The sequence below is a fragment of the Triturus cristatus genome, chromosome 2_2, assembly GCF_964204655.1.
Source record: "Triturus cristatus chromosome 2_2, aTriCri1.1, whole genome shotgun sequence".
Lineage (NCBI taxonomy): Eukaryota > Metazoa > Chordata > Amphibia > Caudata > Salamandridae > Triturus > Triturus cristatus.
This window is the reverse complement of record NC_140582.1, coordinates 390,174,030-390,246,118: the sequence shown is the minus strand read 5'-3', so window position 1 is coordinate 390,246,118 and position 72,089 is coordinate 390,174,030.

Here is a 72,089-nt window from a genome sequence, read left to right as displayed (position 1 = left end):
GTCACTTCTGCATAGGAATGCACACTTGAACGAGCACTTGATCTGACGTAGTACCTTTTTGATGCGAAATGTAATGTTTATATGTAATTACAAATCGATTGATTATTATTTTCCTTTTTCCCTTCCCTCCCCTTTATTATTTTCATTGTTTTTCCCATATTTATGATGGTTGTACGTTTGCCTTATGTCCGATGTTTACTCAGGCATTCTAAATAAGGGCAATTTAACTAATTTAGTCCTGATGATGATCCTGTATCTCTCTCATAAGGATCGAAACGCCGTCGACTCTGTTGCCCACCCTACACCTTAAATATTGCTGTATGTAATATAATGTGAAGGTGGCAATCTGAATATCAGATGTTTCGCTATTCATTATTTCTCAAAGAAACATCACTGTAATTGCCTGAATGTGTTTTGTCATTTTCTGTCTACTTGGTATGTAAGTCATAGGATACAGGCTTGTGTCCCACCGAATTTCTACTTACATTTCCTTGTTTACTGTCAAGAATTTCTACTTATTAAAGTTGCCATGCCCGGCTGGACATTGGCTATAATATAGTTCCAATTTTGACTATATTCATTTATTAACTCTATCGTTTGGTTTCAGGGACCACTGTTTCCTGCAATACGTATCTACCCAAGGTCCCTGTCTAATTCCTTTGGGTGCCCTTGTTGCTCCTTTAATATAGTAAGCGCAATCGCTGGATTGCAAGGGCTTATGGTCCTATTCCCCTTCTTGTTTAGATAGTGGGTCGCTTTCCTTCCCTACCGACTACCATATCCTTAACTGTCTCCCCTTTTTCCCTCGCATCACTTCGTGTCATGTCAGATCACGCACCTTTATACACCGATGAATACATTAAAAAGATTTTAGAAGGTCCTTCCCTCTTTTCTGACTCCGCCAATGCTCCTCAAGAAACTGGCTCCACATTACCAGAACAATTAGAGAAAACGAAAAAGAAATCAGTCAGGCTACAACTTATGATACGAATGCTCACAGAGTATTTAAAAGCTGATATTATCCCCGCAGGCCTCCAAGTCAGGAACATACCTGGAATTTTCACCGACATTCCCAAATATATCACAAATTTTAGCTACATTAGCACAACGTGCTCTAGGCACTGGATGGTCCTAGGTATCGACATAGCCACAGAGGAACTTAAAAAACTACTTGAAGAGATAACAGATATTGAACGACAAATAACAAGCAACGACACGATTTCTGACAGTAAGCAGCTGTTGGAACAAGTTCAAAAAACAGTGGAAGAATTCTATAGAATAGAACAGAATAAGAAATCTACCAAAGTAAAGAAAGATATTAAGAGCTATTCTACTGAACGTACATATCCCTATCTCACCAAAGATTTCTACGTTAATCGATCCTATAATAACCAACGCAACAACCGCCCCTGGGGACGTTTCAACAGAGGACAAACTCTAGTTGGATTCTCTGACACTTCTGTAGAATCCTCTGATAGCTCAGACCCAGGCGAAGGGACTAGTAGTGCCAATAGAACACCAGTTAATCCACAACCTTCAACCTCTTTTTTAGGACGTGGCCAGCACGAGCCACCAAGGAGAGGGGGTCTGAAACGTGCCCATTGGCAAAACCAACCAGGCGAACGGCAAACCCGACGCAATTACTACCGCTGGTAGACCAATCTGAGCACACGGACACCACCACCTCCCACACCCAGATACAATCCAATCTCTCACTCCCTATATTCAATCTCACTGAACACCACTTGGATGACTCAGAATTATCGATACTTAGCAAGGGTTTGTCATTCGTACCCATCACAAAAACTAATTTTCTCGACCTACAAACAGAAGTCTTGAGATTTTTTCGCAAACTGAGATTACACAGCTATTTCCTGCTAAATCCTTTTTCACCGAAAGCACCCAATACTCCTTTGAGGCCTCCTTCCACTTTCTCCCCGTCGGCCAATATGGTCCCACCGGAGATTTCCACCTTTGAAAAATTGGTGTTAAATGACCTGACACAACTGGCCAAAGAACACCACTATATACCTTACAATATCTCACTGGCAGAAAAATCAGCACTTCAGACTCTTAAGAATAACAACACGATAGTCATCAAACCTGCTGATAAAGGGGGAGGGATAGTACTCCAGGAAACCATTACCTACAAAAACGAAATATTAAGACAGCTAGGGAATACAGATCACTATTGTAGACTACCAACTAACCCCACTAATGAACTCAAACAAATGATCCAACAAACCACCAAATCTGGCCTAGACGAAGGTTTCCTTTCTAAACTCGAATACCAGTTTTTGAATGCTAAGGCCCCTCGGATACCAGTCATTTACACCCTTCCCAAAATCCACAAGGACACTGAACACCCCCCTGGACGCCCTATCGTCTCCGGTTGCGGCTCCATTCTAGAGCCATTGGGCTTGTATGTAGATTTTTTCATAAAGGAGTTCGTCCCATCTACACCATATTATGTCAGAGACAGCATGCAGATGATTACATTGGTAGAAAACCAGAGTTTTGATCCCTCTACAGATACACTCTGCACTCTCGATGTGGAGTCTCTTTACACTAACATCCCCCAACGAGATGCATTGCTCGTTATTGAAGAAACTTTAGAGACACGCATCAGACCACACGCAGTTCCAACTATTTTTATTTTGCAACTTCTTGAGATCTGCCTGACCAGGAATTTCTTTTTGTTTGACGGGCATTACTATCAGCAGACTAAAGGAACATCGATGGGGGCAGTTTTTGCCCCAAATCTGGCGATCCTTTACATGAATGCTCTGGAGACGAACTGTATACTGGTCCCACTCAATCCTTTTTTCTCTGCCCTGTCACACTGGAAACGATACATAGACGATATTTTCCTTATTTGGCATGACACCCAGGCAATGCTCGAAAATTTCCTTCATTGGCTGAACAACAACTGTGGTGGTTTGAAATTTACACTCACACACAACAAAATTTCCATTCCTTTTCTTGACCTCAATATAATTCACAGAGACGGATTTCTGGTCACTAGCCTGTTCAGAAAACCCACTGAGCGCAATACTCTGTTGAAATACAGCAGCAATCATCCCAGGGCTCTTAGAGACTCTCTTCCCTATTCTCAGTATCTCCGCATCAGACGCAATTGCACTCTTAAGGAAGATTATTTCAGGGAAGCCAAAGTACTAAGCAACAAACTGACCTCCAGAGGCTATCCCAAAAGACTGATCCGAAACTCCCTCAAAAGAGCCTGGTACTGTCCCAGGGACACTCTCTTGGAACCCAAAAACAAAAAATCAGAGAATCGCATAATATGCGTTACAACTTTTTCCCTCTCCTCACACAAACTACGGAAAAGCATTCTAAAGCATTGGAATGTAATCAATGCTGGAATACTGAACCTAGAGAAACCTCTCTTCGCCTTTAAGAAAAACAAAAACATTAAGGACCACTTGGTCAGAGCAGCTCTCCCCAGCACCACAAACACTGGTACCCTTCATGACCATTGGTCGTTACCCTCTTTGACTGGTCATAATAAATGTGGCAATTGTTCAGTATGTGGTTTTACCAATGACTGCAAAGAATTTGTATATGGTAATATACGTAAACCACTCACACAATTCAGTAATTGTAACACCTGTAATGTGATTTATGCTATCTTATGTCCCTGCGATATGATCTACATAGGTCAGACCACACAAAAAATTCGGGTACGAATCTGCCAACACAGAAGCAGATTAAGATGCAAAACTCCGAACGCTCCATTGGTTGAACATTTTGAGGCCAAGGGCCACTCTGAGAATGAAATACGCTGGACAGTAATCTCTGTAGTGAAGATCCCACCCAGAGGCGCTGATCTCGCCCAACTGCTAAACAAAGAGGAATTAAAATGGATTCTCAAAACAGGAAGCATACACAGTGGGCTGAATCGCCTTGAGGACTGGACCTCTTTACTATGAACTTTTTTGGATTCATTTTCACTCTGCAATTTTCTGAACAATGACTAATACCTACTCTAGGTCACACCCCCGTGGGTTCCACACCAGGCTCCGTGACTAATGGTAATCGTTTCCCATCACTGGATGTCTGATGGTTATTGCTCCACATAAATCACATGTTTTATTTATATGTATGTACATATTGTAAATTCTTTGTAACATGCGATTTGCGTTTACCATTCACTTTCTCACTGAATCCCTCCTCTTTTCCACTCGTCCCGCTACCCGCTGGCCACTTTTCTCATTATTTAATTACCCTTCCAACATGGCGCCTTGGTTCCGCCGACAATTGCCTTCACACTCGCACGACCTTGCTCCCTGGTCACATGATACACCATGTGACCACCCACATGACCTGAAACACCTACATTAGGTAGCTTCATCTATCTGCCCCCACAGTTGATCCGGCATCGTCCGTACACACTGCATGGCCACGGAACCCATTTCTGCAAGTTGATTGAGGTAAGCCCTTCCACCACGCACTCGCGATCCAGATGTCCCGCTCCTTATACTTGGATCCTTATTCATTTCTTTCACTTTCTTTCACTAGACCAATCCGTGTCCTTCCTCCCGGAAGAATTGTCCGTAGGTAAGCCCTTCATTCACGGCACGCCCTACGCATTCACTACTACACTTCGCCCTTCTTATGTTTTCCATTTATTCACAGGCATTGTCCTACCGTAAACTCGCATCCTTAACTCAACGTTACCTTATCGTGAATCGGCATCTTCTCCGTTGCCTCCATGGCAACATGAGGTAATCCCCCATCCACTTACCCCCTCTTCACCTTCGTTCCCCGCCACCCCTCCTTTGACCCTTCGGATTCTACAGGCTTCTTCACTTAGCGTCCTCGTGCGCCTCACGGGTCCACATCGTACCGCGCAACTAGTGACTATCAAACCACGGTTGTCATGATGTCTTTTACATTTTTTTAACGTAACCTTTAAAATCGTCTATTTTCGTATTTCTGTTTAGACATTAGTTGCCATAAAACAACTGCTTGCGATGTCACTTCTGCATAGGAATGCACACTTGAACGAGCACTTGATCTGACGTAGTACCTTTTTGATGCGAAATGTAATGTTTATATGTAATTACAAATCGATTGATTATTATTTTCCTTTTTCCCTTCCCTCCCCTTTATTATTTTCATTGTTTTTCCCATATTTATGATGGTTGTACGTTTGCCTTATGTCCGATGTTTACTCAGGCATTCTAAATAAGGGCAATTTAACTAATTTAGTCCTGATGATGATCCTGTATCTCTCTCATAAGGATCGAAACGCCGTCGACTCTGTTGCCCACCCTACACCTTAAATATTGCTGTATGTAATATAATGTGAAGGTGGCAATCTGAATATCAGATGTTTCGCTATTCATTATTTCTCAAAGAAACATCACTGTAATTGCCTGAATGTGTTTTGTCATTTTCTGTCTACTTGGTATGTAAGTCATAGGATACAGGCTTGTGTCCCACCGAATTTCTACTTACATTTCCTTGTTTACTGTCAAGAATTTCTACTTATTAAAGTTGCCATGCCCGGCTGGACATTGGCTATAATATAGTTCCAATTTTGACTATATTCATTTATTTGCTCTATCGTTTGGTTTCAGGGACCACTGTTTCCTGCAATACGAATCTACCCAAGGTCCCTGTCTAATTCCTTTGGGTGCCCTTGTTGCTCCTTTAATATTGAGTGGGTGTGTGCGACCACCCGGTCCATGTCAGTCAGTAAGGGTGTCGATGGGGGCCCGGAGCCTGAAAGTATGGCCCAGGTCCCAACCGTGAAGAGAAGAGGCAGGGGGCGCGGGAAACCGTCCCCCATCGTTCCCGCGGTCCAGGAGGGAGCAGACCCTGAGGGGGATGCCCTGGAACCGTCAGGAGAACAAGTGGCCGAACTGGGAGACCTGCCCGAGCTGACCCATTGGCAGCAGGATGGTGGTCCCTCCTGGGAGGAATTTTGTGCTGAACAGAAAGTGTGCCCTTCTCTTGTGGGTATGAGGCAGCAGGCCTCAGCCCAAACGACAGGTGATCAGTCAGGATCACATTGGGTCTACTGGGAGAACTACCTCCTGTATAGCGAGCCTAAGGCTGCTGAGCCTGGGTCAGCCCGTGTGCTGGTGGTACCCCAGCGCTTCAGAGCCTTCCTACTGGGGTTGGCTCATGACGTTCCGTTAGCTGGACATCTGGGGCAGGATAAGACCTATGACAGGCTTGTCACCCATTTTTATTGGCCCCAGATGAGAAGGGATTCAGATATCCATTGTAGGACCTGTCAAACTTGCCAGGCAAGTGGGAAAAGTGGGCGGAAGCAGAAGGCTCCCCTCCAACCTTTTCCCGTCGTCAGTACCCCCTTGGAGCGAGTGGGAATTGACATTGTGGGGCCACTGGACCCCAAGACAGCCATGGGCAACAGGTTTATCCTGGTCTTGGTGGACCATGCCACCCGGTACCCGGAAGCCATCCCTCTCCGCACAGTGACGGCCCCCGTGGTGGGACAGGCACTGATGGGTGTTTTCTCCCACATGGGGTTCCCCAGAGAGGTGGTGTCAGACCGGGGCACCAACTTCATTTCGAATTATATGAAGTCTCTGTGGAAGGAGTGTGGGGTAACCTACAAGTTTACCACTCCTTACCACCCTCAAGGTAATGGGCTGGTTGAGAGATTCAACCGGACCCTAAAAGGCATGATCATGGGTCTTGAAGAACCAATGAGGCGTAAATGGGACGTCCTCTTGCCATGCCTGCTGTTTGCTTACCGTGAGGTGCCACAGAAGTCTCTAGGGTTCAGCCCCTTTGAGCTTTTGTATGGTCACCCGGTAAGAGGACCTTTGAGTCTGGTCAAAGAAGGCTGGGAGCAATCTCCCAGGAAACCTCCCCAGGATGTATATAGTTACATGCTGGCCTTTAGGAACCAGACTCGGCGCTTCAGAGATCTTGCTCAGGCAAATCTGGAGGCCAGCCAGGAAGAGATGAAGCGGTGGTACGATCAGAATGCCACTCTGGTTGAGCTTCAACCCGGTCAGAAAGTTTGGGTCATGGCCCCTGTGGAACCTTGTGCGCTCAAGGACAGGTGGACTGGACCATTTGAGGTTGTGGAGAAGAAGAGCGATGTCACCTACTTGGTGGACTTGAAATCTCCCAGGAACCCCTTAAGGGTCCTGCATGTCAACCGGTTAAAGCCCCACTTAGAAAGGTCCGAAGTGGGCATGCTCCTTGCCACAGATGCTGGGATGGAGGAGGAGAGGGAGCCTCTTCCTGACCTCCTGTGTGCAAAAGAAAAAGATGGGTCAGTGGATGGTGTTGTCCTCTCTGACACACTGACCCCTGAGCAGCAGCAAGATTGTCGCCATCTGTTGGTACAATTCCCTGATCTGTTCTCCTTAATCCCTGGTGTCACTCAGTGGTGTGTCCATGATGTGGACACTGGGGACAGCACTCCTGTGAGGCACAAGGCCTACAGGGTGACTGAAAAGGTCAGAGCCTATATCAAGGAGGAGGTCTCCAAGATGTTTGCCTTAGGGGTGGTTGAGTCCTCTAGCAGTCCTTGGGCCAGCCCAGTGGTCTTGGTCCCAAAGGCTGCAGCGCCTGGTGCTTCACCAGAACTTCGGTTCTGTGTGGATTACCGAGGACTCAATTCGGTCACCAAGACTGACGCGCACCCCATCCCCAGAGCTGAGGAGCTCATCGATCGGTTGGGGGCTGCCCGGTACCTTAGTACGTTTGATCTAACGTCTGGGTACTGGCAGATCGCCTTGACTGATGGGGCAAAAGAGAGGTCTGCATTCTCCACACCAGATGGGCACTACCAGTTCCGTGTGATGCCCTTTGGGATGAAGAATGCCCCTGCCACATTCCAGAGGTTGGTTAACCAGGTATTGGCCGGGCTGGAAGATTTCAGCGCCGCCTACCTGGACGATATAGCAGTGTTCAGCGCCAGCTGGGAGGAACACTTGCGCCACCTCCAGGAAGTGTTGTTGGCCCTGCGCAGAGCAGGCCTCACAATCAAGGCTAGTAAGTGCCAGATTGGGCAGGGTTCCGTGGTGTACTTGGGGCACCAAGTAGGGAGCGGCAAGGTGGCCCCCCTGCAACCCAAGATAGATACCATCCTGGCTTGGGAACCGCCCAAAACCCAGACTCAGGTGAGAGCCTTCTTGGGTCTCACGGGTTACTACAGGAGGTTTGTCAAGGGGTATGGCAACATTGTGCACCCCTTGACCTCGCTGACTTCCCGGAAGCAGCCGAGACTTGTGATCTGGACTGACGCCTGTCAGAAAGCCTTTGACACCCTGAAAACTGCAATGTGTACAGCACCGGTCCTCCAGGCACCCGACTTTTCAAAAGAATTCATTGTCCAGACGGACGCTTCAGAGCATGGTGTGGGGGCTGTTTTAGCACAGATGAATGAGGAGGGCCGAGACTTACCTGTAGCCTTCATCAGCCGGAGGTTACTTCCCAGGGAACAAAGGTGGAGTGCGATAGAGCGTGAGGCATTTGCTGTGGTTTGGGCGCTGAAGAAGCTAAGACCCTACTTGTTTGGGTCTCACTTCCGGGTTCAGACAGACCACAGGCCCCTCAGATGGTTAATGCAGATGAGGGGTGAGAACCCAAAGCTGTTGAGGAGGTCCATTTCCCTACAGGGGATGGACTTTACGGTGGAACACCGCCCTGGTACAGATCACGCCAATGCTGATGGTCTGTCCAGATTTTTCCGCCTTAGTGATGAGGACTCCCTGGGTGAAGGGTAGATCTCCCCACATTTCAGCTGGAGGGGACACGTGTTAGACCTGGCATCATTGGCATGAGTCTCTCCTCCATTTTTTTCTGTTTGCCTCCTCTGTTTACGATGTTTTTGCTGGTTTATTGCTTTGGGCACTGTGCCACTGCTGATCAGTGCCACAGTGCAAGTGCTCCCTATGTTAAATTGTTACATTGATTGGTGTTACCATGATTGGCTTGGTTGACTTACTGTTCAGACCCTAGTCTAGTGCACTGCGTGTGCCAAGGGCGTGTAAGTTAACTGCTGCTGGTGGGCTTGCAGCACTGGTTGTGCCACCCACAGAAGCAGCGTGCAAAATGTGTCTCAGGCCTGCCACCGCGGCGCCTGCGTGCAGTCCCTGACTGCCATGTCGACTTGGTAAGGAAACCTACTTACCAGTCTCTAAACCTTCACTTTGCCACATTTCAGACACCTCTATGGTAGGCCCTAGGGCAGGGTGCATTGTTGGTAAAAGGTAGGTCATGCCCTGATGTGTGTGGCATGACCTAATAGTGAATTACAGCCATTTTCGTTTTTCACTATTGAAGGGTTACCTGCCTCCAATAGGCCAGACTGGGCAGACTGATTATTAACTCCATTATAATCTATCTGACTCAGGGAGCATGGTAGCAAGTCGAGTTTAGTATCCCTGAACTCAGAATTTAATAACACACCCTTTAGGATGGATGGTTTTTAAATTCTATGTTTGAAAATAGCACTTTTAGAAAGTGGCTATTTTCTTGTCCAACTATCTACCGGTCTCTGCTGGTTTGGTGTGTGTCAGGGGCTGGGTGGCTCCAGAGGTCTGAGTGAGTCAGTGTGGGGTGAATGGGGCGTTTACACGTAGAGTGAGGGAAGAGTAGCCTGCCCTGCCTGACACAATACTGGCTCCGCCTCCTGCTGGGCGACTGATAGCCCTGCTCCTGCCAGTGACAATACTGGCTCCGCCTCCTGCTGGGCGGCTGAGGACTCTGCCCTGCTCAGTGAATAGGCCAGGTGCCTCTGCCTGGCAACACCCACAACAAACCTGAGATGGTGGGAATCGCCCTGCTTGGACAAAGGGAACAAAGGGAAAAAGGGGTATAAGAGAAGGACCCCTGAACCAAGAACTCAGATCACTTCTGACAAGGAAACCTGTACCAAGGACAAGAAGCCTGCTGATCTAAGGACTTGCCTCCCCTTTCTGCCAGAGTGCTGTTTTGCTGTGGAGGAACCTGAAAGCTGCTTCTTTATTTTTGCCAAGGAACAAGGAGAGAGGAACTTGGTGTGTACTCTCTGAACACTTGCTAGGAAATCTCCAAGGACTGGAAGAGTGCCAGTCTCCTGTTGAAGTCACAGGGCCAAAGGACTTCACCATCTACTGAATTGCTGAATTGCTGGAAAGTGTTGTTTCCAGTACACAAGGGAAAATCTGCAGTCTCGACGCCAGGAGCAACGCCAGTGAGCAGTGGGTATCAGCCCCGGCTCCAAGTGACCCCGTCTCGACGCCGGTATCGACGCCAGTGAGGAGTGAGTATCGGCTCTACCTCCAAGCGACCCCGTCCCGACGCCGCTGCTGATCGCATCGACTCGACGCCCGTCTCGACGCCGTGAGCGCTGCTCCGGCCCGACATCCCTCGACACCGCTGCGGATTGACCCGACTCCGAGGCACGATCGACGCCGACATCTCGACGCCGTGGATCATCGTTTTCTTCGTTTCTCAAGGTACTGTACTTGTGGGGTCTGTTGTGACTCCAGGCTCGACGTAGCGCTCCTCGCGGTCGACGCCGAACCTTGGGAATCTTGTAGACTCGACGTCGTGGGACTCCTGTGGGGGTTACATTGTTGCCAAAGAACTGTGCTCAGAAGAATACTTTGCTAAAGAACTATTTGCCAAGAAGAAACCTTACTTGAACTATTATTTTTCCTTCCAAAGAGTATTTATTAAGACTGTGGTATATTTTTGTCGTTATTTGGTCTTGTGCTAAGCCTTATATAAAAATACTATTTTTATAATAACTTCTGTGAAGTGTCCATCTGTAGTGTATTCACTTTATTACTGTATGTGGTCATAAATGCTTAACACACTGCCTCTGAGATAAGCCTGTCTGCTCTGCCAAGCTACCAAGGGGGTAGCAGGGGTTATCTGAGTGTGTAATCCCCTTTCCCTGACTAGAGTTGGTTGGTCCCTATTTGTCAGAAATGTATACCTCTGCCAACTAGAGACCGCCGGTTCTAACACCTTTTAACCTACCTTGTGGGTTCCCAAACACTGCTTCACAGTGACCGTACCACACTACATTGGGTCCGTCCACCATTGACAAAACTTATTCTTAACAAAATACCACAAGAAACAAATTACAGATATATAAAATGTGTACAGCTTACAACATTTTATAAGTTTAACTTACAAAAACAGTAAATGTTGCCGCTTTAAAATATTTACCGAATCTGAGGAATTTTTTTTGCAGAAGGCACCACGCCCACAACGTTTTTCATCAGTGGTGAAGAAATTTTAAATTTTTTCCAAGGGGCAAACAAAGACCAATGCCACCTTCTTCATTCGCAAGATTTGCCAAAGAGTTCTGCTACGAGGGGAACCTAACAAAAAATACTCGTGCGGCACAGCAAGTATGATGAAACACCTAAGGACCCTTCATCCAAACAATCTGCGACTATAAGGTTTATACACAAATCTTAACAAAAAGACTATCTAAAGTAGCCAGCCTCCTAATTGATAAAAACCAGAAAGGCTTTATGAAGGGTAGGCAAATTCAAGAATTAACTCAAGAACTTATCACAGCTATAGACTTAGCGACTCAGGAAAAACTCCCACTAGTTATCATCACCTTAGACGCAGCTAAGGCGTTCGATAGGGTTAACTGGGCATATTTGAACGCAGTTCTGAATAGATATGAGTTAGGCAACAACTTTCAAGACTCAATCAAATCAATATATAAAAACCCATCAGCTAGAGTCCTAGTCAACAACAGTCTTTCCAATAAGATACAAATCATGAGAGGCACCAGACAAGGTTGTCCTCTGTCGCCACTCCTCTTTAATCTTTATATAGAGCCTCTAGCAATAAAATTAATGAACAACTTTAACATATCTCCATTCTCTTATAATGGATGGACGAAAAAAGTCGCTCTTTTCGCAGATGATCTGATGATATTCACAGATAACTTCTTAACATCTCTCCACGATATCGAGGTGTCTATCAATCAGTTTGGTGCAATTTCTGGATATATGGTCAACCAGTCCAAATCTGAAATCATGGTGTGGAACTATACTAACAACCACCCTTTGATAAAAACGAAAATAAGATATCTAGGCTTAGACATAATTACCGATATAAACAAAATTGCAGAAATAAATTTTAAAAGGCTACTTAGTGAAACTAGAAAATTGTTAAAAACTTGGAGTGGCCTACCGTTAACTTTTATGGGAAGGTCAAATATCATCAAAATGACAATATTGCCGAAATTCACTTATATTTTTAGCACGATCCCGTTGGAATTCGATAGAACATCAATAAAAAAACTACAGGGAGAATTAAACTCCTTTATCTGGGCTAATAAATCCCCACGAATCGCATGGAAAAAACTTAGGAAGAAGAAAGATCAAGGGGGTATAGCCAGCCCAGACATATTACTATATTGCTGGGCCTTTCAGTTTAAATACGCTAGGATTTTATTAAATGACTACAAATTCTATCCATCCCACTTGCAAGCTATAACGAAACCTATGGGAAATTTTTTATACAAATTTGGCCACCCAAAATTCTTCAAAAAAATAAAGTTAAAGATCCTCTTATCTGCAGTTAAACTGTGGACACAAATAAGAAGATTAACTAAAATCCCTTATTATAGCGAATATGCCCCGATCTGGGACTCCCCCGGCACGCCAGATTGCCTCCAAGATAGCCTCTCAACTCCCCTACTATTAAATGGGATTACTAGATGGGGGCAACTGATAAAGCAGGAACATATCATAGACTGGCCTCTCTTGGATACTACTATGGGAGGCTCCCTATCTAAATTTAAGTTCTATCAGCTATCCAGCTGGATTAAGACTTTGACGGAACACTATGAAGGAGATAGAGAACTCGAGCTCAAAATGCTTAACATCGGAATCCAAGAGAAAGAAGTCTCTATATGGTACTGGTCACTTATAGAATCAGGTGAAGACAATCTTAAGACACTAGAGAAGATCTGGAATACCGCACTGCCGATGAGTGACATCGAAAACATATGGCAAGTATCTATGGGGAAATGCTGGGGTGTTATAAAATCTGCTGCCTTAAGGAGGAACCACTTGTTCACTCTCCATAGAGCGTACTGGACACCGAAAAAACTCTCAAAATTCAAAAACTCGGATCGGAAAAAATGCCCGAAGTGTGACGAGGAAGAGGTCGACGACTTGCATATGTTTCGGCAGTGCCCGCAGATCGATGTCTTCTGGAGAGAAGTGGCTAAAACCCTAGAGAAGGTACTTAAATATCCAGTTGACGTAAGTACCCACTTGGTTATCTTTGGGGTTAGAGAAGAAGGGGCAAATCTTGCTAAACTAACGAAAGAGCAAGAGGATCTGCTATTTACACTAATTTTACTTGCTAGAAGGGAAATATGTGTGAATTGGATTAGATCTACTCTCCCCTCACATATGGGGTGGTTAAATAATGTTCATAGAATTTCACGTTTAGATAGAAGTGGGAGTGCTAATAAAAGATTCCAATTTGGGGAAATTTGGGAAACAGAGTCTTGACCAACTAAACCATAGGCTGCTTCAAAATGGGTCCAATGATTATGCAATAGCAATACAACCAGAAGGCTTGACGACTGGAGTAGCCTGAATGGCTAGCTATTCCCACCTTCCTCAAAAGGGTAAAAGAGATACAGTGTCATTGGCAAAAAGGGAAAGAGAGCAACGTAAGTGCCAAGAGATCCCTGAGAAATCTCAAAACCCGGTATTGCACAATGAGGACTAAAAAAAAAAAAAAAAAAAAAAAAAGACTACATGCTAACTGACTAAATGATTACAGTACTATAAGGAGACACACTGGGTGAGTGACAGGGTGTTTGCTAGAAGAGTATGAATACTAACTAGAGAATTGAAGGTGTGAAAGACAACTGTGTAGTTGATTAGAGGCCTGCATCAATACTGCATAGCCATTAAAGCAGTCCATGTGCTAAGGCCTGGCTCACTGCATGACTACTTGGGTACTGACTGAATGATTTGAGTACAGCAAGGAGAGTGCCTAGGCAAATTTATAAGTGCTAGGATTTTCGCACAGGGAATGGATTAGTACTTGGTACTGAATGAGTCACTAGAGGAGTGCAAAGGCAGTCACAAGTGCTGGACTGTATGGATGCTGACTAGGAAATTGAAAGTGTGAAAGACAAGTGTCTAGGTGGTTAGAAGACTGCATGCATAGTGCATAGGGGTTTGAAGCAGTCCATGTGCTAAGGCCTGGCTCAGTGTATGAATACTTAGGCACTGACTGAATGATTAGAGTACTGCAAAGATAGTATCTTGGTGAATTTATAAGTGTTTGGGTTTTAGCACAGTGAATGGATTAGTACATGGTGCTGAATGGGTCACTAGAGGACTTCAAAGGGAGTGACAGGGTATTTCCTGGAAGTGTATGGATACTGACTAGGGAATTGAAGGTGAGAAAGACAATTGTGTAGGTGGTTAGAGGACTGCATGCATAGTGGATAAGGGTTTGAAGCAGTCCATATACTAAGGCCTGGGTCACTGGATGAGTACTTGGGTACTGACTGAATGATTAGAGTACTGCAAGGAGAGTGCCTGGGTGAATTTATTAGGGTTTGGCGCATTAAATGGATTAGTACATGATGCTGAATGGGTCACTAGAGGAGTGCAAATGGAGTGACAGGGTGTTTGCTGGAAGTGAACGGATACTGACTGGGGAATTGAAGGTGTGAAAGACAAGTCTGTAGGTGCTTAGAGGACTGCATGCATAGTGGATAGGGGTTTGAAGAAGTCCATATGCTAAGACCTGGCTCTGTGCTTGAATACTTAGGCAGTGACTGAATCATTAGAGTACTGGAAAGAGAGTGTCTTGGTGAATTTATAAGTGTTTGGGTTTTGGCACAGTGAATGGATTAGTACATACTGTTGAATGGGTCTCTAGAGGACTGCAAAGGAAGTGACAGGATATTTCCTGGAAGTGTATGGATACTGACTAGGGAATTGAAGGTGTAAAAGACACGTGTATAGTATGTTAGAGCACTACATGCATACTGCATAGACATTTGAAGCAGTCTATTAGGTACTTAGAAACTGACTAAATAATCAGACTACTTCTAGGACAGTGCTTAGATAAAACTTTAACATTTTCAGTTCTACCACAGTGAACAGAATAGTACATGGTACTGCACCTTAGTGTCAAACCCTGACTCATGTTATCAATGCATAAGCAAAGACTAGCTTCTAATGCTACTAAAACTTGACAACATGAGAGGTTTTAAAACAGTTTTCTGTCAGCAAATACACAATGTTACCAAACGCTGCTTTCACAGTGGTTCTCAAATGCACACAGACTCACAGTGTGATTCTAGACAAGTACCACTATCCCTAGGAGTTTACCAAAACTCATTCACTACAGTGGAAGTGGTAAGCGAACTGCACACAATCTTCATATTTCAGGACTGCACTTTTATGTCAAAGCCTGACTCATATAATCAAAGCATAAGCAAAGACTGGCTTCTAATGCTACTAAAACTTCACAACATGACCGGTTTTAAAACAGGTATATGTCAGCAAATACACGATGTTACCAAATGCTTCTCTCACAATCCTTACCCAAATGCACACAGACTCACAGTGTGATTTTAGACAAGCAACACTATCCTAGGAGTTTACCAAAACTCATTCACTACTCTGGAAGAGTTAATGGTACTGCACACAATCTTCATATTTAAGTACACCACATCAGTGTCAAAGCATGACTCATTTAATAAACACATAAGCAAAGACTGGATTCTAATCCTACTAAAACTTCACATGACACTTTTTAAAACAGTTATCTATCAGCAAATACATGATGTTGCCAAATGCTTCTCTCACAGTGATCCCAAATGCACACTAACTCACAGTGTGATTCTAGACAAGCACCACTATCCCTATGAGTTTACCAAAACTCATTCACTACAGTGCAAGTGGTAAGGGAACTGCACACAATCTACATATTTCACAACTGCAATTTACTGTCAATGCCTGACTCATATAAGGAAAGCATAAGCCATAACTGTCTTCTAATGCTACTAAAACTTGACAACATAACATGTTTTACAACACTTATCTGTCAGCAAATACACAATGTTACCAAACACTTCTCTCACAGTGGTTCCCAAATGCACACAGACTCACAGTGTGATTCTAGACAAACAACACTATCCCTAGGAGTTTACCAAAACTCATTCACTACAGTGGAAGTGGTAAAGAAACTGCATACAATCTACATATTTCACAACTACACTTTAATGTCAATGCCTGACTAATTTAATCAACGCATAAGCAAAGACTGGCTTCTAATGCTACTAAAACTTGACAACATGACAGGTTTTAAAACAGTTATCTGTCAGTAAATACACGATGTTACCAAATGCTTCTCTCAAAATCCTTACCCAAATGCACACAGACTCACAGTGTGATTTTAGACAATCAACACTATCCTAGGACGTTACCAAAACTCATTCACTACTGTGGAAGGGGTAAGGGGACTGCACACAATCTACAGATTTAAGTACAGCACATCAGTGTCAAGGCATGACTCATTTAATCAACGCATAAGCAAAGACTGGATTCTAATGCTACTAAAACTTGACAACATGACAAGTTTTAAAACAGTTTTCTGTCAGCAAATACACGATGTTACCAAACGCTCCTTTCACAGTGGTTCCCACATGCACAAAGACTCACAGTGTGATTCTAGACAAGCACCACTATCCCTAGGAGTTTACCAAAACTCATTCACTACAGTGGAAGAGGTAAGGGAACTGGACACAATCTACATATTTCACGACTGCACTTTAATGTCAACGCCTGACTAATTTAATCAACACATAAGCAAACACTGGATTCAAATGGTACTAAAACTTGACAACATGACAGGTTTCAAAACAGTTTTCTCTCAGCAAATACACGATGTTACCAAACACTTCTCTCACAGTGGTTCCCAAATGCACACAGACTCACAGTGTGATTCTAGACAAACAACACTATCCCTAGGAGTTTACCAAAACTCATTCACTACAGTGGAAGTGGTAAAGGAACTGCATACAATCTACATATTTCACAACTACAATTTAATGTCAATGCCTGACTAATTTAATCAACGCATAAGCAAAGACTGGCTTCTAATGCTACTAAAACTTGACAACATGACAGGTTTTAAAACAGTTATTTGTCAGTAAATACACTATGTTACCAAATGCTTCTCTCACAATCCTTACCCAAATGCACACAGACCCGCAGTGTGATTTTAGACAATCAACACTATCCTAGGACTTTACCAAAACTCATTCACTACCGTGGAAGGGGTAAGGGGACTACACACAATCTACATATTTAAGTACAGCATATCAGTGTCAAGGCATGACTCATTTAATCAACATATAAGCAAAGACTGGATTCTAATGCTACTAAAACTTCACAACATGACAGATTTTAAAACAGTTATCTGTCAACAAATGCATGATGTTACCAAATGATTCTCTCACACTGATCCCAAATACACACTAACTCACAGTGTGATTCTAGACAAGCACCACTATCCCTAATAGTTTACCAAAACTCATTGATTACTCTGGAAGAGTTAATGGTACGCACACAATCTACATATTTAAGTACACCACATCAGTGTCAAAGCATGACTAATTTAATCAACGCATAAGCAAAGACTGGCTTCTAAAGCTACTAAAACTTGACAACATGACAGGTTTCAAAACAGTTTTCTCTCAGCAAATGCACGATGTTACCAAACACTTCTCTCACAGTGGTTCCCAAATGCACACAGACTCACAGTGTGAGTCTAGACAAGCACCACTATCCCTAGGATTTTACCAAAACTCATTCACTACACTGGAAGTGATAAGGGAACTGCACACAATCTACATATTTCACGACTGCACTTTAGTGTCAATGCCTGACTCATTTAATCAACATATAAGCAAAGACTGGCTTCTAATGCTACTAAAACTTGACAACATGACCGGTTTTAAAAGAGCTCTCTGTCAGAAAATACACGATGTTACCCAATCCTTCTATCACAGTGGTTCCCAAATGCACACACACTCACAGTGTAATTCTAGACAACAACCACTATACCTAGGAGTTTACCAAAAATCATTCACTACTGTGGAAGAGGTAAGGGAACTGCACACAATCTACATATTTCAGGACTGCACTTTTGTGTCAAAGCCTCACTCATTTAATCAATGCATAAGCAAAGACTGGATTCTAATGGTACTAAAACTTGACAACATGACAGGTTTCAAAACAGTTTTCTCTCAGCAAATACACGATGTTACCAAACACTTCTCTCACAATGGTTCCCAAATGCACACAGACTCACAGTGTGATTCTAGACAAGCACCACTATCCCTAGGAGTTTACCAAAACTCATTTACTACACTGGAAGTGAAAAGGGAACTGCACACAATCTACATATTTCACGACTGCACTTTAGTGTCAATGCCTGACTCATTTAATCAACACATAAGCAAAGACTGGCTTCTAATGCAACTAAAACTTGACAACATGACCGGTTTTAAAAGAGCTCTCTGTCAGAAAATACACGATGTTACCCAATCCTTCTATCACAGTGGTTCCCAAATGCACACACACTCACAGTGTAATTCTAGACAACAACCACTATACCTAGGAGTTTACCAAAAATCATTCACTACTGTGGAAGAGGTAAGGGAACTGCACACAATCTACATATTTCAGGACTGCACTTTTGTGTCAAAGCCTCACTCATTTAATCAATGCATAAGCAAAGACTGGATTCTAATGGTACTAAAACTTGACAACATGACAGGTTTCAAAACAGTTTTCTCTCAGCAAATACACGATGTTACCAAACACTTCTCTCACAATGGTTCCCAAATGCACACAGACTCACAGTGTGATTCTAGACAAGCACCACTATCCCTAGGAGTTTACCAAAACTCATTTACTACACTGGAAGTGAAAAGGGAACTGCACACAATCTACATATTTCACGACTGCACTTTAGTGTCAATGCCTGACTCATTTAATCAACACATAAGCAAAGACTGGCTTCTAATGCAACTAAAACTTGACAACATGACCGGTTTTAAAAGAGCTCTCTGTCAGAAAATACACGATGTTACCCAATCCTTCTCTCACAGTGGTTCCCAAATGCACACACACTCACAGTGTGATTCTAGGCAAGCACCACTATCCCTTGCACTATACCAAAACACATTTCTTCATCTACAAGGAGTACTACATTTTACTGCAGAAACATAACTCATTTCACAAATTCATAAACAAGGACTGGTTTCTAATTCTACCAAAATATAAAAACTGCATAGTTATCTGTCTACAAACACATGAAAAAAACAAATCCTTATCAGAAAATGCTTTCCACATGCACACACACTGTCAATAAGATTGTAGAGAAAAAAAAGTACTCCCTACACTTTAGCAGGAAAAATACATTAGTCTGATTAAAATCAAAATAGTCTACATACATCTCCTCACAATTAAATAACTCATCTTTCACGTTGTTTTGTAGATTAAGAAGTATATCAGTCACTCACCATATTTTCTTTTACAGAATCTCTGCACTGTGCACCTCTCAGCAAAAGCAAAGAATGTAAAAGTTTCCCTTTCATTTTCCACACATATACATGTAAATCAAATCACAATCCTTCGCACATAAACTCAAAAGCAAACACACATTTTTATTGGTTAAACATTTCAACCCTTTCCAACTGAAATACATTTCAACCCTTCCCCCAATCTGCCTTCTGCCTGTTACCATAGAAACAGCTCATGGAACACTGCACTGAGCTCACAGGTCACAAGTTCAGCACACAATGTTCCTACACAAGGCAGGAAGTGTGCTTGACTTTTCAAAATATCAGCTTATCATATATAATGTTCCTTACAATCTGTTTTTTTAACCAATAACAATCATACCTTTAAAAAACAAAAATATACACCCTACCTTTCAGTGTAGAAAGTTGTTATGCAACCAATGATTTCTTGTCGTTTTTCAAAAAACGTTGCTGTGGATCCGCACACCTACCGCGAGAGAATCCGTGCATCCAATGCGATAGGATGCACGCACCGTGCGCGCATTTCACCACTTTTTTTTTTTAAAAAGGGGGGCCACAGGGAGTCCTTCTGAGACCCCCTAAGCAGATCTAGAGGGTCAGAGTATTTCCACTCTGCCCCCTTTATATCTTTTACACACTTATTCCCCTTCTATCTTCAGCCTCGCTTCTACCGAGGCAGAAAATGGCCGCCAACAGTTCTGAATGTAGAGAGACGCTCGACAGCCAATTCAGCGCGCGATCGTGAGGTTGCGCGCTCGGTTCGGGGAGGGTGCGCTTACGGTGCGGGTACGGTCCACGGATCCTCGCGCCATAGATATCACTAACTTTTTTACCCTAATTTTCTCAGGAACTACTGAACAGAATCACACCATATATGCAAAAGGCACGAGTCCGAACTGAGGACTACCTCTTTGCTAAATTTGGTGTCATTCCATTCAGCGGTTCGGGCTGTAGCTGCGACAACAGATCCTATGGGAAATTGCATGGGGAAAACGCATTTTGGGACCCCCCTTTTTTCTCGCCCCCCCGCTTCACGGATCACCGCAAAACTTTCAGGGTAGGAGCGGAGCGGAGCTGGCCAAAAGTTTGGAGAATTTCGCGAAGATTCGTCAATTGGTGCCAAAGATATTCCCAATAGAATGTTGCGGATTTCCTATGGAAAATAGGTCCTAACTATAACTATCTACTGGCGACCGCCAGTAGATAATATATATATATATATATATATATATATATATATATATATATATATATATATATATATATATACTTATCTAATACATTGATTTACTGATTAATTGATTTGTAACCTTGCTTAAAATATCTTAATAAAACCTTCATGGTTTGGATGCCATCATCTCTGTTTTTTCTGTGGATCCAAACTGGTTTTACTGTAATGGAAATACTGTGATGAGGCTAGCTCCTTTTACACACTTCCAGTCGATAAGTCCATGCTACCAGTGGAGCAACTTGAGAGATGATTATGCCTGAGTTATAAGTTACAGGAAAGTGCACTGGATCAAATCAAATTCTCTCGCTGTGAGCCAAGAGACACCACAATGACCTCCTTGAGTACTAAGTAGTCATTTATTAAGCATTAGTGTAAGCAAGAGCCAAAGATATACTGAGAAGGGTGCTCTTGTAATTACAAAGTAAATAAAATACTTGTGCCTCTGGCTATCAAACAAATAAACACATTCAGCATATTATTTGACAACATAAATATCTACTTGCGGTTGTTGTTGGCCTGTAGTATTTAGCTGATGAAGGTTCTGCTTTTATGTCTATGAACTGCTTTATGATAATGACTTGCATGAGTATGAAAATAACGTTTCTAAACCAAGCATTAGCAGCTGCTACACTGTAAATACCCTCCTGAGAGTCTGATTGAGAGCAGGTGCATTAACCCACAGGAGAATGTGCAAAATCCCTCATTTTCTTTTAACGTTTAAAATAACTGTATTGAGCTTGAAATGGCATACAATAGAATAATACAAAGCAATCAAGCAAGAAGAGTAAAGAAAAAGAAAAAGACAAAAGAAGAGGCAAAAAATGTATAACAAATTGGCTGTCTGATTATTTATCAACTATACATAATAGAAGAAATATGAGGGAATACTTGATAAAAATAAGTCATATAATCAGGAAAGGGAAGTCAGGGAGGCTGTAGAACTTCCTGGATATGAGGTGGGGGCAAAAGTTGTGATGGCAGAATAATCAAGGAACTGAGTAACAGGTGTCCAAAGGGCCTTTCATTTTAAAACAAGAGAAAAGGGGTGCATATGTGCAGTATCCAATTGGTGATTAGGACAAACTGCATACCATCACGCTTTAGAAGATAATTGGGTAAAGTCTTTCCAATTATGAGTTATCTGTCGAAAAGCAAGTGCTAATAACAGGTCTAGGATCTGCATGTTAAATGACGTATTGACCAAACTTCGGATACACTTCCTAAAAACATTGGAGAGTGTGAAATCATTGTTACTCTGGAAAATAACATTAATTTGACGCCAACTTGCAACCAGAATGTAGAGACAAGGTAACAATTGAAAAGTAAGTGTGTCAAATCAGCTTGTGGTGCAGAACAAGTCCAACAAATGTCTGGAATATCCTGAAGGGTGTCTAGTGCCATAAAAGTGATTGTGTAGTATCGGCTGCACTGGAGGAATTTCTCATTTTAATCCAGATTTGTTTCCAGGTGGGTATGGGTAAAGTTATGGGTGGATCTTCCTCCCATGCAAGTTCAGTCTTAAACTTGGATCTTAAAGGGTGAGCATAAGGTAAATGGGAATAAATAAGGGAAGCCTTATGACACTAAATAGTAGCCAATTGTGCAGACTATACAGTACCAGAGGATGGAATAGATTTGAAGTAATTATATGTTTGAACTATAGCCTGCTATAGAAGAAGAAATTTGGCCTGCAAACTAGACGGGAGGCTAAAGAAATCCTGAATTTGAGGAAAAGTAAGAAATTAATACTGATCAAATAATTGATGAACCCAAATCAGCCCTTCAGTTCTCCTGGGATGCCCATAAATAGTATGTATCTTCACCTGAATATATTGGTTATTCCAAATTGTAGAAGTTAGAAAAGAATGCAGATCCGTTGGAGAATAGGACATTTCAGAATTTCATAATTTGCAGGTATTATGGATAATAGGAGTAGAAGTGTTTTGAGGTTTTCGCATGAAAGTTAGGAATTCTGAAAAAGAATAAGGAAATAAAAAAGCTTTTTCCAAATCAACCCATAACGGAATGTATAACGAGGAGGGTGCAATCCAATTAGAGAACCGTAGTAATAGGAAATACTTATGATATTTGAGGAAATCAGGAAAGTGTACTCCACCTTCGACTTTAGGCCTCTTTACCTTAACTAAAGACATACAAGTCTTTTGATTATTCCAAAGGAATGTAGATAGTATTGAATGTAGTTTCTTGTAATGCTTAAGAGGGACTCGTAAGGGAATATTAAAAAGAGTAAGAAGAATAATAGGAAACAGCATCATCTTAATGGTGTCAAGACAACCCCACCAAGACAGGTAAAGAGGGTGCCATTTACTAGTTAGAGAATAGAGATTGTCTGAAAACAAGTGTCTATATGCATATAAATAGAAGAGGTGAGGGAGGAGGAGAATTGAAGACTAAGGGGCTGATTACGATTGCAGATGGACTGAAGTCCGTCCACTATCGTCTCGGGGAATGGGACCGCCCATCTACAAGGCAGCGGTCCCAAAGGTGGTATTACGATGTGGCAGCCACCACGGCAGCCACAAGTGCCAAATTTAAGATTGCGCCGGTTGCTGCTGTCTGCAGGACCCACTGCAATGTTATAAATGAACATTTTACATTTCCCTGCAGAACTTGGCAGGCACCATGCTTTGCCTGCAACATGGTGCAGGGAAATATAGGGCCAAAACCAAAGTGCCCGGGTGAAAGGGGGACCTGCTACGGGCCCCCAAAGTCCATCCTCACGAGCCTTTCCATGGCGGGTGAACCACTGTGAAAAGGTTGACGAGGATGGACCATCGTAATCCCAACCAGGCACCGCCGCCATTTATGGGAATACCATTGGATGTGTGTCAGTTGAAGTTCCGACCGACACAGTACCGATGATGGCGGTGAACCCGCTAACAACACCCTGTCGGTGGCGGATTCACCACCATTGTAATCACCCCCAAGTTGTTTAGAAAGAATAATCATGATTAAAAGTGAAGTTATTACAAGGGAAAAATTTGCATTTCTCGATATTCAACTTATAACCTGAGACAATAAGAAGCAAGTTCTGATGCAAAAGCAGGGAGTGAAAAGTAAGGTTTAGACATAAATAGCAAAATGTCATCAGCATACGCAGCCAATTTAACATGCTCTGAATCATGGATGAAACCATTCTGATGATTCCAAGATAGAAATGGTTTTAATGCTAAGTTAAAAAGGAAGGGGGGAAGGGGACAACCCTGGTGAACTCCTCTGTGAAGGGTGGAAAAAGAAGATGTCAAACCATTAACACAAATGGCTACCTTAGGGGAAATGTAGAGGAGAGAAATTAAAGCCATGACTTTCAGTCCAAAACCAAACTGGGTTAAAGTTTGAAATAAGTACGGCCAGGGAAACGATTGAAAGCATTTTCAGCATCTATAGCAATGGCTGGCAAACAATCAGGCAAACTTGAATACCTAGAAATAATATTTAAAAAACACAAATGAGTATTATCTAAAGGATATCTACTCTTGACAAAACCAGATTGTTCTTTTCCCAAAAGATCAGGAAGAATTGGTTCTAGATGAGAAGCTAATGTTTTAGAGAATAGTTTACAATCCAGGTTATCTAAAGAAATGGGTCGGTAATTTTTTATAAAGTGTGAATCCTTAAATTCTTTTCTAATGAGACAGATGAAGGCATCTAGAAACGAGCCAAAAGAGGTAGCTGAATTAACAAAAGAATACATTAACAAACGAAGTTTGGGGAGATGCAATTTGGAAAAGTGTTTAAAAAAATTCAGCCATTAAGTCTTCCGCCCCTGGGGCCTTGTCTTTTTTAAGGTTAAGCAATGCAAGATGAAGGTCAGTTTGAGTAATGTCCATCTCCAGGGATGAGAAGTCCGCTTGAGAGGAAGCTGACTTAAAAATACAGGATAGATTACTAAAAATTGCTGGTTCTGAGGGTAGACAGTCCGGCGTGTAAAGATTTGTGTAAAATTGCTGGAATTGAGCTAAAATATCCTGGTCTTTATGGTGAGAAGAACCAGCATCATTAATAATTGATAGTTATCTAGCAACTTTCCAGATTTAGTTTGCTCTCCATAATACTTAGCGCTATATTTTAGAAGGTAAGAGGCAGCGTTAACAGTAGATACTTTATTAAATTAAAGTTTGGCTTTAATTAGTTGATTTAGAGATTGTTTGAATGGGATGTATAGTAAGAATGCTCTAAAAGTTTAATTTAATTAAGAATTAGTTTAGACTGCGAGTGAGATAGTCGTCTCTTTTTTAGAAACTCAATTAATTATACAATCGCGGGCTGAGGCTTAAATGCATCCCATACGGTATAAAAGTGAATATCTTCTGTCTGATTAAAGAGGAAATATCTTGGGAAAAAGTAGTGAAAGAGGAAGTGAAGGAGGTGTCCATTAATATTTAATTATTAAATCTACATCCTGTAGAAAGAGTGGATTTGGGTCGGACGTTTAAATGTACAGATACCCGGGTGTGATCGGAGATCAATACGGAACCAATATCCACTGAAGGTAAGGATTGAGTTAGTCAGTGTGAAACCAAAACATACTCAATTTGAGATCGTTTATGATGTATTGGGGGAAAACATGTATAAACCCTTAAAGTGGGATTGCATAAGAGCCAGGCATCAGTAAGGTGGCATCATTGAAAAGCTTGGGTAAAAGTGTTGGGTGCTTTGTTTAGAATGTATTGAGATGAGGAGTGTCTGTCCAGAAAAGGATCAAGCGGTAAGTTGTAATCACCAGACAGAAATAGATTGTCATCAGGATATTGCAAAAACGTCTGTGAGATTTGAGACCAAAATTGACAATTGGGTGCATTAGGCCCATATATTTTGAAAAGAGCAATTGGTATCTTATCAAAATACACTTTAAGTAATAGCCATCTCCCCTCCTCATCTTTTTCCTGAGAAAACAACTGAACTTTTAAAGATTTATGAGACAATATCACAAATCCATGTTTTTCCCCATAGCAGGTGAAAAAAGACTTCACCCACCCATACCCGCCGCAATTTTTATAGATTCAATTTTCGAGAGAATAGATTCCTGCAAAAAAGATATGTGAGCGTTAAGTTTTGACAGATAAGTGAGAACATTTTATCTTTTATTTGGAGAATTCAAACCCCTGAAATTCTAGAAAAACATTGTCAACACCATTGAGAGAAAACAAATTGAGGAAAACTACCAGACACTAATTGAAAAAGAAAACAGCAAAGCCACAAAACTCGTAGAGGAAAGAACATTCTAGAAGAGATAACAAAGGATAAATGATCCAAAATAAGAAAGGAAGAGGGAAAAAGAAAGAAGAAGACAAGAAGATAAGAGAAATCCATAGAGAGAAAAAGAATACATTGAACACTAATACAGCATAAGCAGGGCAAACAAACAACAAGAAAGGATAACATACCAAACAAAAAGTTGATGAACGTAGGGGAGGGACCACACGGAGAGGACTTCACGTCTGATCCACAGGAGGAGGCATGGCGTGGAAGAGGCAGTGCAATAAGCAATGGGGAATGGAAGCAAACACAACTTAAAGGAAACACATGATAGGTAAAAAATAACAATATATAATGTTAAGTCTAAAAAACGAAGTAAAAAAACCTTCAAGTATTATACTAAAACAACAAAACTCAGCAATAAGAATAACATACTATAATCCCGTAATGGCAAAAAGTAACAAGCAAACTCAACAATTCAGACAACACCCATCTCCCTCCTCCCTCACCAAAGAACCCAACATCACCAGGCACAACTTCCAAATGAAAGCCGTCACCACCTGGATGAAGAAGAGCTGCCTAAAACTCAACTCAACTCACAGAAAACAAAACATAAGTTCTCATCCTTGGCTCCACCCCTTCCGCATGGGATGAGACCTGGTGTCCCCCGCCCTCGGAAACCCTCCCACCCCCACAGACCAAGCACGAAAACTCAGCATTAGACTCATCGCTCATGATGAACTACCAGATCAACGCCGTGTTGTTGACCTGCTTCAACACCCTCGCATACTCCGGAAGACTTTTAAAGATGAATCCCACCCGAATCGAGAAAAACAGACATGTATACCTTCATCAGTGGCAGACTGAACTACAGCAACACCCTCTACACCAGAATCAACAAGAAACTCCAGCCCGTTCAAAACACCGCAGGTAGACTGATCTTGGACATCCCCCGTCACAACCACATCACCCAACACCTCTGCGATCTCCACTGGCTCCCCACCAAAAGAAGAATTACCTTCAAGCTCCTCACCCATGCATACAAGGCCCTCCACAACATCAGACCAGCACACCTAAACAATTGCCTCTCCTTCCACACTCCCAATAGATCCTTTCATCAGCTGACCTCTCTCTGGCCACCGTCCCTCTCATCTACAAAACCAGAATGGGAGGAAAGTCCTTCTCCTACCTCAGGGTCAAGGCCTGGAACGGCCTCCCCCTCCACCTCTGGCAAACACCAACACTGCTCCAGTTCAGGAAGGACCTCAAGACCTGGCTCTTCGGATGACCCCAGTTCACAAAGGAGCTGCTCCCCTTCCCCCAGTGCCTTGAGACCCTCCTGCGTGAGTAGGTGTGCCTTACCAACCCCTGATTGATAGATCGAACAACAAAATGCAGTCATGTTGAAAGAATAACATCCATGGCATCTGCTTTGCAAAAAGTAAAGAAATCCCTCTAACGAGGTGGGTCCTCATGGGATGTTGTTTTATTCTTATGGGTGACTTTGAAAAAGCAGGGATGGAAAAGTACAAACTGGGCTCCTCATGGAACGAAGGGCAGGTCTCATACTCAAAAAGTCTCTTCTCCTGTCTGTTCTAGTCTTCGCATAGATATGAGAAAAATATATAGCATGCCCTGACCAGGAAATCCGTTTAGGATGACGAGCAGCAGAATTAACCTGCATTAGTTCCATATACTCCAAAAGGTATAGGATGACACTTCTAGGTTTTTTAGGTTTTGAAGCAGTCGAAGGAGGGTGACCCAATCTATGAGCTCTCTGGATGTTCAATTGCAGACTTTTGGGTAATTGTGAGATCTGAGGCAAAAAAGTTTTAAAGAAAGAGAGAGAGTCAGCCCCTTCTGTACCCTCGGGAAGACCATAAATGCGCAAGTAATTCCTTCGATTTTCAACCTGTATCTGTAAAGAAGAAACCTGTAGCTGTAGGGAGGTCACTTTCAGAGACATATCATTAAAGTGTGTGATTTGTTGCTCCACCCAAAAAAAGATGTTCCTCCATGAGTGACTATCTATCACTGAGAGTTTGCAGTTTGGCATTAGTGTCCTCCATAAAATGGTTGAGCGCTTTTATTTCCTCCATTAAAAGGTTCAGAGAAGCCCCTGTTACAGACTTTGTAGGTGAAGGTGGGTTCTTTTTAAGCCTCTTAACTTGTGCCTTACTGACATGGGTTTGAGATGGCATTGCAGATGAGATATGAGACTGAATTGTACCCTGTATTTGAAGTGGGATTTTATGGCATGCCATGGAGGCTAACATTTTGCAAATCTCCTTTTGCCAGCTCACAGCAGCAACAATTGAGGAATATAGAACCTTAGTAATGTTCTAATAGGCTATAAGGTCCTCCAACACGCAGTCTTCTCGCTTCTTTATTGCTGCTGCTTAGTACAGCATTTTACTTTCTACTTAACATATGTTAATTTTGCCTTCAAATATCCCACCCTCCCCTATAGTCAATAACAATATTGTTACCCTGATACTAATAGAAAATAACTTAGGGTATTTATGTGACTTCCCAATGCCTCTTCATTATGTCTGGGAAGGAAGGTGGTCATTGGTTTATTAATATTCATTAACTGCGTCGCGCCAGAGTTTTCTCTTACCCCTGTGCCTGACACAACTTTTGGCATTTCCCCTCAGCTCCTTAAGGCGGAGAAAGACGCCTTTATAGGTTCACTTCTCTCTCTCTAGAAAGACCGCCCTGTGTACTCTTCGGCAGTAGGGAAGATTTTTTCAAACACTGCGCTCACAATTTGCGACCCGCTCTTATAACAGTGGGAGCGCTTTTTAAAAACAAGCCCGCAAGGCGAAGAGTGCCTCGCGAGGGACAACACCCCACCCCTGGAGGCCGCTGACCTGTGCGCAGTGACTCACCTCATCAGCACATTGATCATGGCCTCAGAGAAGGTTACAATTTTCATAGGTTGGGAAACAGTTTTTCACTAGAGTGGCCATTTTAAGTTTTTGGGCAAACAGATAGAATTTTGGCAGTTGTAGTTAAACCAACTAGGTTTACTTGCACAGAGCCCTAGCGACCTTGACAAATACTCACCTTTTACCATGTCCCTCGAACCTTCAGGGAATATTATGGAAGACAAACTAGTGGGACCTAGAAATAAAGCCTGGATAAAGTAATGGGGTCACTGGACAGCATTATTAATAAAAAATAGGAGATCCTTTCCAAGAAAGGTTGGCCAGTTGCTGGCACTAGACACCCTGAAGGGGCAGATGGGGCAGTTAAGGGCCAAAGAAAAAAAAGCTGCAGGGGAAACTGTGCCTAAGGGGGATAAAAAATCCAAAGGTTCAAACCAGATGACATGACGCACTGGTGGTGACACGAATGGTGCCTTGGGCAGTACAGGTGGGCAGTAAGAAGGCCCAGAGTTACCCATCCCCATTGATAGTGATGAGGGATTAGAGGAAGAAAATAACCTCACCTGCTACTCTGATTTTGACACAGATATTGAGGAAATATGGGTACGACTGATGAGTTATCAAAGGCCTCTGGGTCAAAAGTGGACAATGTGGAATAATTTGGGGAAAGAATGTTCCACCCACTCCTTATTAAACATGCCTTATCCCCAGAATGGGCTCCATCCTAGCACACTGCTGAGTATCTCTCCTTTTGACCCCGGAAGGAAATCCCGACAGAAGTCAGGTCTCGCCTGAGATTCGAATGTCAACGCCCCTCCCTCCTGGATAAGGTTGCATCAACCCCAGACATTGACGCAAAGGTCGTGGCATTTATCGCCATGGGAGGAAAAAAACCTAGCAAAGGTCTTGATAAAGTGCTAAAGTCCTGTCAATACAAAGACATTATGGGTCCACTGACAAAGATGTTCAAGATGGCTGAGGCAGCTTACCTTGAAGATACTCATGGATCCTAAAGAATTGGGCCCATGGGTGCAAACAGCCATCTGTCTCCTGTAGAATGTGAATACTGCACTCTCCAACGAGAGAAGAAAGAGCATACTACTCAAATTAGACCTCAAACTAGTCGAACTGGCCAATAAAGAAGGAGGAGGGCCTGTCACGGTCTACTCTTTGTGGACTCTTTGTGTTCATCAGAGATATGGCCAAATACGTGTGGGGGCATACAGCTCAATCCAAAAGTCACAGAGCAACATCAAGAAAGTCTTCCAAGATAGAGTTTTTGGCAAAGCCAGGAGAGCATAGGGTTGGTTCCTCGACCATGGCCAAAGCCGTTCAAGACCCTACCTGGGACGTGGTGCAAGATTTATGCACCCATGCTTCACCATCCATTCAGCCTTCTATTCCCAGAAACAGAGGTTCCGTGGGAAAGGCTTCAAAAGAGAGAAGAGACAATGGGCTTTCTCAACAGGTATGAGCTGTGAAAGACCCTTCAGATACCCCTATAAAGGTGGGAGGTAGATTGCCCAAATTCTGTGGAAACTGGAACTTTTTGAGTAAGGATCCCTGAGTTCTAGAGACAGTGAAGGGATACAAGATACAATTTATAGGTGCAACAATGCACAGGAAAATCCATCTGTAAATGATCTTTTCACAGGAAGATTCTACTAGTATCACAAGAGGTAGAGGAATTGTTGACCAAAGGGGCAATTCAGCAATTCAGGAGATTACAGAGCCAGGCTTTATCAGCAATATTTTTCTAGTGGAGAGGAAAGACAAAGGGATTAGGCCAGTGAGAAACCTAAAATAGTTGCACGCATGGGTGGTTTACTATCATTTCAAAATGGAAGGGGTGCACCTCCCAACAGATGTACTACCAAAAGGGGACTGGCTAATTCGCTTAGACCTAAAAGACGCATTACTGACGATACCACTTTGGCCACCACAACAAAAAATGTCTTCAATTTACCTGGGTGGGCAAAAGTTGGCAGTTTTGCAGTCTCCCTTTCGGACTTTCCTCTGTCCCATTGTGTTTTACTAGGGTCCTTTTCCCTGTAGCAGGTTGGCTCAGGACAAGAGGAGTGAGACTAATCCTCCATGTAGACGATATACTAATAATGACCTAATCCAAGGAGATGGTGTCACGTCACAAAGAGCTCACCATAAATCTCTTCTAACACCAGGGGTTTGTCATAAACAAGAAAGGATCTCTCATTGTACCAAGTAAGAAAACACAATTCTTGGGTTTTGTCATAAACACTATATGGACAGAATTGAAATTTCCGGGGTAGAAGTTACTAAAAATTCACAAGGAATTGAGGAAAATCTTAGCAAGAAAGGAATTCCCCTTGAGGGCTCTAGCAAGTATCCTAGGTCTCCTGTCTTCAACGGTTCAAGTGAATTATCTAGGCCCCTTATACTACTGAGCACTCCAAAGATTCAAAGCAAAAACATTGAGAACAAGTCAATCTTTTTCTCAAATGTTGCGTCTGGACCTGGACTCTAAGAAGGAACTATTATGGTGGCTGAGGAATGCAGAAGCATGGAATGGCAGAGCCATTTTTGGAGATGAACCAGAGATAGTGATAGAATCAGACACAAGCTTAGAGGGATGGGGTGTGAGATGTGGTGACTCATCAGCAGGGGGATGCTGGACAGATCAGGAGGAGTTGCACATCAACTGCTGAGAATTACTGGCAAGCTCATTTGCAATTTGTTGCTTCACCAATGACTTAATGAAATGTTCTGTGATGTTACGCATAGACAACGTTGCTGCGGTCAGCGATGACAACAACATGGGGAGCCCCACTCCAAGGTGCTAGTGGATTTGGCCAAGGTCTTCTGGGGGTACTGCTTAAGCAAAGGCATCTCGGTAGTGGCAGAACATATCTCTGGATCAAACAATAGTGTTGCGGATTGGTTCTCGCAAAACTTTAGGGACTCCAGCAATTGTAGGTTGACTGGGGAATCTTCCTTAATATCCACATGAGATGGGGACCTTTCAGGGTGGATCTCTTTGCAGACAGACTGAACACTAAATTACCAAATTTCTTCAGATGGAGGCCGGACCCTCAAGCCTGGGTTGTGGATGCCTTCCTTCAGACCTGGAGGAGTTTAGCACCCTATGCTTCCTTTCCTCATTTTTCATGCTACCAAGGCTACTACTGCATGCATGCAGGAACAAGGAGATCACGGTAGTGATAACACTGCTTTGGGTGTCACAAGCCTGGTTCCCAATCCTATTAACAATGATTTACCAATCCTATTTCCAACTTTCAGGGAGATAATTACAGGCCCAGAGGGAGAACCACACCTTCTTTTTGTGCAAGGACGTCTAACACTGATGGGCTGGAGAATTTCAGGAGACAGTGGCCAATCCCAATTCTTTCAGCTGACTCTTTCAGACACATATCAGAGTCATAGGCACCAGGCACAAGCAAAGCTTATAGACTGGCCTTGGGAGAAATGGGTTTGCTGGTGTCTTCAATAGGATTACAGTCCATTTTCAACTGACCTAGTACATGTAGTTAATTACTTATCCAAATTATTCACATCAGTACTCTCTCACAGAAAATATACTGTTTACACATCATCTATTGTAGCAGGTCACTACCTTGAAGACAGAGTTTCTGTAGGACAAAATCAATTGACCAAAAAAATCAAGCGAAGTATGTTGGTACTAGACCCACCTTCTGCATAAAATGTGCTGCCTTGTGGGACATTAGAGATGTCCTACAGGTCCTAGTAATTTGGTGAGTGAATTTGGGGTTATCCCTAAACCGTATCTCTTATAAATTAACTGTCTTACTCTCTATAGTATCGTTTAGACGGACCTCGGATGTGTAAGCCCTAGACATCACCAGCAGGGTCTACCAACCTGAAGGGGTTTGCTTTTGTTTAAAAAGAGGAACAAAGACCATGTCAACTTCTGTTTTCTGCCCCTTCTTTACTCAGAATGAAAGACTTTGTGTGGTTAAATGCTTGATGGAGTATGAGAGGAGGACTGTGAATCTGAGAGGAAATATGGAACAAATAATAATATCTCATAGATAATCTCATAGAGCAGTCTCTTTCCACCCCTTAGCACAATGGGTTAAGGAAGTAATGAAAGAAGCAAGTGTAGACATTTCTGTGTTTGGTGTACACTCCGTTAGGGGTGCTTCAACCTCCAAAGCACTTTTCCTGGGAGGAGGTTTGCAAGATATTGTTAGGGCCACGGATTGGTCCAATGAAAGTATGTTTAAATCTTGCTATTTTAGTCCTGTTACAAGTGCAATCGACCATGTATTAAATGCTCTCACAGGCTATCAAGGCCAGCCATTATATGAAACTAAATCATACAGAGTTACTTATAAGAAACTAAAACATACAGAGTTAGTTATAAGAAACTAAATCATACAGAGTTACTATTACATTTTAAAGAGCTGAAACTGAAAAATTACAGCAAAGGGTTTTTGCAACATTCGTGATTTTTTCCGATTGTATTTTTTGAAATCCAGCAGCTATAAATCAATTGCAGGTCAAATAAATGATAAAAGCCACCAATTTTCAATTGTTATTTGAGAGAATTTTGACTAATTTGTTCATTTAGATGACTTGCGTGCCATAGTTTAGTCTCTGGGTTTGTTCAGTCACCCTTGGAGTGAATCCCAGATGCAAATCAGCAAATCAATGGGAGCCGTTCCTCAAGCCACTGCTCGGTCAAATTCAGGAGCCAGAGAACATAATCAATTCACTCCTCTCTTTTGAGCTCTTGACTGGCTTCCACTACATCGCAGATTAACATTTAATAGAGTATATACACATCAAACATTTGCACGGCCTTGTTCCTGTACAGCACTATTAGGACAAAATTCCTCCACAGTTACTTTGTTTTTTAAACGTACTTCAAGATGTATTGGTTTATGGGTTTTAGTTTCTCTCCAGTACTTCTGTTTTATGATGATTTGTATAACTTCGCATGTGGCTGGTTGTATTATTCACTGTAAATCGCACATGATATTATATATCTTCCACCATTATCACAAAAAACTCAAACGTTAGTGAATAAATTAAATAGGTCACTTCCACTCTTCCAGTGCAGGATAAACTCCTTTAGATGGACGAAATGTCCTTCGTAATTCATTCATGACTGACTCTGTATGGCCACCCTTCGATGCATATTCGTATGTCCTTCTGTTTCCAGAATATAACTGGCAAAGTCGTGAAGCATTGTTTTACATTAGATTTCTCCGCCATGCATACCTTTAGGCAGGCATAGATTAGACTGAAAGCACAGGCTAAATGATCTTTAAACATATACATAGGACACCTAAGCAAGAAGGGTCGTGGTTTATTATTAAAGCATAAAATGGTAAACGGCAGAAAAGATATGGGAGGTTACACAGTATCTTCTGAAGACCCCTCCTAAGTCATGCGGATTGACAAATGCAAACTATTTTACTGTGTGCTATAATATATGAAGATGGGTAAAGAATGATAATGTTTAAAAAGAACTACAGAGAGCAGCGCCACAGTGGACTATAGTGATATATATTTCTACCAATATTTTGATTTATTAAGATTAAAATACATTAGTAGAATATTCCTGCAGTTAAAAAAGTGAAGTCACGATTTTAAGAAATAATTGCCGTGTGCTCTTCTATGTACTGAAAGATTGTCCTTCCTTACAGTTTGCATCTAAATCCTTTAAAAGTCTTTCTCGTATTTTGAATGCAATGTACTTTCATAACTGTTCTCATGTTCTCTTTAAGTTGCAGGTGTCGTATCTACTTTGTTATTTAGATTAGCCTTTTGTTTATGATAAGAAACTGTTAGATTAGAGAGCCCTAATTGTGTGGAGATAGCCTCCTGTACCAAGCAGACCAGACCACCAATACTTTCCAAGACCATGCAGCTGTGGGCTTCTTTGTTCGGTGATGGGAATGTGGAGAGTTTACCTGTTCCCAGGAGACGGTATATCCTGATTGGTCCATCCAGAAGGAGCTGGTGTGGCGAACCTTCCAGAACCTTCTATTTTGTATTTATTGTGTGTACCTTACAATAGTTAGTAGATCCTTACCTGGCTTCGCTGAGGAAAGACCTTTCCTGAACTTTGCTGATTGCCCCTATTTGTGGTGTTGAGCTTTATGTTTAAACACTGCGCTTATTTCCCCTTGAACCTTAGTTTACGTTGCCAGATGCTGACACTTTCTCTGAGAATTTCCCCATGCCACTTTCGATGTCTCATTTAGCTTATGCATTTAAAGGGGTAAAATAACATGGTATGACACAGTATTAAAAAAAACAGGTGTCAATTGTGCGCATAGGTGTTTGAAGAATGCTTGTATACATTTTTCAGTTACTATGACCCTTTTTGATTTCTTTTTTATTTTTCCCCACATATTCTGAGCGAAATAAAGCAACTTCAAGCCTTGTGTCTGAATGCACTGGTTTTTATGCATTCTTTAACAGATCCCGGGGTGTAACTGCCCTACAGTGGTGGTGGTGGCTATTTTAAAATTATTACGTTTTCCTGTAATTTCAGATGGGCAGTGAGGGAGGGAGAAAGCGGGTCAGTTGGACCCGAGCTGTTGTGAAAAAAAACGGCATCGGTGATGCTTGAGCACATTTTAGTGCAGCTGTCTGTTTAGACCTGAGTGAAAATAAATCTTGTTCAAAGGTTTCACTACCAGAGAGCAAGAGAATATTTTGGGAGGGGGGCACACTCACTTATGAAAGGTTTATGGGTATGCTACAACAATTATCGGTGAGTTGTTTGATATTTAGTCATGTTTCTAAATAGTCTTCCTGGAAAAATCTGTTTTTTTTTTGCTACAGGCTAATATGGTCACAGTGAAGGCGTGAAATACACCATCTGCTCTTAAGACGGGAAACATGTCCGACCGCTCGCACACTAATTGCAATTCTGGGGATTTTTTTGTCCAAAAATATATTTTTAATTGGTTAGAATGCTTTCCATAAACACGATTTTCTCGGGCATATCTGAAATTGATCAATTTGTCTATACAGTCACTGATCCCAGAGCTTAAACCGCTGAGCCTCGTCGCCAGCCAGTTGATCGTATTTTGACATTCAAGTTATTAGCCAAAAAGGAAGGTGTTCATTTAACCCAATATTACCTATGACCAATGCCCCACAAATCATACAACCACACCCTTAAATCTATATTAAAATAGGGATAATGGAAAAAGCCCACGCAGTACAAACTGTTAGGCCGTCTCTAGCACTAGTGGCGCCCTGTGCCACAATGTTTGTTCGGCTCCCCCCTCCCCAATGACGACCTCTGCCACAGATTCCCTCACTCCCATCAATTGACAATGCCCCTCAAGTCTCCATAACCACTGTCTCTTAGATTCATTTAGTTTTATAGCACCACTCATACCAGTTTAAGGTGTCAGAACACTTTACATCACACACACATTGCACATCATGCATGTGTAAATCTGTGTATAGGAAATGTTACATAAGACAGAGGCATACAAGGTGTAGGAGTCACATGTCATCCATACAGGTAGGCAGTATAGTTAAAGAGTCCTTGGTCTGGAAAAACACAAATTCTGTGGGAAGGGAATACGCATGCGCGGGCTCCCGCGCATGCGCAGTTCCCAGAAGAAGACACGCTGGAGGAGGATGGAAGCCCGGGGACGCCACCGATAAGGTAAGGTTATTTAAACATTGATTTTTTTATGTATTTAATACTGCGGGCGGCCAACTTCCGTTATGCCCCGAGTGTGCGGAGATTTGCCCTGTTTCTCTGCCTATTATCGCGGAAGGCAGAAGGGCAAATCTCCGCACATTCCGTGGGTGGAACGGAGTTGTCTGCCCACCCTTATTCTCAACACCTCACTTGGGAAGGCACAGCATTTTGACGCATTCCCAGGTTTACTAACCATAAGTAAATCTGGGAATGCATGTAAAACCATGTGTAGATGGGTGGTAATACCCCTGCAACACCCACTAGGCACCAGTGATGATAATTCGCACAATTTGAGGAGCTCCCCTTTATCTTGGACATATATTTTGACAGTTTCAGCCACCCACGGGGGCAGATTGGCAATATTTTTAGACACATCCACCCGCAAAGGGGCAGAAAACCACTAGACACTAGGGAAAGTTTTGGTGTGTGTTCAGCTACCAGTCTGCATGTACAGGCATTTGGCTGGCTGTGAGTGTAATGGCATTTTGCTGTAGGTGTGTGTGGACATGCCCTTTGCTGGTGATGTGTGTGGACTTGTACTTAGATGGAAGTGCATGTAGACAGGCACTTGCCTGGCAGTTTATGTAAACAGATGCTTGCCTGGGGGTGTGTGTGGACTGGTGCTTGGCTGGGAGTGTGTATGGACTGCTGCTTGGCTTATGGCGTGTAGGACTAGGAATTTTGCTGACGGTGTGTGTATACTGGCTTCTGGCTGGTGCTGTATATTGACTGGTTCCTGGCTGGCAATGTGTGTGGATTAACCCTAGGCGGTGAACTACGCTATGCTAGCAGAATTTGCAGAGTTTCGGCAACTTCACGGTTCGCTTAGAATGCGTAGTTACTGAACACTATGCAATCTGCAATGTAGCGTAGTTGTTTTTCTTCTTCGCGTGCTCAATATGTGTTCTCGCGCACACTATAACGACTTACCGGGATTCTGCATTCACCGACGAGATTTCCTATCCGTTCGCATGCGCAACGAGATTTGGTATCCAGCCGCACGATCCCACGAGAGTGTGCGAACAAGTCATTCGGAAACGCCATCTGACTTCCGGCGGCAGTGTTGGTAAGATCGCGATCCCCAACACGCAAAAATTGCACTCTGGTGAAGAATATCTCTCCAGCTTCATAAAACCTTCTTGAAAATGATAATTGTGCTCAAAAAAACTCCTCAGATTGTGATTTTTCTGTATTTGTTTGTGCATGGAGTCCTTTTTCTTTTGTTACTTTTTTTTCAAGATAAAGGAAGTGCCCCTGAGTCTCACACTTCCTGTTCCTGTCCAGCAGGCTCCTCCCAGTGCTTTGTCCATGTGATTGAATTGCAAAATGTGGTTTTTGGGGTGTATTTCACTTTTTGGGTATGTGTTAAATAAATGCCTTTGTTGCATGTGTATGTGTTGTTGCTGTGGTTGTTGTGTAATGTTCCAACCTTTATAGCCATGTGGATTTTCGTTTTTGCATTAAAGCTGTGTTGTTTATCAGGCATCCTATGTCTGGCCATATATGCCTGCTTGAGTTGATTGTTTTCCGTGCCTTGTGCCTGTGAGTGACCATGTGACCGGGCCATTTTGTGGTGGTAGTTAGTAGTGTGCTGTTTTTGCCACATAGGCCTGCATGTCTTTCCATTATTCCTCTTGGCTTACTGCTTCCATCCCCATTGCCAGCTGCAGCTCCCTGATGCTGCATCCATCCCACATGATGCAAAAATTAAGGCCAAACAGGTTCCACTACATTTGTATTTTTGTTTTTGTTCTTTGCTATTCTTATTCTTCCTGAGTGTACACAGTACACAGGAAAGCCCTTGTTGTCAAAGTCTCATAAATGGCTACACTGTTGTAGTTCACTGAGTTACTAAAATGTAATAATTGTGACCACCACACACTAAGTTATATAGTATATATTATATTTGTTTGATTGTACTATTAGTAATTTAATCAGAACAAATTCCTTGTTTGACTGATGTTCTTCTGGCTTTTTTGCTTTTAGGTGCACAAAAGACTGAGGAGGAGGTGTCATCATCTCCCGTTTTACTGCCAGACAGACATCCTGCTGCTGTACACGACGTGACATGTGACCTGACCAGACATCTCTGCAACTTGTGCAACTGAGTGCTGCTGACATCTGAAGAAGATGGCCCCAAAGAAAGCAGATACCAGGTCCTCCATAACCAAGAAAGTTGCTATTGAGTAGAAGGAACAGAAGAAGGAAGTGACACTTAAGTCTGGTGTGCCGCCCAAATCCTTTTTTGGGAAACCAAAAATGACGCCTGCAGCAGTGGTGTCCAGGGGGCAAGCTAGGTGCAGCACCTCCGCATCAGTTGGCCCAACCCACCAACCCAGGCCCAAGCACATGAGTGTGGAAGAGGTAGCCAGCCTAATGGTGGAAACCAGTGATGCTGAGCCTTATCGCTATCTCAAAGTGGTACCAAATCAACGCAGGAGGAAACACAGCAGATAAGTGGTCAACAACAGCCGCAACCACCGGCCACAATAGTGGTTGTTCCTCCTGAAGTAGGGGCAGTTCAGGAAATCAAGCCCCATGCAGAGGAATAAGAAGAGGAAGCCACTCATTGAGAAGATCCATTGTCTTCCACATCCCCAGCAAGGAAAAGGAGGATTAGTCCATCGAGTTCTTTGCCAAGCACCCCTTCTGATGATCTAGATGCCATTTGGGAGCCACAAACTGAGTCTGAGAGGGAGACACGTTCCAAGACAAGGCATGGGAAAAGGAAGGTTCCAGAAAGCCTAACACTTATGGAGGTTGATGTAGAACATCAGGATGATTATCAGCCAGTCATCATGGACATTAGTCCCACCCCAGTGGAGACCAACATTACCACATCGCAAATTGCTGTGAGGGATGTGGCACGGATAACACCAACACAGGTAACACCAACATCACCTACACAGTTCATCCGGCGTTGGAAGTGGCACCTCCAGCAGGAGACAAAAGTTAAGCTCCCCAGTTTGAGACTTCTTTACGGTTAGCGAAAAGGACATTGCTATATGCTCCATTTGTAATACCTCTGTTAGTCGGGGTAAGCTTGGTACAAACTATGGTACCAAAGGCCAAATAACCCATCTGAAAAAACACCAGTTGACCGACTGGGAGGACCACCTTCGCCGCATAAAAACTGCTACCATTGCTGTTGGTGGGGGTAAACGAGTAGAAGATCCGATCACGGTGGAAGAGGAAGGAGAGGGAGACATTCTCTCTGGTAGTGGTACACAAAGTAGCCCTGTCCCCAGCAGTGCAGTGGTATCACCCACATCCTCAGAAACATCTCACTGGCACAAGAGTAAGAGTCAGCCTGAGACAGCAAGGAGTACCGCAATGAAAAAAAGTGCATCGTTGAGCCTAACAGAAAGGAAAACCATGCAGCCTACCATTATCAGCATGTTTACTAGGGCAGAGGGGCAGTACGAACGCAACCACCCTAGCTTGTTTGTACAATGCGAAGCTGGCTAAAATGTTAGCACCTTCTCCCTTTTTCTTTTGTTGAAGGGGTGGGTTTTCTGGAATTTGTGACAGCCATCTACCCAAAATGACAGGTTCCCAGCTGCTACAATTTCGCCAGAGTTGCTGTTCCAGCACTACATCACGACGTGCTGGAATTGCTTGCAAAAGCCTTGAAGCAGAGTGCTGTTCAGAGTATCCACCTGACAACAGACATGTGGACCAGTTGACAGGCCACTGATTACAAGTGCATCACTGCACACTGGATCTCTTTTGTGGGGTTTAGAGAAAAGATATCTGCTGGTGTTGACGCTGCTGAGATTTTTCGTGCCACTCACAAACATGCAACCGTAGCCATGTTTGCCATGGAGAAATCTCATACTGCTGCAAACATTTTGGATGAGTTTACCAGCAAGGTCTTTGAGTGGCTGCACCCAATAGGGCTTAACGTTGGTTTTGTTGCCACGGACAATGGCAGTAATGGAGTTAGGGCCATGAAAGTTGGTGCCTATTTCAGGGTCCCGAGTTTGGCACACTGCATTAACATTTTTGTTCAAGACTTTCTGAAAAATGAATACAAAGTCAGCAACTTATTGGCCACCTGCACAAGAATATGCACACATTTCAGCCATTCTTTTAAAGCCCGGAAGCAGCTGATTCAACGTGAGTATAAAATGCCAGTCAAAGCACTCATCCAGGAGGTGCCAACACGTTGGAATTCAAGTTATTACTTGCTTGATCGTCTTTTTTGAGCAGTACATACCACTCAATGCTTTTGTCATGCAAATATTAGGGGATCCTACTGTGAGAGGCATGACCGTTGAGATGGGCCAATGGGACCTCGTCAAATGCCTGACAGAGATGCTACTTCCTTTTGAGGTCTTCACACATGAAGTCAGCAGGGAGGACTGTACTATGGGCCTAGCTATCACATTGTTGCACATGCTAGAGCAACAGTTGAAGGAGGTGTCTGAAACGTACGCAGGTGTGGATGACAAACAAGACGCATATTATTTGGCGGACTCCTTAGCCGTTCGCTTATCTGAAAATACAAGGATTCAAAATAACAATGTGTCACATCAACATTACATTACTGCCACAATTTTGGATCCACTGTACAAAGTATTTCTCAACAGTAAGGCAGTAATTCCGTTTTCAGAAGTGGACGTTGCCAAGTACAAAACTTTGATACCTGAGGAAGCCACTGACTTCGAAAACGAACGGCTGGTAATTAGAGGCCAGCCACCCCAGGCCAGAACAAGTACTACAGGGCATTCAGAGTCAAGTTCTACTTCAGAGCCAGCAGTCACCAACACTACCAATAACATCAACAACAGCAAGAACAGGATCATCAGCCACAGTACAATTGGCACCTAATTGGTTTCAACGGCATGGGTATGGTAAGTCCAGTGCTGATGCAAAGGCGAAAAAGGCCAAGCAAATTGGAGCTCCCCTAAGCATTAAGCCTACGTACCAGACCTATCCGGATGACACAACAGAGGTCTTCATGGATCGAAACTCATTGGTGTATTGGTATGGGGAAAAAAGCCAGTGGACAGTGCTCAGCAGGCTGGAGATAAAGTATCTGGCTTCCCTGTCGCAAGTGCCTCTTCTGAGCGTTGGTGCTGAGTGCAGCTGGTGCCATTGTAACAGTGAAAAGGACCAGTCCCTCGTCCAAAAGCGTGGAGAGCTTAACCATGATCAAAATGAATCAGCACTTTATACCACCAGAGTACAAAATACCTGAATCACAGCAGGATGAGGAGAGCGACTTAGGTGATGGAAGTAGTGTGTTAGATGACCTACTTCTGATCAAACCACCATAGTTTGAGGATGAGCTCCTCTTCCCTGACAACTTGGCTTTCAAATTGTTACTTTCTTCCTTCCTTTATTTGTGTGTGTGTCTGTCTTTCTGGTTGGAATCACAACAAATCCATCACCACCGTCTTCTCTTTTATTTCCATATTGGAGTTGCACCTCTGTGCATTTAACTGTCCACTCCTCAGAGTCATGCTCCATCTTCCTGACTCACCCTAAATACATTTCCCTCAAGCCAGACATTGGATGGAGAATAGTACAAGAAATGTTGCCTCTAACAGTCCCTCCAGAAGAAGTGGAACATGACTATAGCTATTCTCCTTTTGTTTCTAAGCCAAAATTCATCACTGTCAGAAGGCTACCGCCTCTGCAGGCATCCAAAACTCTTCACTGTCAGAAGGCTTTCGCTAGTCGGCAGGCATCCAAAAGTAAACTCATAACTGTCAGAAGGCTACAGCCTCGGCAGGCATCAAAAGCTCATCAATGTCAGAACAGAAGGTACTTGGCAGAGAAAGACAAGACTCCTTGAAGAAACTTGATGACATGCCACATTTCTGCAACATTATTTGACCAATGACCGCTACCCAGGCCGCGGCCCATCTCACAGCGCTGACCATGTGAACCAACTTCAACTGCGACAAAGTCCCACAGATGAGTAAGAAAACCAAAACAGCGACTATCACTCAAAATGAATGTGGAGTAATAACGAGGCCACAGTCATCGGGAGCTACCCTTGTGGCACATGTAGCATTTGCGAACATTGCCAGACCACCAAATCAGTCACCTATAACGGTTTTACAATGTGGTCTAAAGACATGAGCAACTGCAGAAGTTGCAACGTGGTTTACCTCTTATTGTGCCCTTGTGGTCTAGCATATGTCGGTGAAACCGGAAGAGAGCTTAGATTACGACTTCTTGAACATCGATCAGCATTAAAGACTAACAAACAAAATGCTCCCCTTGTCGAACACTATGACACCTTGAAGCACAAACATACCGAATTTAAGTGGTTTGTAATTGAAAAAATCTCTGGAAGCCTCAGAGGAGGCAACTTGGAAATGAAAAGAAAAAACAGAGAACAGTGGTACATTTCCGCCCTCAACACTATCTATAAAGGGCTCAACACTAGGGAAGATTGGATGAAACTTAGTTCTTAGAATCCCCATCCCTCTGTGAATCCCTGCCTAAACTAATTGGGTTTCAATCACCACTTGGTTAATTCACCTGCTTTCACTGGAGCCTTTTAGAGGATCAAGTTTTTCACTCTCTTCCTGTGATTTTTTAGTAAGCTAGTTTTTCATCCATCCTTACATTTATATATGTCCCTGTTATTACGTCCCTTTTTAATAATGGACTCAGATGAAATGAGTCCAGGAATATTTAATAACTTCAAAAAAATTCCTTTTTAAGGTACACATAGTGTCCTCACTTATTGTGTAGTCCCTATTTCACATGAGAACCAGCGTGAATACTGCATACTCCGCTTTTACAGACACACATTTATGTGAGTCTGTAAACTTGCTCATGTATAATGCAATGCCACCTATAACAATGGGTCATATGTTGAAGATACACGGGCCACGGACAGAGCAGCGTATTATTTGTATGTCCTACAGACTAATTGTATATCTACTCGGAGACAGCTCACGTATTGTCAACAGTATAGGACATGGTAATTGAGATTTGTATTTATAGAAAAAACGATACTCAAAAAGTCTCCCACTCCAATATGGAGCCTGTTTTAACAGTGGGCCAGTAACCTTCCTGTATTCCTAATTTAGAGTCCTTTGTTACTCTTCATGTCTACTTGCTTAATCACGTGGGCTTATAGCGGTAACAAAAAGGAAGGACGTAGGAACAGGCCTTGAGATAGGCGATTCTGAATCGGCGACGTTTGTTTGAACGCGTACCGTCATTGACGCAGGTAAGAAACCACGAAGCCCTTGAATAGTGGCGCGAACGCTCGGGTGCCTGCGTTGATTTCCTCTAGCTCACGGGGGATACAGCAGCTTAGCTAGCCAGGCCAATTGTGGTCAAACTCGGGTTTTAATTTTGGTTATAAGTGGGCAGCAGGTTAAGTAGCGAGATAATTAGAAGCCTTCCCTTCACGCACAGACGCCTCTTGCGATTTCAGCATGACTCAAGCAAGCAGACAGAACAGCGGTGTCCTTCTGCACCTACGGAAAAGAGTAGATTAGCTGAAAACTGTCGTTCAGTTCGGGTTTTAATCGGCAGTACAAAGCACTTAGTGAATGTAGTGTTAGTTCCCTGGTTCGGAGTGAGGGAACACTGACACTTATGAATTTCCGCATGACAGATAGGGTCTGAATTAGGATTAGCGCGTTTGTCTTTTCTTTAAATAAAATCTAGCCGCGCATCATTAATGTGAATTTCATCTTCATTTTTACTCTCAGCCATACCCAAAACGTCGGGTGAACGAGACAAACATTTCTCTGGCCCTCATTGAACGGCTCGCATAAATAGATGCTTTGGCAACCCAACAAATTACCCATTAGTGCATCACCATATAGGGTAAGTGTCGCAGTCTAAGAACTTAGTTTTAAGTTATGCCTTTATCGATATGCACGAAATAAATGGATCACAGTGGATTTCAATTACTGTTTACTCCTAGAGATCGTATCATCCCTGAAGAGTAACCAAATAGATTCTGGATGTGCCTTATTTTTATGAAGTTTTCGAAACGTCTAGATAATGAACATGACCTCATGTATGCAGTAAGGCCCCACCTTGTTGGATCAAGGTGAGATTATACGACACAAAATACTCTCGGGCTATAAATAGTATTGCCAATACTGAGGAGAAGTAGTATCAATAATGGGTTCTATTTTTCTGAAATTTTAAAGCACTCTGTGATATCTTTAAATTTGTATTTGTTTCAGACAAAAGTTACACGCCAAAGATAGGCATTATCCTAGCCGCCAATTCGCCTGTCAGCAATATTTTATTGGGACAGAGATGTAGGTATTATTTACCATTGTTCTATATAATTAAAATCGTGGTATTAGATAGAGATTCCACTTAATATTATGAATGGAGTGGGGCCCTAAAATTAGAGAAAATTGATCTACACATTTATACATTAGCTATATCTTTAACAACAATGCTTGCCATTATATATTCTGCTAAAATGAACTTAGGTATGAATTATGAATGAGATTTGTCTCCCCCCCCTTTTTTTTGCATAAATGTAGTCCCTTCTGTGTAATGTTGGAAACTTTGAGGTTACTCTATTACAACTAGGATGTAGCTAGTCTCTTTATAGGGCAATGTCTACCATCTAGTGAAATAAGCAAAAGAATGAAAAAAATTTTTTAATGTGTAATTAGAACATATATATGTATTTCATTGTTGTGGATTATGATTTTTTAATGGTTGTATTATGTTTTATGTTTAGGGACGTTTGTTAAAGGTATTCTGTGGAGGAATTTTAAATTGTCAGTCCTGAAGAAGGTGGTTTTTATCACGATACACCACCGAAACGCGTCGACGCATAGATTGTTTGGTGGAATTTGTCGCAGAACAGAACTCCGAGTAACTAGGGTGCATTGTCACCAGACTGTGTCTGTTTAATGGTATAACAAATCCACACATCCAAGACATAACATGGATGTTTGTCATTGTTCCTCCCATTACACATCTACATGTATGTCTTATTGTGTTTTTTTTAATTTTTAATTTATATTGAAAGTTTTGCTTGATAATTACATGTGTCCTTTGACACAACGTATATATATATTTTTACCTTATTGTCACGGTTGAGGTTTAAATTTTAGCCAATGTGTCTGATTTTTCTTTAATTTTTGATGTACTGTGATTATGTTATATGTTTTTTATCTTGTTAATAAATTTCAATCAATGCTTTTTACGAATTAAAGAGTTCCTCTATTGATATTTTTCCAACACTACACGTTAGATGGTTATTACCTTGTCCGAACGCTTGCGAGTGGGTGAATGGTAGTAGGTTTTTTGTTGCAACATAAGTCTCTATGTCTGTACAAAGAGAAAATTCTTTTTAACCTAACAGTTATTGGTGCTCTATCTCTTTGTACTTGATTGAGCCCCTCCCCTTGTTTTGCAAAGAAAAAAGCCAGTGGACAGTGCTCAGCAGGCTGGAGATAAAGTATCTGGCTTCCCCTGTCGCAAGTGCCTCTTCTGAGCGTTGGTGCTGAGTGCAGCTGGTGCCATTGTAACTGTGAAAAGGACCAGTCCCTCGTCCAAAAGCGTGGAGAGCTTAACCATGATCAAAATGAATCAGCACTTTATACCACCAGAGTACAAAATACCTGAATCACAGCAGGATGAGGAGAGCGACTTAGGTGATGGAAGTAGTGTGTTAGATGACCTACTTCTGATCAAACCACCATAGTTTGAGGATGAGCTCCTCTTCCCTGACAACTTGGCTTTCAAATTGTTACTTTCTTCCTTCCTTTATTTGTGTGTGTTTCTGTCTTTCTGGTTGGAATCACAACAAATCCATCACCACCGTCTTCTCTTTTATTTCCATATTGGAGTTGCACCTCTGTGCATTTAACTGTCCACTCCTCAGAGTCATGCTCCATCTTCCTGACTCACCCTAAATACATTTCCCTCAAGCCAGACATTGGATGGAGAATAGTACAAGAAATGTTGCCTCTAACAGTCCCTCCAGAAGAAGTGGAACATGACTATAGCTATTCTCCTTTTGTTTCTGAGCCAAAACTCATCACTGTCAGAAGGCTACCGCCTCTGCAGGCATCCAAAACTCTTCACTGTCAGAAGGCTTTCGCTAGTCGGCAGGCATCCAAAAGTAAACTCAGCACTGTCAGAAGGCTACAGCCTCGGCAGGCATCAAAAGCTCATCAATGTCAGAACAGAAGGTACTTGGCAGAGAAAGACAAGACTCTTTGAAGAAACTTGATGACATGCCACATTTCTGCAACCTTATTTGACCAATGACTGCTACCCAGGCCGCAGCCCATCTCACAGCGCTGACCATGTGAACCAACTTCAACTGCGACAAAGTGCCACAGATGATTAAGAAAACCAAAACAGCGACTATCACTCAAAATGAATGTGGAGTAATAACGAGGCCACTGCCTCGGTAAATAAACACACACCTGTCAGAACTAGGCATCTAACAGCCAAAGAGAAGAGCAAGACAGGTAATGATGGCATGCACTGGATGCTGACTCCGAGTGATTGCTGTTTTTTGTGTTGATGACGTTGTGCATGAATTCGAACTGTACTAGTAATTGATCTACCAATAAAAGTGACTCAAGTGACAGTCAATGTTTCCCTTAACCAAATTGTACTCCTACTACTGCAGGCCAATATCCATTGCATGTTTTTTATATGGAATATGGACTTACTCGGAGTCTGTACACTACAGACTGAGTTGGAGTTGGATAACACGTACAACACCATGATGATGACCATACTATCTTCGCAGTCAGTCAGTTGGATCGGAGATGATTGATGGAATAACTCGGGCTTTTTAAATCAAGTGGCATAAAAGGTAAATAAGTCAACAACCACAGCAGACCTACATGTCTGTGTAGTGGTGGACTCGAGTAGTCACGAGTGTAGTAGTGGAGGTATGACTGACAGCCGTGTGTTGATTTAGTTACTTACTTTGGAAAATGCTATGTTGCTGTATATGTGTCCTGTTTCAGGTTAATGCTGGAAACAGACTTGTTGTTTAATAACAAAATTGTACATCTACTGCAGGGCTATCCATTGGATATTTGAATATGGACTCTGGACTCACTCGGTACACTACAGACTGAGTTGGACACCATGTTCATGATGACCACATTCTATACTCTTCGTAGTCAGTCAGTACTTAGGATCGGAGATGATTGATAAAATAACTGCGTTTCATGAAGTGGCATAATAGGTAAACACAAGTCAACAAGAACCACAGCAGATCTACATGTCCGTGTAGTGATGAAGTTGAGTGTAGTGGTATGACTGACAGCGGTGCATTGATTTAGTCACTTCATTTTGAAAATGCTAGGTTGCTGTATATGTGCTTTGTCTGGCTCTGTCAAAATTTAAGCTACATGGAGGTTTGGTCATGGCCCGGTGCTGTGGGCTTACTCTGTCCTGTTGTTGTTGTAACTTAATGCTGTAAACCGAGTAAACATGATGTTTCCATGCCGCCTCAGTCTGAAAGTGTTCTCTTCCTCTTGTTGCACTCCACAGTAATTGGTGCATTTTTTTATTCATTGATTTTTCAATATCCCTTTTGTTTTTCCATTTACACTTGCTTTTACCCTGTGCTATACTTGGAAAAACAATGCATACTCACCTTACCAATGAATCTACATCTGCCAGGCAGGCAGTGGCGTCACCAAAGATTGATGGACGCAGCATCCATGGAAGGGAGGACCAAGAGGATTGCGGAGATGCAACTCCCCATTTTGACAAGGATAACACATTAACAGTATCAACTTTCATCATCTTTTAAATAATTGGATTAATTTTTTGTCTTCAATCATTACTACCGTGTGTTGTTGCTATTAATATTAATTATGTTTGCTCTCTCCTTATAATTCATCCCTACAGCTATTTTTAAATTGTCTTTGCTATCTTTAAAAGTAAGCCCGGTACAACAAAACACAAACCGTATGTAATCCAGGTCTCTATGAGGGCAGACAGGCAAGGCAAATTGCATAATATTAATATACTGCTGCCCTGTACTGTCTAATTGTCTAGTAGTAGTTAGTAAGTACTACTTATCATTAACCATCAAGTTATCATCATCATGCATGCATTTCCTTTTTCTCCCTTAACAGATTTATGGATATGGTAGTCTACAAAGATTGTGTTTTGTTCTTACCCCGGGCTGTGTGATTTATTGAGGTGTGACTAAATTAAATGTACACCAATAATTGATCACACGCTTGCTGGGGCAGATGTGGCAAAAGCAATACTAATTCTATTTCAAGGCAGGGCAAGGATCTTCTTCTGCTTGCCCACCCATGATCAGTATATTTGCGAGGTAACTTCCACGAACCAACTGCTTTTCAATCTACCCTAAAACAGTGATGAATTTTGATGCATCAGGGTGATTTTGGATAACGCCTTATTGGTTGTGGTATTTGATGACAAAGTTTAATGTCTTTTTAACTCTCGTGTTGTGATTTTAAATTTGTGGTATTGATTTTAATATTGTCACTTTTTGGAGGATAAGAACTTTTCTTCTTCCTGTCTGAAATGTTTTTATTGTGTATTATTCTCTCAATAAACTGACTATACTTTTGTACAATTTGTAGGTTTCTGGGCCAACACATCTGTAATTGATTTTAATAGTGATCCCTCAGGTTGAATGAAGACCGCTGATTGTGTGGGATAGGATCTTATGTATGGTGGAAGTGGTGTATTATAATTACTCCCAGGGGACATCCTTTCTTGAGTGTCAGATAGTAGAGGCCATTGGTTACTCAACTCACGCTGCTAATGCTATTGCTAATGCTAAGTAAAGGGTGTCTTCGTCTTCTTCAATCGTTGTATAATGTTCACTACAACTTCATACTTACTAAGGGGCATATTATCAAGCACCGCGTTAAAATTACCGCCGCGTTTGCGGCAGAAAACTGCAGCTAAAGTGGCGATAATGGGCTTGACAATATGCCGCAGAGAATTCCAATAGAAGCCCATGTTGACACCTGAACATGGGTTTCTATTGGAAATCTCTACGGCATATTATCAAGCCCATTAATGCCGCTTTAGCTGTAGTTTTCTGCCGCTAAAGCGGCGATAATTTTAGCGACGTTTCTTGATAATATGCCCCTAAGTCTCAACAGTACAGTAAGTGTACATACTTCCAGCTAGTGTAATGTCAATAAGTAACTGCTGCTGGCTCACCCCCTGTAGCTCCTGCAGGTGCATCATCTCTTGCTCACTCTGAAATGGCCGCATCGCCGCTGGCCCCGGCATTTTTAGATGCCATATATACAACTCCCCCTATTTATTCTTTTTCACTAGCAAGATTGAAAAAAAGGTTAATACATACATTTACAACATACATCACTAGTCCAAATCGGGTACTAGAGTAGAGTAGACACTAGTAGTGTTATGGTCCCTAGGGTCATTCTAGTCTACTCTACTCTTTGCAAAGTTAGCCTGAGCCATGCAACCATTTTAGCTTCATGTCTTTTGCGCACGTTACCTCGCAGTTTGTTGTGTAAGACGCCTTTGAGCCCACATGAGCTCATACAGCTACTGTCTAGGCGTTGCGTACACGACGTCGAAAAACAAGCCACTTTGTTGTGGAGTTTGAGTCAGTCTGTATTGCTTAGTCATAACATGCTACATTTTTTGGCATGATTAAGAAATTCATGCATTATACTATCTAAAGCACACCATATTTCTCATAACAGACGGAAGATTTCCTTCTACTAACCAGAGCTGTGCAGAGCTTATGATGTATCCAGTACTTCTACGCTCTAAGGTAAGGGGTCCCCCAGAATTCGCACAGAGATCTTTTGCCTTCTGTGGACTTGAAACAATGTTTAATGTTTTAATCTTATGCATTTTGCTGTTGGAGCTGGCTTGTATTGTATACTGAATTGTAGAATAACGTACAGAGCTTGTTAGTTGAAAATAAACCTTTTGAACGTACACATAGTCTATGTGTAAGCTCAAAGGTTTGTGGTATTTGGTGTGGTGGACTTACACGAGTGAGTGAGCGAAAGGGTGTTATGTTCTGGGTTGTCTAATCATTGGGTATCTTCGGGGGTTCAGGGACCTAATGAGACACTATAGCTAGTCGGTCAGGTGATTGTGGGTTCTAACTGAGGTGTGAGGAAGGTCCAACCTCCTATCACCAACATCCTATTTTCTTGTGCATAGTTCTGTATGTGGCTGCGCAGAATCCCCACAACAGTAGTAGTATGTACTATATCCTAACAAAAGTAGTCAAATATCTGGTTGGCCATTTTGTTGGTGGGAATTGTTGAAAAGCCTCAAGATTAAGAAGACTAGAAGAGGACAACCCAAAGGACTGGACTCAGTGGCTAGAGGTATTGGTCAATCTGAGTTTTATTTAAAACCTTTTAAATAAAGAGTGGCCAACTGGGCAAGCTCAGCTATAGACAGACTAATAGTAGTAGTACAGAGAGTCATAGGAGAGGAAGTTAGAGGCAGGGATAACAAGAATTTAGAAACAGATAGTCAAGATCAAAGAAGATTTTGTAAAAAATAGAATTAGGAACCAGAATTAATAGTTCAGAAAAAATAAGGTGCAGTAAAAGTTAGGGAAATATAATTATTAATATTAACCCCTGGAGGACTTACTGGGGCCAGCAGCAGAGCGCTCGGTAGAGGAGCAGTCCTGGCCATGGAAGGCATCTTGTTCTTGTTGTCCTGCCGACTCTGACCCCGTCTTCTTGTCCCTGGGTGCTGATCATGTAAGATATAATAAAGTAAAAACATTAATGATTGGTGTGAAACAAATAAAATATTTTAAAAAACGCTCCAAAAACATTTTAGAAAACAACAATTGCAATAAAATTGACCTATCTAATCAGATCGACTAGTAGTATTATTGCGGGATTCACGGACCGCCTACTTATTATTCATGAACACTAATCCAGTGTTCCATTCTGATTCCAGAATACTAACTAAGCCTAAGTACCACCTGACCTAGCCCACCTATTCCAGACAGGGCAATTGTTCACTAAGTCTGCATTTCCATTTATTTTAGCCCTCAAAAATGCATAGATGGAGGACACATGCATAAATGTGTGCATACACCAAATTGTTGGTTGGATGCGTCTGATATTCTGCTAGTGACACTGCTAAGCCTTACGACTCACTAAACAAACTACAAAAGGTTCTACTAAAGACTGGGGTAAGCAGCACTCAGTGACAGAGGATGCATCACGAAGACCGCTAAAAAATTACCAACTAATACTAACTAAACCTATCAATCCATCCACCACTATCTCTTCTTAGTGACAGGAGGACAAAGGAAGGACTAGAGTCTCTCTAGCAATGGCATTACCTAACTTAAGTTCTCTAAAGTAAACTCTTACATAATCAGCTCAAGCGAGCGCAAAGTTGCAAACAAGTAAGAGTTGCGCTGAGCACCTGTGTCATACAATCACAGAAGATTCTGAAACATAATTTACCTGCAATGTAAGCAGCAGTATTCTTGCTATTCGGAAAAAAATTATACACAATACTTATACTACTAATATATTAGCTACTCACCAAGCCCCACAACCTCGACACCTAGCAGGTCCAGCAGGTCCTGCTCCCAGTCCAAGATGTCAGACCTCCGGTGGACCAGCTGGTTATGGGTGCGCCGGACCCCTGAGCAGCGAAACACTGCCCGGCGCACCTTCGCCCACCGGCGGTGACGCTCCTGGGTAGGGTACGCGGAGCTAGGCCTGCTGCCTGCTGCCAAGGTCAAGGGGAGGTGGCGCTACACAAAAAAAACAAGGGCGGCCACATCCTCCTCGCAGAAAAGCTTCCGGGCCTGCACCCCGGCAGGGCACAGTCTGCCGCAAGGCGGGCGGCTCTTGGGCGCAGGCGCCTTGCCCTTGGAGCCGGTAGTGGTGGTACCCTTAGCCATGGTTCTGGGTGTGCGGGAGGTGGAAAAGTAAATTTAGAAGGAAAAATAAAGTTAGGGGAAGAAGTAGGAGCTTAAAGAAGGAAGTAATGTAAAACAGAAGAAAATTGAAACAAACGCAGTAAAAGTAAAAAAAAAAAAAAATGCAAAATTTAGACTTAGGGACAGAGAGGGATAGATAATAAATAAAACAAATCAGAAAAACAGTGTAAATAGAGGAGGATAGAAAAGCAGGCCCAGAACCATAGCATAAAGTGAAAAACAAGATGGCCGCGCCCATTGCGACCGCGTGGGTAAGTTTGCGTGATATTTCCCCCCAAGCACACAAAAAGAGTCGCGAACATGTAAAACGCATTCCCGAACATGAAATGTGTATCACGAACACGCTATACGCGACCTGGAACAGTAAATAAGGCATTGCAAACGGGTGGGACAAGTGAAAAACAAGATGGCCGGCTCCATAGGCAACCGCATGGGCAAGTTCGCGAGATACTATCCCCCGAGCATGCAAAAAGCGTCCCGAACATGCAATACGTGTTCCTGATCTAGAAAAACGAATCATGAACAGGCGGGACAAGCAACTACGCATGCTCGCATAGCTACTCGTAGCTCACATAGCGCTTTTACAACTTTGCGTAGCCTCGTGTAGAACTACGCCCAGGCTGAGTGTGGATGGCATTTGGATGGTGATGGGCAGGCTTCACAGTGTTGTATAATGTTAACTGTAATATGTGGTTTTGGCACTGGTATCTGCGGAAAACGACTTTAACAACGCGCTCAAAACAGTGCAATACATTTACATCACTGCTTTTACAACGCAAGTCGTTACAGCCACTTGCGCTGGATGGTGCTATAGACTAATGAATAGTGTGATTTACTATTCCAACACCTTCCCTACTGTACGTAGGCTGGAGTTGGAATATTAAATCATACTATTCCTAAGTCCAGCGCCCTACAGCGCAAGTCATTGTAATGACTTGCGTTGTAAAAAACAGCGATGTAATGTAACGCGATCTAAATGATCGTTTTGTAACATCATACATCGATATCTGCAGTTTGTGTATTTGCATGTGTTTGGTAAGAAAAACTTTTTAGTACTGTTTACTCCAAATGGGTATCATTGCCCTGCGTGAAAGCATTTTTTCTAAATGGTGTAACAATAGCAGCATATTTAGCTTTGGTTTTATTGTGTTAAATTATCCTTGTATTTGTGCAAGATGTGTAATGTGTTGTCTTGTGTGAAATTTTCTTTTGTTTTTACTTTTTAGTGGGATATTGTTGGTGCTTTCTGTGCCTGTGCAGAGTAAGTGCAGGTGATCCTCAGTCTCTAGCTGTCTTTGGCAAGTGAGTGTTTTAGTTAGTGAGTATATAGGTCTTTCAGTGCTTTGTATTGATTGACTTTTCCTTCCAGATCACTATATTTCACTAGATTTACTAACTGTTTGATACAGTCACAGTTTTTGTATTACTTTTTTACACAATGTTAGTTATTGTTGACTTATTTGTTGTGTTACTTTTATTAGTAAGGATGATGGGTAGCTGCAGGATCACCGCTCAGCAGGTTGTTAGTTTAATTTTTAAATCTTTCTCTGACCATGATTCTGAGACTGACTCTGCATCAGAAGCAGTCCAAGATTTTGGCAGTGAATTTTCTGTACGAGAGCAATCATCTGATGATGCAGCAACTCTCAAATAGGAGGATGTGCCTCTTTTAGAGGAGGACACTGATATGCCGAAAGTACAGCAAGAGGCATCTGTATTGCAGCCTTGGGCTGAATGGCTTGCCATTGGAAGTGCTGAACTTTGCGCTGACCCAAACGTGGTGCAGCCAGCGTTGCCTGCTGTTGGACCTGGCACCTTGGCGTGGGTCTCCCTTCCATGTTTTTGCTGGCTATAGATGCTTTGGGAACTGTACCACTGCTGTCCAGTCCCACAGTGCAAGTGCTCCCTATGGTAAATTGATGTATAGATTAGTGACTCCATGATTGGCTGATTTGGTTTACTTGTCAGACACTAGTACAGGGCACTAAGTGTGCCCAGGGCTGGTAAATCCAAATGCTGCTGGTGGGCTTGCAGCACTGGTTGTGCTACCCACAGAAGCAGCCTTGTAAAGTGTGTCTCAGGTCTGCCATTGCAGAGCCTGTGTGCAGTCTGGTACTGCCATGTTTACTGGGCAAGTGCACCCACTTGCCTGTCCCTAAACCTTCCCTTTTCTGCATATCAGAAAATATCATACCATATCATATATATGGTAGGCCCAAGGGCAGGGTACACTGTAGCTTTAAGGTAGGACATTCCCTGGTGTGTGTGACATGTCATAGTAGTGAATTACAGCCATTTTCGTTTTTCACTATTGCAAGGCTAACTGTTCCCCATAGGCCAGAATGGGCAGTTTGATTATTACATCTTATAATCCTAACTGACTCAGGGAACTAGGTAGAAATTCGAGTTTAGTATGCCTGAACTCAGGATGATAAAATGCATCTTTTAGTGAAGTTGGTTTTAACATTCTTTGTTTGAAAATACCACTTTTAGAAAGTGGGTATTTTCTTGTCTAACTATCCAAGCCTGCCTCTGCTAGGTTGTGTATTCCCTGTCTGGAGTTTGAGTGACAGGGGCTGGGAGATTCCAGGAGACAGGGTGAGTCAGCACAGGGCTGAATAGAGAGATCTGCATGCAGATGGGAGGGATGAGTGGCACCTGGGACCTGAATAGTGCTGTGCCTTCCCTTCACAATGTTGGCTCCACCTCCTGTGGTGCGACTGATGTCCCTGGCCTGCACTGTGAAAGGAAGGAAGGAGTCATGTAAACAGAGCTCTCCACGACTGACCAGAACTGGTTTGGACTAGGTAAAGGCCTCTCTGCCTTCAGAGAACAAAGAAAAACTGTGTATAAAAAGGGGGACCCAGACCCCAGAACTTTAGATCACTTTTGGAAAACAAGAAGAAACCTTTGCTGAGGAGAGGAACCAGAGAGACTGAGGAGAAACTATCCCTAAGCGTGAGGGATTGGTCTGCAGTGGTTGCCTGACTGCCAAAGAAAGGAGAAAGGAACTTTGAGTGTACTTTATTCAACTTGTGAAAGATCTCCAAGGGCCTGAGCTAGAGCTTGCCTCCTGCTGCAGCCTCAGGGACAACAGACTTCACCCACCAGCTCCCCAAGAGTTCTTTTGAAGTGCATACTGTTGTGTTGGGCCTTCTGAGGGACTGTGTGTCGCAAGGAACTGGAAGCGCGACTCATGAAGATGAAGCGTGTCGCCGAACTGCCACTGTCACTTCACAACGCGAAAGCTCCTCGCATCACCAGAGAAGCGGATCGACGTCACACCAGACGCATCGCTGGGAAAGCGTGTCACCGCTGCAGTTGTCGCATCTTTGCCGAAGCGCCTTGCATCGCCGGAGAAGAGGCGACGTCCCATCAGATGTCGCCGCATCACCGGGAAGCGTGTCGCAGGGCCTGTCGCAGCTCAGAAGAATCGCTGAGTCGCAGCACGGCCGTCGGGTGTGCACGCATCATGTCGCGCCATCGCTGAAGCGCCTCGCATCGCCAGAGAAGAGGATTGACATCGCATCAGACTCTGCCACATCACCGGGATGCATGTCGCAGGGCCTGTCCTGGCTCAGAAGAATCGTTGAGTAGCGACACGGCCATTGCGCATGCACGCACCGTGTCGCATCAAGAAGAAGATGCCATCTTTGTTTCATCGGACTGGATCTTCATCGCATCACAGTGTTGCCGGTCGCATTGCCATGAAAGCGCAGACAAGAACCAACGCACCCCCTAGGCATCAGTAGGGACCTGATGCATCACCGTTCTTGCGTGTAAGGAACCGACGCATCACCTTCCCTGCAACACTTTTGTTGTATAGCGTTACGCATCCTAACGTACATTGAACTCAAAGTGTCGCATTTTACATCTTAAGAGAACTAAGCTAATTCTGCCATTTTTAAAGTACAGTACTGTGGATTTTTGTCACTTGTGGTCTTGTGTTAAGCCTATATAAAAATACTTATTTTTATACTACAACTTGTGTAGTGTCCATCTGTAGTGTTGTCACTGTGTTACTGTATGTGTTCACAAATGCTTTACACACTGCCTCTGAGATAAGCTTGTCTGCTCATGCTAAGCTACCAAGGGGGTGAGCAGGGGTTATTTTAGGAGTGTACCCCCTTACCCTGACTAGAACAAGGGTCCCTGTTTGGTCAAAGGTACTTACCTCTGCCAACTAGAGACCCCCCAGATCTAACACCTGCCTTTAGTGGTGTTGCAGGCTGCAGAGTAAATAGTGATAATTTTTTGCCTATGAATTTCTTTCAGTTGCTTATGGCTGATATATTTTTGGATGAGATTATCGAACAGATTAATTTGTATGCAGAACAGTAATTGAAGGACAACAGTGGCAGACTTATTCCCCACTCTAGAGCTAGCCCGTGGGCTCCCTCAAATCTGGATGAGATGAAGACGTTTTGGTGTTTAACTTTTTTGATGGGATTGATAGGGAAGCCGTTGCCTGCTTTCTATTGGTCTACTAGTCCCTTGATGGCCATTGCTATATTTCTTGCAACCACAAGTCAGGAATGGTATTTTCTTCTACTTTAGATGCTGCATTTTCTAGATAATGCCTCAGCATTGCCATGAGATCACCCTGATCGTGACTACCTCTTCAAGATTCGGCCTGTCCTTGATCATTTTGTAAATCACTTTGCAGAGATCTATGTTCCAGTGAAGGAAATAGCTGTGGATGAGTCTTTGGTCCTGTTCAAGGGCCATTTGGTATTTAGGTAGTACATTCCTAGCAAGAGGGTACATTATGGAATTAAAATGCATATGCTAGGGGACATGGTGTTGCCACGAAAAAAAGATAGGCACCTGAATTGGAGCTCCACGTGCTGGTGGGCCCTACAGGAAGAGACATATAGTGGGGCTCAACACACGTGAGAACAGGAGTCCAGCAGGCGTCTTCCCCACCCATGACTATAGTACACTGCACAGTTCACCTTCTCTGATAAGGGACTAGGCCCAAGATTCATTTTCTCTCCCCTGATTGTGGTCCAGTAGCCACAGTGTCTGGTGCTTAAGACCCGGTAGTGGTCAGGCAGCTGAAAGCAGGCTGCCATTTTGAAAGGCACCCCTCGCTGTGCACACGTGGACCTGCCCAGACCGAGGGTGCAGATGGGAAATGCCATCTTGAGACGGGAAGGAGGTTCCCATGACAAACTGCAGGAGCCCCGGAGGGGCAGCCTCACAACCAGTAGGGATAACGGTGAGTGAAGCAACTGGGGGTCGATGCACTTACACAAAGGAGTTAGAAAGGCCTCCCATGCCTGAGGCTCCTCTGCAGAACCCATCACCAGTAGTTACCCCGCGAAGGTACCACTTCCTCTACCCCCTCTCCCGCCTAGCTCAGGGACTTGGGGATAATGGCACCATGCACTAGGACACAGATCGTCTGACAGCGACCACTGGGGGCCTGCTCTGAAGCAGCCGAGAAGTGTGATGGCTGGAGGATCACCCTAGAACTGCCCAGATGATGCCAAGTCTTTACACATAGCTAGCCATATTCACACCTATCCCTTATGGCAGGATGACACAGGAGTCGCTGGACTGGATGAAGGAGGATGAGCATACCCAGAGATCCCTTAGCACCATGCAGACAGCCAGGCCCTGCACGCTGGTCACTGGACAAGGGCCCTAGAGGAGAGAAGTGCTATTGGAGGGGGACCCAAGGCTGCTGTTGTCCCCCTGGACTACCCTTGGGGGTGATGACCAGACTAGATGCGCGACCCACACTGACCACACCACACACAAACACTGATTCCCTCTAGATGGGAGGCATACCACTGATCCTGTACCAATCCCACACGGACCCCCTGGGATAGGGTGAGACACGATCCAATGGACTGAAAGTCTGGGGCCACTGCTCAGGTCCGTCAGGGACTAGCTACCACACAATGACAGGTGCAGCATTAGGCAGGACTGAGGAGGAGCCCTGCATCACCCTGGAATCGCACCACTGTCTGCGGGCCAGACAGAAGAATCACTGGCACACCCCACTCCCCTTCTCTCAGGGAATGCACCCGCATGCCTTGGGCCCCTGAATGGAAGATGCCCAGTGGCAAGTCCACTGGCAAAACTAGCTAACAGCTGCTCTTCTCAGAGGCTGTCACTCAGCACCATACCAATGCAATGCCAAAAGGAGTACGGGCCACTGGACTGCCAATGGCCCCCACAGGCATAACAGCAGGAGTTCACCATGGAGTACATGGAGTACATCCTGCAGGAGGTCATGGCATTAGGCTGATGCCTGGAAGCAGTGGACTCTAAAATACCCAACGTTGTGGCCAAAACCAAATCCATCTGCTCGTACATTGCACACTTCCAGGCCTGGGTGGAAAAGATAGAGCTATGGGTCATACCTATAGAAGACCAATTCAAGAGAGGGCCCAGGAAATCTTATGCCACAGGAGAAAAATCATCGACCTGGCGGACAGAAGTCAGAGGGACAATGTCTCCTTCGTTGGCTTTCCAGAACATCCTTCAGGGGTTTCTTCAAGGGCCTCCTCTCCAACCTCACCGGCACCTTCACCCAAACCCTGAAACTCCAATGTGCACACCACAAGGACCCTGTGCACCAATGCCAAACAGGACGGCCTTACCCCATCATAGCCTGCTTCCTTCAGCACGAGCAAGTACAGCAGCTTCTAATCGTGACCCGTTTGCACGGCCACCATAACCACTAAGTGCAAGAAATCCATTATAGCTGCAGACTTCTCACGGGAGACCAACAAGCGCAGAAAGGCTTTTCCGTCCAGCCCTAGTTCCATCAAATGGACATCAAGTATGGACTGTCTGAACCAGCTTGACTGTGGATAATGAAAGACGACAGGTACAAAGACGTTTTTGACCCAGAAGTCCTGCATATTTTCCTGGAGGACTCACCGTCCATGCTATCGACACTTACCCCCTGGAGTCACATCACAGACCATGTTCCCCCACCACGCTGCCTCCCCCCACCAACTATGGTGGCCGATGGTGCAAGAGCAGGAAACGTGACAGGGGCAGAGTTCTAGAGAGGGTGGCTCGCTGCCAGGATGACAGGGACCTGACCCTCAAAGCAGTGGCAGCCATCATGAAGAACCAGGGCCGAGACATATTCTGGTCACCACTAAGGTCTGTCCACCCCAATGGCTGAGACATTCAGTGGGCCTCACAGCCCGTCAACCCCAAGCCTAGGGCACGGATGACTGTGGGCCGTGACCTCCCAGCAGCAGATGGATGAGTACCCTGTTACATGCCTGTACTTCTTCTTAAAACCGTGTGAATTGCACAGCTAGTGGACGGTTGTTCTTATGCAGCTGTGCAGTATTTTGTTATCTTTTACATTGCCTAGCTTGATGTGCACCCGCAGACCCCTGGTCCATCCTATGCAATGGCTTGCTTTGATGTACTTTGATGTATTTCCGATGTTCCCCACTGTTTGGCTTGTCAGCCTGCAGGTAACCACTACACCATTAGCGGTAGTGAGACCCTAGGCTAACGGCTTGCCAATATGGCTAACATCATTCCCCATCCCTCCACTTGGGGCCCTCTTACTCTTGAGGATGCTCAGAGGCCTCCTGCTTGCACCCCCTTGCCCCAGTCCATGCTACTGTTGACACTGCCAGACCTCCATGCTTAACAGTCCCTGAAATGTGTCATTGACTGCTGGCTAGACATCGGGGGGTGCACCAGACCATTCTCACCTGGACTCCCACAGTGGTCGTTCCCGCACCCTGGTTAACTTTTAGCCACTTTCTACTCTGCCCCTCCTGGTGGGGTTCTCCCTAGTATGATGGCGCTGCAAGCATAGACCCACAGTCTACAGGAGTAGTGCTGGTTAGTTAACCCTTCCCACTCCAGCCCCACTACTCCTTTTTTCTGCGCTCTTGGCAACCCACCCTGGGATGTGTCTGACTGCTGCCTTGCCCCTTCGTGTGTCCCCTCACCCCTCTTCTCCTTCCCCCTTCTTCTCTCCCTCTCTTACCCCCACAGCACCCTCCCCAGGCTTCTCCCCGTCCCTTTGGCCTCTCCCTTCAGGTCTTTCTTGCCCGGGTCTCCTCCAGACCCAAGCCGTGCCCTAATGGCCATGCCCCTGCCTGTAGCCTCTTCTTGTGGAATGTCAATGGGCTAATACGCTACATTAAGTGCAAGAAGGGCTGTCATACCTGCAGCCAAAACGGGTGGATATGGCCCTGTTACAGAAAACACACATTGCCTGCCTAGAGTCCGAAAAGCTGTGCCGGGATTGGGTGAGCAGAGTGGTCCATAGCAGCTGTCCAGCGTCGGCGGGGACGGGAGATGAACCTCCAAGGAGTTGTGGTTCTCCTCCACAAATGCTTTTGCCAAGGTGAAACTTGGGGAATGGAGGCTTTGTGTAGGTTCACTGTATACCCCTATAGGCACCAAGCGTCCCTATCTCTTTCAGCTGAACCTCCTCCTCACCGAGATTAAGGCCTCCCACTACTTAATTTGGGGTGACTGGAACCTAGCGTGGGACATTGTGATGCACCAAACAGGCCCACTAGACGTTGGCAAAAGTATGGACAGGGCTCTTCTGGTGGACGTGCTCTCTGCCCACGGCTTGGTGGATCACTGACCTCTCTCCCATCTGGCAGACAGGGAGTAAACCTTCCTGTTGCTGGTACACACTACCCAATCCAGACTGGACTACTTTCTGGTCTCCCACTGGTTGGTGGCCATCACTCTGGAATCCCGGATCATGGAAGCCATGCTCTCTGACCATGCATCGGCCTTGCTAGCATTGGACCTAGGCCTCGCCTCTCTGGGTTGCAAGCCATGGTGCCTGAACATACCGCACTCCAGTACCCTCACCCTTGTAAAGCCCAACTGCGCACACACATTTTCGGATACCTGGAAGATAATAGGGGTTTGGTATCCTCCCTCAGGTTCCTGGGGGCAGCCTCAAAGGCACCATCCACAGCCAGCTCACGTAGGACTGAGCGCTAGTAAATAAGCACAGAGTAACCAATCAGAGAGAATTGGGGAGTGAGATAGCGACTCTCACACACCTTTACACCGCAAAACCCTCACCTCACATGCACCATCAACTAGAGAAGGATTGCATGCACCGAAAGGTGTTATACACATCCAAAGCTGAATACGCATTGCAGAGGCTTAAAGGTCGCCACTATGAGCAAGGCAAAAAGGTGGGTAACCTCTTGGCTGCTCAACTGCACCAATAGGAGGCTGCCCTGGCCATCCCCTCCATCCAGTCCACCGGCAGTGAGAACCTCACCCAACCACAAGACATACTCAATGAGTTTGCAACCTTCTAAGGCACTCTAAACAGCCCAAAGATGAAATCTGGAGATGAGCAACTGGATGCCTTCTCTGAGGGCGTGCACCTTTCTAGTCTCATTGAGGAGGGACAATGTATGTGATGTATGCTTTGCTCGATTCCCTCCCGGCTGCATCTCATCCCCCTACCCGTTTAGTATTGCTTCCTTGTACCATTGCTTTGGTTTCCAATAAAGAATTGCAACACAAAAAAAATAAGTTTATGCTGTCTGAGACTACAACTAGATATATCTATAATTTCAGGATATACACCAGTGGGGATTCCACCACTGACCTCCCTCGTTGTCTGTCCACTTTTAGAGTTAGAGCGAAAAGTATGTGGGACCTTGGAAGAGGACTTTTTAACAAAGGGCACAATTTATACATAGATAACTACTACACAAGTGTGCAATTGTTCAAGGATTTGTGCAAAGTGGTCCCTGTTGCATGTGGCACAATCTGCTCTAAACGTAAAGGTTACCCTAAAAAGCTTGGGCCTGATTCACAAAAGTAAACTTAGACTAACAGTCTAAGTTTAGACCTGAAGTCTAAAATCCTACCAAAAGTTTAATTTTACTAGTAGTAAAGTTAGACTTTTGGTATAAGTTAGACTTTTGGTCTGAACTGAGACCAAAAGCCGACCAAAAGTCTAACTTTACTAGTAGTAAAGTTAGACTTAAGGTCTAAATTTAGACTTTAGGTCTAAACTTAGACTTTAGGTCTAACTTTACATTTGTGAATCAGGCCCCTTGTTTGTAAAAAACGTCAGAGGGGAAAGTGCAGTACCTTAAGTAGTGATGAACTTCTAGCTGTGACACTTTCAGACAGGAGAGATATCAACATGCTGACTACCATTCAAGATGAAGTACTGCACCTGTTTCTGTTTGGGGTCAGCTTACAGAAGTATGCAAACCTGTGTGCATTTTAGACTTCAATAAGCACATGAGTGGTGTAGATAGAGCAGAACAGAGGCTGGAGGCTTAAAGTACTGTTCGTAATTCACGCATTTGGAAAAAGAAGTTGGCTGTCCATCTGTTTCTTTTGGCAACCTTCAATGCTTTTGTTGTATTCAAGGAATGTGCTCCAGATTCAATTACTTTTGTTCTGTTTCAGCAGGCTGTGATACTCAGCCTTGCTGTAATGGAGCATGTAAGTGTTCCTAGAGTAGGAGTGGTGAAGGGTGTGGCTAGATTGAAGGATCGCTACTTTCCTGATTACATTCCTCCCATACCCCCAAAAAACTTTCTCTGTAGAATATGTAGAGACTGTGTTCAAAGAGGCATGCGGAAGAAGAGTCTGATGCACTGCCTTGAGTGTCTTTCTAAGCCTGAGCTATGTGTGCCCGCATGTTTTAAATTGTACCACCCGTAATTGAATTATTGGGAGCAACTATGATCTTAAAAGTGAACTAACTGGTATGTATAATTTTGTATTTTGTGTTCAGATTCACAGTTGGCAGTAGTTTAATGTATTTAGTTAGACTGCTTGTGTTTGGGGTCATAGTAGTTTTATCATCTCCTTCAAATTGGTTTATAGTTTATTTTTGTTAAAAAACTGTTGGTGTGTGGACTGGTGCCTGGCTGGTGGTTTGTGTGGTGTGGATAGGCACTTGGCTGCTGATATGTGTAGACTGATGTGCGTCTGGCAGTGTGTGTGGACTGGTGTTTGGCTGGAAGTGTGCATAGACTGGTGCTTGCCTGGAGGTGTGCAAGGACTTGTGCTTGCCTGTTGAGTGTATCGATGGTGCTTGGTGGTGTGCATGGATGGTGCTTGGCTGGCGGTGTGTGTGGACTGGTGATTGGCTAGCAGTGTGTGTAGACTGGTGCTTGCCTGTCAGTGTGCATGGACTGGTGCTTGGCTGGCATGTGCTTGGATGGCATTTAAGTGGCAGTGTGCATGGATAGAGCTTGGCTGGTGGCGTTAGTCGATGGCGCTTGGCTGGCGGTGTGCGTGGACTGGCACTAAGTTGGTGGTGTGTGTGAGCTGGCATTTGGCTGGTGGTGTGTGTGTAGAGAAACCTCTTGTTAATAAAATTTTAACCTTTCACTCACCCTTTTGTCAAATTCAACCAGTATGTGGGTGCACTTGAGGAAAAGATGGTTGTACGTAATATTTGTCTTTGATGTCTTTCTCTGCAAGGGTATATATTTTCTGTAGGGAAAATCTACCAACTCTAGATATTTTTGTAAACTAGACACCCAGGGGAGTACAGGGTGGTGTGCCTCTCATGGATCCCATCTTAACCACAATGCCCTGAAAAACTCGAAATGTGACAAAATCAAAAACTTTCCTTGCATTTCTCTGCCATATTATTCCAGAATCAGAAGGAAACAATCCATTTCTTACCACTCGGTGTTTCCCCAGGGCTCCTGATAAAAATGCTACCACACTTGTGTGGGTCTGCCAAGGGACCGCAACAGTGAAGGGCACAAAGCTATTGTGGAAACCTCAAAATTATCTTTTACAAAATTACCTGGTTTTGCAAGTAGGGCACCTGCAATTTGTGTCAAGGCCTCGGCAACCATCTAGGAAAACCTACCAAACCAGCACATTTTTTAAAACTATATACCGGTGGAAGAACAGGGAGGTGTAGTTTGCGAGGATCCCTCAGCGCTTTCTTACCCAGAATACACTGTAAACCTCATATTTAGCTAAAAAGTCAGATTTTATTCACATCTATGTGTGGGAAAGTTGTGGGATCACTGGACCAGGCCACACCTCCCAGTACTCCCCCAGGTGACTAGTTTTTAGAAAAGTCAGAGTTGGGAGGTTTCCTTAGATGGCCGCCGAACCCGGGACCAAAAACTCTGGTGCCCCCCCTTGAAAAACCAGGTTGTTTTGTGAAAGTTGATTGTGATGTCTCCACAATACGTTTTGGGCCCTTTCCTGTCATGGACACTTGGCCTGCCAAAATAAATTAAGCACCAGTTTCCTTAGAAGAAAGAAGAAGAAAAAAGAAGAAAGAAAGAAAGAAAGAAGAAAAAACGAGGAGAAATGAAAACATCTCTCCTTGTTGCGCCTCGCTACGCCACCTCTAGGGTGGCATAGCATTCACACGCATCTCCAGATTTACGATTTCTCGTAAATCTGGAGATGTGTCTTGTTCCATGGGTGTTGCGTGGGAACACCCACAGCAACACCCATGGAACGCCCCTTCAATGCACAGTGCTGCATGTGAAGGGGCCATATTTACGAGGAGAGGAAAAGTCACGAAGGGTGGCTTTTCCTCTCCTTGTAAATATGGAGGAGCCCCCTGCGCCACCAGTACATCACAAAAAGTGACATAGTGGTGGCACAGGGGGCTTGTAAATCTGCCCCCCAGTTTTCAAAATTGTGCTGGTTTGGTAGGTTTCCCTAGGTGCCGGCTAAGCTGGGGACAAAAATCCAGAGCTAACCACATTGAAAAAAAAAAATTGTTTTTCAGTGGAAAAATGTGATGTGTCTATGCTGTATTTGGCACCCTTTTGTGTGGCAAACACTTGGCCTACCCACACAAGTGAGGCACTGCTTTTCTTGGAAGACTTAAGAGAATGCTGGGTGGTAGGAAATTTGAATCTGACTGCATGTTACAGGACTATTCCTCACAGAAATACAAGAAAAATGTATTTTGTTAGGCAAAGTTTGAGCTTCGCAGGGGACTCTGGGTAAAAAGGAACCTGGTGGGAGCCATGCAAGTCACCCCACCCTGGACTCCCCCGGGTATCTAGTTTTAAAAAATGTGCTGGTTTGGTAGGATTCCCTAGGTGCCAGCTGAGCTGGAGTCACAAATCCAGAGCTACTGATTTTGTAAATAACACAGTGTTTTTCAGTGGGGAAATGTAATATGCATATGTTGTGTATGCTACCCTTTCGTGTTGCAGGCACTTGGGCTACCCATACATGTGATGCCCCATTTTTCTTGCCAGACCAGGGGGAACACGGATGGTAGGAAATTTGTGGCTGCCTGCAGTTTTAAGAATTCAAGAATTGCAAGGAAAATTAGATTTTTTAGGCAAAGTTTGAGATTTGCAAGGGATTATGGGTAAAATAAATTGATGAAAGCCACGAAAGTCACCACATCCTGGACTCCCCCAAGTGTTTAGTTTTCAAAAATGTGCTGGTTTTGTCAGTTTCCTTAGCTATCGAATGAACTAGGTCAAAAAATCCAACATTATGCACAATGCAAAAAACATAGTTTTTCAGTGGAAAAATGTGATGTGTCCGCATAACTTTTGGTGCCCTTTCGTGTCTCGTGCATTTGGCCTACCCACAAAAGTGAGGTACTGTTTTTCTCGGAAGAGTTGGGGGAAAGTTGAATGGCAGGAAATTTGTGGATGCCTGCAGATTCCATAACTTTTCCCCAGAGAAATGCAAGGAAAATATGTTTTTTAGGCAAAGTTTGAGCTTTGCAGCGGATTCTGGTTAAAAAGCCTGGTAAGAGCCAATCAAGTCACAACACCCTCGACTCCCCCGGCTGTCTATTTTTAAAACATGTGCTGGTTTGTTAGGTTTCCCTATGTGTCTGCTGAACTTGAGCACAAAATCCACAGCCAGCCACAAATAGCAAAAAAAGACATTATTTTTCAGTGGAAGAATTTGATGAGTCTGCATTGCATTTGGCACCCTTTCGTGTTGCAGGCACTTGACCTAGTCACACAAGTGAGGCACTGATTTTCTCTGGAGACTAGGCAAACTGCTAGGTGGTAGGACATTTGTGGTTGTCTGCAGAGTCTAGGACTTTACTTCACGGAAATGTGGGCTGAATTGGATTTTTTAGGCAAAATGTCATGATGCATGCCTCCTGTGCCATCTATGCACCACATTCCCACAAAGACTCTCTCTCTATGGGTGGAAATTAAATTGGTGATATAATTAATGACCCCCTACGCCCCTCTCCCTATACTACTACTCAATGATGTTTATGGTTATGTATGAGTGCATATGTTGGATCATCACTTCAACTTGTGCCTTTCGTTTGTTGTCGATCAGTGTTTTGTTTGCATAGCCTTGGCACTCTGCTTGACCCAGCTCAAGATTAGTATGCAGGAAAGATGTATCATGGCCTTGCTCTAGATTAGTAAACAGAAAGATGAGTAATCCCTTGGTATTTGGCTTGACCTTGCTTAAAATGAATAAGCAGCCAAGATGAGCCAACAGCTCACACATTTAAACAGGATGAATGAGCTCATTGGCACACATGGCTTTGACCTCATGCTTGGTCCCTCCCAGGATGAGTAAGCACACAATCATTGAGCTTCCTCTCCTTGGCCTGGGAGTTCTGGGAGAGCGCATCACTGGTGCATCTTCTGCTACTCGACTCTGTCTCCTTGGCATCAGCATTCCAGATCCCTGCCTTCCAGACATCTCTGGCCTAAGCCCTGCCAAAGGAAAAAACAAAGACTCATGAAAGTCCTCACTACACTCTCTTATTAAGAGAACATGTTCAGTGCACAGACTGTTCTGTGCTGAATCAGAATTACATAAGATTTGTGACTATGGTTTCTTTATCTGCTTGGGACCAATAATGACATTCCTTAAGAAAAAATCTGTAAGAACTTTGATTTTAAGTGACAGCTCTTCATTAGTTACAATTATTGGGGAAGTTTGGTAATCGGACTGTGTTTTATTTTGCTTATTTCTTTGTAAGGCAAGCTTAAGGGTTCCTCAAACTAGTCTTCCACACTCTGCAAGCCTCGATTCACCCTAATCACCAGTCGCTGAAGCTGCTGACCAGTATTTGTTCATCTCCTTCTCCCAGCCTCTGTTCCCTATTCCTTTACCCATGGGACTAATCACTCACATCCAGTCTCTTCCAGGTGTGGAGGACTAGCTCTCAGGGGTGTGGGCATACAAACTTAGCTCCCGCAGACCCTGGGATTTCAGGTGAGTGGTACTGGCCTGTCACAAACTTTGAACTCTGCAGTGGATTCTGGCTAAAAGAAAACTGATGACAGCCACACAAGTCTCACCAAACTTGACTCCCCTGAGTATTTTTTTTTTATGTGCTGGCTGGGTAGGATTTCCTAGGTGCCAGCTTAACTGGGGCCCAAAATTAATAGCTAGCAACCTTGTAAAAAAACATGCATTGTGCTAGGTGAAATATATTGTCTCCTAGGTTATGATTTGGGGTGTTTTTGTGTTGCAGATGCAAGGCCAAGCCACACCAGTGGGTGCCATTTTCATCTGGACTCTTGTGGGAATACAGAATAGTAGAACATTTGTTATTATCAACAGAATAACTCTACATTTGTGCCCTTTAATGTAAGCAAGTGTGCAACACAGAAGACATTTTACAAAAGGCCCTCTGAAACAAATGCCAGTGTGGGTATCCATAATTTCAGAAGTGTACAAACAACCACTGCTCCTAAAAAAAAATCAGTTTCTAGTGTACTTTTCTGAAATTGAGTTTTTCTTCATATCCTTTTTCAATTCTCTCTCATTTATATTTGAAATGCACTTAATAAAAAAACATGGTAAGGTACAGCTCGGTTGTTGGCTCTGTGTACCTTGGGTTCTTGGAAAACCTACAATCTCCATATATCCCCGCAACCTGAAGGATCCAGCAGATGTAATGGTATATTGCTTTCGAAAATCTGCCATAGTAAAAAGAAGTTACAGATAAAAACGTAGACACAAATGGTTGTTTTTTTCAACTCAATTCAATATTTTTTTATTTGAACTGTTACTTTTTATAGGAACACCTTGATGGATCTACAAAAATAACCTCTTTCTGAATTCTGAATATTATCTAGTTTTCAGAAATGTGTAGCTTTCTGGGATCCACCATGGGTTCTACACCTGCTTCCTCCACAAACTGGAAGAAGGTTGAAAGCACAAAAGATAGGAAAAATGGGCTATCTCCCAGTAAAATGCCTAAACTGTGTTAAAAATTTGATTTTTTATTCAAGTCTGCCTGTTCCTGTAAGGAAAGATGGTGATTTTAGCACTGCAAACCCTTAATTGATGCCACTTGCAGGAGAAAAAACAGACACTTCTGGTTCTCCCCAAAAATAAAATGCAACTATATTTTGGTTCATTTCTTAGTCCCCTCCAGGGGAATCCACAAAACCTGAGTACCTTTAGACTCCCAAGGATGTTGGAAAAAAAAGACACAGACTGGGCGTGTTTAGCTCATTTGGACAAAAAGCCATAAAGAGGCTTAGCACGGGGTGGAAAAGGTCTAGCAGCGAAGGGGTTAAGTGAAAACAATAGCACTTTAACATGCTTTAATAAAAAGTTGCTTATGAGCATGGAGCATAATTGCTGACAGCTCAATTGTAGGCCTCATTGTTTTTTCTAGTCCTGTTATTGTCCAGACTCTATAATTCTACAACCTAAATTTATTTTTAAATGCTTTAAGGCCCGCTATCGCTGGATAATATCGCCTGGTTATTGCGTTATTAACAACGCTAACCGCCTAGGAGATAAAAAATCCAGCAATAGCGGCATTTTGGGAGGTTATCACTGGTAATGCAGCGATAAAACTACAAGCATAGGGATATCCTTGTTGATAGCCCATGGTGGATTTAGCCATGTAATCCACCTCCCATTGGATTACATGGCTAAATCTGAAAATTAGCAGACGTAAAAAAGCAGCGTTAACCGTGGTTAACGCTGCTTTTTTTGTCTCTAACAGGGTTAGCGTGAAGCTTAGCGACATTTCTTTTTTTGCTCTGGAACGCCCACTTTGCATCTCATTAGAGATGCAAAGGGAAGCGTAGTGAAAAAGGGTGCTTACATGCGATTTTGCATGTTAGCACCCTGTTGTTGATAGGGCGATAGTTTTATCTCCGCTTCTTTGGCTTTTAAAGCCAAAAAAGCGGAGATAAAGCCCTTGTTAATATGCCCATCTATGACTAATGTGTCAGATTCTCATTTAAAAAAGGTGAGCACCTTTACAGGAAACTCGACTGTGGTCTCAGTTGATAAGAGCTGTTGCTAAGCTCTCACACAGCGAGAAGAAACTGGCGCCTAAAACTTTTCAAAGAATCTTCTAGCAATTCTAAACCAAGTTACATTAGTAAGTTTGACACAAGCGGCAAGACCTCCCTTGTAGAAATGTGCACTTGGCACATGCACAGCAACACCAAAAGAGCATTACTGTTTATTATTGTTATTATTATTTTGGGTTGTACATAGCGCTAGCTAGACTCGAAGGAATCAGAGCGCTTTATATGTTATGTGATAACGTTTACAAGAGGTACAAATGTGTTCAAATTCCCAAACTAATTTATGGGGAAAAAATATCATTTCATGAATAATATAACAGCATGATTAAAATAGGATATAATGATCAAGAGAAAAAAATATAAAAAATTGTCAATAGAGAAGGTTTAAAAGCAGGCACACCATTTTATTCAGTAGGATGCTTTTGAGAGGGTCCGACGCCATTCTTGCAGGTGGCTGGCAATGATGCGAGGTTACCATGCGTTAGGGAAAGGCATATGCAGTCAGGGCCTGTTTGAAAGACCCAAACTGTCCAGAGGTCAAACGAGCCAGGATAAATATGGTAAAATTATGTTTTTCCTACAGTTTAGCAAAGAGATAGCCCTGCAATAAATATTCAAATCCCAATGCAGATACCACCAGTGAACATGCTGCTAGAGTAGGAGGCAGTTGTTTGTACTAGGACAGTGGTATGTGCTAGCACTTTAAAGTACAGTGCTTTCACTGGAGCTATAGCTGTTTATTTACTACGACAATAAATAGGAACTACAAACAAAGCCAAAGCTGAGACCCCAGCTTTTTTAAAAGGATCTACAAGTCATGTTGATGAAACTAATATTTTAATATTCTAATGCATAATTCTATTGATTCTCCAAGGTGATACATATGTGGTAGGTAGAGATTGCTGATGCAGACACACAAGGGGTCAAAGTGCCTGGGCTGCCCCTGACATTGGAGTGAGGATCAGTATTGCCTTTCAAATCATCATAATCATCATCATTTCCTTGGAAGGAGAAGCTGAATCAGTGGCCAACCTCACATGTATTTTCTTTTTGTGTTCTTCTATGTGAGTCTTTGTTTGCCTTTCAAGTACTTCTGTTAGACCACCATGCTAGCAGGCTTGGCAGAGGGCATGAGCTACAATGTGTCTGTGCTTCAAGTGAACATGAAAGAAATTTTAAATCATAGATTTCTTCTTGTAAACAGGCACAGAATAGAGTGCTTTGGTGAAGCTGCTTTCAGTGCTCACAGGCAAAATCAAAGACAGAAGGAGAATATTGCTATTATCTTGTTGCTATGGTTTTTAGTTTCTGTGATATTAGGTCAGTAGAGACGTCAGGTGCTTCTCTTAGCCAAGAAGTGCCTTTCACCATTAATCACAGATACACTTTCATCACCAACATTAGCAGTAGAGCCAATGCCATCTAGGCTTTCCTGGAACGTCTTTCGGCCTGGTCTTTCTTAATGCTCAGGCACCAGTTCATGCTACTAATATCTGAAATGCTGTGCAATGTTGCTTCTTTTTTCTTGGATGAAATGAAAAAAAAATGTGTTGTGATAAAGCAACTCTCGCTACTGCTGCTACCATGAATATAAATATAATATGATTTCTTCATTTTTAGGTCGAACCTAGGCAGTTCCCATGCGCTGTCTGGTTGACCAGCTGTAATCTCTATACGTAGTTTAAACCCGCCTGCTGATTGCAATTGGTTCACTCTTTTGTCGCTCTTCTTTGCTGGTTCCTCATTGGTTGGTGCTCCCGATACATGCCTTTCGTTTCTCAATCAGGAGAGCCTGCCAACTACAGCTGTTCATTTTTATGTGTTTCTATGGGAACTTCTTGTTTTATTTCCTGCTGGTATTACACTATGTGTGCCTGTTTCTAGTACCATGCACCTTTTATTTGATCATCACTGCACCCACTTAATGTGGGCGCCACATGCATAGCTATTATTTTTCTCCACTGCCAGTCCAGACCAAGCACCCTGTTTCAATAACTCTTGTTAGCTAATCTGCAACCTACTTATCACGCATGCGCAGGAGGTGCAGAATTTTCCTAGTGTTGGGGAGGCTCAGCGTCAGGTGTCATGACTCTCTTGTCCTCAGTAATATGGGACAGAAAAGTGAAAAATGTTTAGTAAAGTGCCACCATCCTTCTGCCAGTGTAACTGGGAGGGTGCACAGGCTCTTTGATGCTGCTGTAGCATTGCTTCTACTGCGCTGTTGGATTAGGAGAACAGACGGGCATTTCAACAAGGCGGCGATAAAAAAATTATCGCTGCCTTAGCGCCAGTTTCTGGCGATAAAACGGCGATAATTTTATCGCCCTATCAGCAAGGCAACGCTAACCCCTGTTAGCGTTACTT